We start from the raw sequence: 63,623 nt of genomic DNA on the forward strand, positions 1-63,623 counted from the left end.
CCTTCTGAAGTGCCGTCTTTATTGCAGGCCGGTATCAGGGGCCGTTATGGTTAATACCTTTGCCATCCTGTCCCTGTCCCAATCTGTTTCATGCCGTCTGGGTTCCTGCTGGTTCTGTGCGTTAACCTAAACCTACTGACCAGGAGTCGGCTCCTGTCAGTTCAAGTTCCTCTAAGTTTGATTTGGGGAGGAAATGTTAGGTACGTCTGTGTCTTTATCACGTCGGGCAGACGTGCCGGCAGCGGAGGTTGTTTACGCACGCATCGCCGCAGCCAGTGAACGTCTGCACGATGCGCTTAGACAATCTCCCGTGCCGGCACTCCCTCCGTGGAAAGTGCTGGCAGGGGAGGCTGTCTGAGCGTATCAGAGAGTAGGATACGGGTCCCCTGAACCGCTGCGGGGGATCTGTATCCTAACCCTGCTGCCTGCATGTCCCGGGCATCGGGCGATACGAATTGCGCATTCCTGCGCTAAGCCCCGAATCTTTATATGCCTTATTTGCCCGAATGTAGGCCGCCCTTTTTCCCCCCACTTTAAGTCTTTAAACTGATGTCCGGCTAGGAAAGGAGCCTGTGCTGCCCACTGAATTTACTGCCGGTAAATCACACGGGAGATCTTCTATCACATACAGAATAAAACACCCTGAGGGAGCTCCTTTACATCGCAAAGAAGAAAGCAGCTCGCTCTTAGAAGCAGGGAGTAGCGGTATAAGCGAGAAATGTAAGGCATTATATTTTCTTCAGGTCAAACCCTATTTCCTTTACATAATCTAGATCCAAAGCAAGCAGGGTCCAACTTACGTCATGCCTCGATGTGTCTGAATTTGTCATTACCCATATTTTGTAAATCCCTGTGAATTGTTGACAGTGTTGGAAATGTATTTTGACTTTTACCTGCGAGCAGTGTTTCTCCATGAATACGGCTGCCGTATCTAGATGACTCTCGCTGCAGGCTGGTATATAAATCGGTGCTTGATATATTCCTCATGTATAATAACAGTGTGTAAAGTAATGACGCCGGCGAGGAATGGTTTTCCTGTCTATTTCCGATTCGTGACGTTCTGTTATCTGCTCCAACCACAGCTGGTGAAAGGCCTTCAGCTGGAGTTGAATCGTCTCTACAGCCTCTTCTGCTCTCGGAATCCGGAGTTTGAAGAGAGGGGTGGAAAAGTCTCTATTGTGTCCCATTCTTTGGGCTGCGTCATTACCTACGATATCATGACTGGCTGGAACCCCGTGCGTCTCTACGAACAACTGGATCAACATGAAGATGAAGACCCTGAGGAACAATGGATAAGTTATGAAGAGCAACATCTTCTTCGAGAGCTTTTGCTGACCAAACAGCGGTAGGTCCTGAGATGATCACGCTCACTGTGCCATTACTGTATGAAATGGTATTATGTAAAATCGTCATTCTTTTCTAGCAGTTGGGTTAGAATAGGAGTGGAAGGATTGCAACCCTGCAGATTGTTTCACATATTTGCATTTGCAGGGCAAGGAGGCTTCAGAGACTTGACTTGAACCCCTTAATACCGAAGCACTACAATAATATTTCCATTCCTACTATCTGTTCCTGGAATACAACAAACCCTGATGATGATGATGATGATTGTTGTGAAATATATATGCATCGGCACATTTATTAAAAAAACCATCTGTATCAGTCTATTACTATATATATATTACTATATAAGCTCCATAATGTATTGTAAAGCGTATATCTGTCTCCCGCTGTAGGTTAAAGGAGCTGGAGGACAGGTTACATGGCCTCAAGACAACATTGTCTAACACCCCTGCCTTAAAATTTAAGGTAGGTTGATGAATTAATTTGTGTCCAGCAGCTAAAAGAAAGTTTATTGAAATGTTCTACTGTACATCTTTTTCCAGAATTGGGGTTGTTCTCTAATCTTTGGTTTTTGATGCTTCCTTAAATTCATTTGTGGTTCAGAAGCTTTGTCAGCTTAACCCACACGAGAGCACAACATTGTCTGCAATTATTATAATGGGGAGTTTCCATCTTACCTGCTGGGTATAGTTCATTCCACCTTCTAGACGGTACATGTTCTCCTTGTCTTGGGGCAACAACAATTTCATAGCAGGTTATCCAATTGAAAATACATATAATCCAGTTAGTAAAACAGGTTGTTATATTAACACAACATCATTAATGTGTTATTTATCTGTTTAAAAATCAAAAGTGCTCAGATGACCCCGTCAAGTATCCTAATTATGCCATTCTTTTTGATAAATCTGGACCTATAATGGCATGGCCCAGGAAATCTGAAGAAGAGAGAGATGGTTTCCAAGCATCTGACTTGTTACCTGACAACGTTGATTAATCTTTTTTTAGTAAAATAGTTTTATGCTGTGACTTTATCACTAGATAGAGGGCCTTGTAATCCCATGTAGAAGCGCTGACCATTTATTGTTCCTTTTAGGTTGAGAATTTCTTCTGTGTGGGATCGCCCCTCGCAGTCTTTTTGGCTCTGCGTGGCATCCGTCCTGGAAACAGTGGAAGTCAGGATCACATTCTGCCTAAAACTATTTGTAACCGCTTGTTTAATATTTTCCATCCTGCAGATCCAGTGGTGAGTGTTCTCTTTCTTACATCCATTTCCACTGATAACCTGAATTCGATTTTTAGAGATTGTTTTAAGGCTCCATAAACGTACTTCTTCTACATGCTATGTGTTGACATTGTGCAGTTGCCACAGATCTTTATCATTTACTACGAGTTTTCTGAAAAATCCAACAGCCAATGAAAAATAACTGGGTTCTGCCAGAAAAGCCAAAGTTACGTTAAAAGTTTTTCTTGAAGCACAACATCCTAGGAAGAATTTTAAAGTACTTAACAGAATAAATGAAGTGGGCGTGGGGGTTATCTGTGGCTTCTAATTGTAATGATCTTACTTTTCTGGTACTTTTCTAATGAATGTTTTCTCTTGTCGCAAACAGTAACATAGTGGAGGGGACGTACAAGCAGCCCGGTCCTTCATGAACCTCTTCCTTTATAGGCTTTTCTTTGGTATTCTTCTTTATCAATAATATTGGGGTAATAGAGTGGAACCATAATGTTTGTGAGGGCTGCTCCTGCTCCTTTTTATGCAAGCAGAGGCGCCATTGCTTGAATTATCATCTCTTTGACGCTTCTGGACTGCAGGTTTTTTTTAGAAACCCTTTCTGTATCCAGGATCGTTACTTGCATCACCAAGCAGTCCCATATTTTGACAACCAAGGGGTTCCTCAAATCTTTATATATTGCATCCTAAAGTTCTGATTAACTACTAACTTTGTCTTCTGATGTTGTGGGATTTCCTGAGGGTTTGTTCCTAAGAGACATGTTATTAAGGTCCTACAACTAATACACTAACTGTATGGACACCTTTAAAGGTTTAGCGATGCTTGACTGTGATGCACTTTCTTTCTTCGTTTCTTTAAAGAATGCTAAAGTCACTGTTTGTATTGTCGTTTACAGGCCTATAGACTTGAACCCTTAATACTGAAGCACTACAACAATATTTCACCTGTCCAGATCCATTTCTGGAACACAACAAACCCTGTACCCTACAAGCATATGAAACCATGCTTTATCAACCCATCCAAAGAAACTACCTCAATTTCCGATACCGAAAGCATACCGAGCCCAAGCACTTCACCGGTTCTGCCTCGGCGACACTATGGAGAGTCCATAACCAATATAGGCAAAGCAAGTATATTAGGTAAACATGCTGCGGATAGGACTGCATATTCTGCTAAGCAATGTATAAATATGTGTGTGTGAGCATATATTGAACATTTCTGTGTATTGTAACTGCATTTTGATGATCTCTCAGCAGGATGCGTTCAGTTTTCTGAGACATTTTTGGGAATTCTGACACTCCGCCGAAAACGTAGACATTGGGGTCCCTTCGCTAAAGAGGGAGTTTGTAGGAGAGTTGGACATTTCAACTTCCTGATATCTCTATGCACTTCCTAGGGTAAACCCCAATGAGCTTATCCTGTAAGAAGGGCTCAGCTGGCCTCGTATAATGTATAGGTAATCCGGGAGATTTCTTAACTCCGCTCACTGAATTACCCATCCATTCTGCAGGGCCAGCTCATCCCTTCCTGCAGGATAAAATCACTGGGTTTTATCCTGGATAATACATAATGATATCGCCTGCAAAATCCCTTTTTAGTGAGTAGTGCGATACATAGAGATGCGCAAGTGTGAGGCATACATACATATAGATATTAAACGGGTCGGTGCACCGACAGACTGTTTGCTGCAAAATGAATCAGAATTCCAATGTCAGCTGAACTTGGGAGAGATCAGTAGGCTCCCAGCTAACATGACACAAACGCCACTAAGGAGGCAGACCTATAGTGGATCGATTACTTGCACTGATTTGGGTGATGAAGGGTAACACGCCATTACACCATATTAGCATACACCATATTAGCAACCTGGCTCTGCTTTGCATAAAAAAAAAATAGAATAGCGTGTAATTCCATGACACGCACATGCTAAGGTGACCGACTCTGCTTTCACCTGTTTCATTTATTATAAAATTGTATTTCTGAGAAAATGCAAGCAAGGAATTAGGTTCCCAAGCAAAAGTAAATATATGTTTGCATGGACAGCATATATCCGCTTGTGGTTTGCATGTTAGTGCTATGGTAGCAAAAACAAGTATTGTACAAGTCATCAATTATGTGAAACATTTTGCAAAAAAAAAAAAAGTTCTCCAAATATTCCCTATTTAAAGATAGACTATTGTTCCTAATTACCCCCCAATGTTTCTTTCAACACTCAGACACATTTTGTCCCCCTATGTAAGTATTTTCAAATTGCGCTGATGCCTCAAATGTTTGAAACGGCCGCTCCTCTCTCTGATGCAAATAGCTTTTATAGAGGATGTTGGTTTCTACTGCTAGAGGCTCGTGAACTAAACCATGCACAAAGAGCAACGGAAGCGTTACAAGTTCAGACAGTAAGATTCTGATGAAACGTTCGCCGAGGGATCACGGGAACTTCATGTGACTTGTCCTGACTGCGTCAGATCTGGAAAGGAAAATATCTGAATAACATAAAGCAGAACAATAAAAATAAAAACGTGCAATGGAAGGTTTCTTAGGACTCCGGGCAATAATTGTTTTATTTCAGATCCCCTTTGAGGGAGGTTTGCATGTGTGTGATGTACGGCTATCAGTACTCTATTGTTATTAACGTGGTTTGCTAGTGTTCAGAGGCGTTTCTTGCCCACTAGGCGGCAGCCATGACAGCATTTCTTTTTCCCTCTTTTTTGCAGGTGCTGCAAGCATCGGAAAGGGTCTCGGGGGGATGCTGTTCTCGAGGTTTGCACGTTCTAGTGCAACCCCTCAAGGTTATGACGTAAAAGATTCCGCAGAGGGGGAAGACAAAAAATCAGTCTTAAGTCAGAACTCGACTGGATCGCAGACCATCCCACACAGCATATCGGGCTCCCTGGACTCCACATGTTAGTCTCTTACGTGATTTCTTGTCATTTCTTCATTGATTAGAATGTAATGGGTTTTTCCCACAAAATATTTACACCATATCTGTTTTTCATCCCCTAAAGGAATTTTCAGCAGTATCGGGACATTGGTTTATTTCGTAAATAGTTTATCTTTGAACAACGCCTGTAGGGCATTACTTTTATATATTAGGTGGTGGTCAGAGGAGGGCTGGCAAGGGGTGCATTTGCCCCTGGGCTGCTTTGCTTTGAGGATTTTAGGCCATTGCCACAAGCTTGTTTCCCTTTTTATGTTTGGGGTCAGGGTGCCAAGAGTTAAAAGAACTTTAGGCAACATCTGAACCTCGACTTGGGCTATTTCATTGGTTTTCTCTGAAAACTAGTTAGAGGCACACTATCCTATGTTGTATGATAGCTGAGAGGTCCCTTTAAATTTAGGTGGGCCTCCCTTGCGTGGAGGGATTGTGCCGGATCCTTCCGTGTGCATTTGCCGGCCCTCCCAGCTGTTTACCGTGTAGGAGATGTGTTGGTCATATATATATATATATATACGATATACTTAATGGCTCCGTAAGATCTCGCCGGGGTAGGAGATTTCTAACGCTACAAAGGACTTAGATGTGCTTTCTTCTGTAGCAGAGCCGTCTCGGGCAGTAAACTGTCCTTTTATCGTGCATGGAGCGAGCGCATTGTTTTGGGGAATGCTATATGACTAAGGCATTTGTCGCCTGCACACACAGTTTGCGAGTCCTCTTCTGGTGTTTATAAGAGATCTTCTTATTTTTGTCCACAGTTTAATGGTGATGAGACCTTATGCTGACCAGTGGAGAAACTTCTGCCATATGTATAATGTTACATGTCTTCTAAACAGTTCCTATGCCTGGCAAACACATTAAAACATTACATTTAGGATCCGTCTAAATATATTATGATAGGTTTCATAGTCATTCCACACAAAAAAAAATAATTAAATACATTTATGTCTGTAGCACTTTCTATTATTGGATCATTTATAGGTCATTTTATCATGTCCTGTTTTTCAGTTCACATAACGGCATCTATGAATACAACCGTAGTTTTAAAAAAAATGTATCTTCTAGAAAGCTCACCTTTATATAAAATGTGTTACTTCAGACTGATTTAATCTACATTGACGCAGTGTGTATTTTCCGTTGTCGTATGCAGGCCAACGTCCTGTATTACTTTTAGGTTACTTTATAAAAACTCTTAAGCCCGTTCATGTAATGTAACGTTCCTGCTAATACCACGTCCGATAACTGCTTGCTAACTGCTTTCACACAGCATCACCCCATTGTTATTTTCGGCCTGTTCCTGTAGGAAAGGAAATGATCTCAACATCTGGACTCAAACCAGTATTGTCTGTTTATTAAGATGCTCTTCTGAAATGCAAGTCATTTTTTTGGTTTAGGAGGGAATATTGCTTTGCTTTATTTTCTCTTTTACTAAAACCCGTATCTCTAGCCGTCCTACTGAAACTTGTTCTACTGTAGCGTAGCAGCTGTGTCCTTTCCGTATTCCCCGGAAAAAAACTGTGCGGCCGCTGGTGGTAGAAGGGAAATGTCATAGAGGTACAATGTACTTCTCCTGGACCACTGTCTGCTTCAGTGAGGCTCATCACTCTGAGCCGCTGAGTGATCCTGGAAGGTTAAGTTACCTTATTACAGTTGTAGGTTTACCTTGGTGATCACTGTCAGAATGTGATCTCTCGCCACTCCATACAACTTACGTTACCCTCTACAGCCTTTCATACAATCTGTGTATAAATCTGTAAAATCAACTTTTCTCATAATTCATTCCATTTTTTTATTATTATTATTATTTCAGTGGAGTTGGAGCACAGGATTGATTTCGAACTGCGAGAAGGTCTTGTGGAAAGTCGATACTGGTCCGCCATGACTTCACATACCGCGTATTGGTCCTCAATGGACGTGGCGTTATTCCTTCTGACTTTTCTGTATAGGGAAGGCCAAGAGGAGGACGAAGAAAAACAAGACGTGGAAGCACTTTAGTGTTTTCTTTAGTTGCAGAAACTGGATATTTCACCCTGTTAGTAAAATGCAGACTGTTTGAGGCACGAAGGTCTTGGTTCATGCATGTTTGAATGTTGTTTTGTTTCTAGAGCGCAGCATAACTTAATCAAAATTACCTTTTCCCTAACTAACATTTTTACAGTTTTAGTTACAAATTATTTTACATGGAATATACCGCAATCCACATAACACATTAAGTAACTCCCCGGTGCATCTAGATGCGTGTGTGTGTGTATTTAGGAATGTGTCTAATCCCGTTAACATCTCTTTACGTTATTTGTGTGTGTAGGGAAAAACCTACTGCATTCCTGCCACTTCTAGAAAAAGATGATGTGATTTGTGCAACCTCACTCAAATCTGCATTGATGGAAAGCTTTGCAGAGCGGCATATTGCTTAACAGAACACAAACAGTGAGAGAGCATCAGATTAACATTTACGTATTTATAGCTAAAAATTAGCTCTCATAATTTCTATTTAATTTCCATTGTATTGAGCATAATTTTTGTACGGTTTTCTTTTTTGACCTAAGAACATATTTTCTACATTTTGTTTCCCCCCCCCCCGGGTTTATTTCCCCAAAAATATGTATCTTTGTACTAAAATGACTGTGGATACTAGCACACTCTCCGCAATATTTTCATTACAAAATAATAAATCTTTGTGGTTTCACATTAAAATATGTTAAACATTTACTAAAAAAAATGGGGGGGGGGGGGTATCCAGAGTTACTAACCGGTACTCGTACGTGAGAAATTTATATCATAAATACTATCCTGTTAAAGTGAGAAATGCGCCTCTCCAAATGGTAGTTGTCTGGGTCAGGAATCTGCCTTTGCTGAGCCACTAAACAGAGAAAAATATATAACGAGAATAACAATTCAGATATGCTTATTTATCCCTTCCTACCGGGGGGGGGGGGTGTTCTTCTTACCGGGGGCTTCTTTTCCCTGCTGATTGCTGGTGACACATGCAAGACTCCCTCCTGCTACCTGAGTTCAGGCAGGGCTACCTTCAGTGAATAACTAAGGCCGCTCAGGTAGAAACAGTAACTTGCCAAAAGCAGTTTATTAAACAGAAAATATATTAAGAAGGAAGGGAATGAGTGTGTCCCCAGGGATCAGCAGGGAAAAGAAAGCCCTCTGTAAGAAAAACTGTTTCCCTGCAATCCCTGGTGACACACGATAGAAAAATACCAGGGATCAAAACAAAATAACCGGCGAGGAAAGAAAAACAATTCAGGGACATGAAATAGTGGGTTCCAGGGCCTTTCTACTGAAGATCGCATCCTTCTTGAAGGAACAGTCAGTCCTGTAGCATCCAGCAAATGTGTGGAGACTTTCCCAAGTGATATTGTACATCTCTACATCCACGAGAGGAACACAGCATGGGTAGAATGGGCCTTGGGTGAGTGAAGTCGCTGATGAATACGCCGTACGGGTCGGGCTATAGCTTGTCCTTAGCCACTTCTGGAATCAATAAGGGTCAGAGCATCTCCAGGTTAGATGATTTCCTCCACTCCCGAGTTCTCTCTAAATCGATATACATCTCTTAAGCTCTATGGTATGTAATACTTCTGATGTGCTAGGAGGAGGACAAAACGTGTGAAGAACTATTTCCTGTTCTTTGTGGAAAACAGTTTGTACTTTAGGAGCAAATTTTGGATGCAGCGAAAAGACACCTTTATCTGTAAAAAAAAAAACAAAAAACTGACATCTTAGAACGGGCTCCTTGATAATATAATGCCTGGAGTTCACTAACCCTCTTTCCAGAAATGATGCAATCGGTAAGGCTGTTTTCAGAGGCAGAAGATAAATATAAATTTGCTGTAATGGCTCAAATGGAGCAAAAGTGAGGCTATGGAGGACCAAATTGATGTTTTATTCCGAGAAGTGCGTTTGAAAAAATTCCAGAACATCTGAAGCGAAGCAAGTTCAATGTTTAACAGAACTGAACCTCCGCTATAGCCGTTTGTAGCCCGCGGTCAAAGCCCTCCTGAGGGAAGTCCAGAATCGAGGGATAAGGACAAGCTGATGCAGAACAACCTTTCGTCACACCAAGAACAAAAACGTTTTCCAGATTTTCAGATATCTGCTTCTGCTGAGAAGCGTCCCTGTGACTGCAGGCGAAAACGCTTTACTCCTCAAGATCTGTCGTTCAATCTCCAAACCAAGATTGGCAAAGAAGATTTTCCCATTCCGGTAGCCTTCGCAGAGTCTGAGGTGGATCGAATCTGCATACCAGTTCCTCCGTGGCCAGTCTGGAACTACCAGCATACACGAAGATTAAATTAGAGCCAGTTTAGTTTGCCAACGTTTTGGCCACATAGGTCCTTCGTCAGAGCAAAAAAAGGAGGAGATACCAATTTCAATTATGGATAGCCAAGCCTTTACTGATCTAGACACCGAGGCTGAAGCTATACACGTTCGGAAAGCTGGAGTTGAGGCCTCGAAGGATTTCTTAACAATGGCTTCCATCTGATGTGAAAAATGTGATCCATGTGCCAATGGCAGTGTAGTCTTCTTTTTTTTACACCCTCATAACCGCTGTGTCTACTTTTGGGTGCTCCGTGATTTAGTCAGCTCTTCATCAAATGGAAAGCAACGTCTAGTTCTTCTGAATGTTTGAATTTTCTTCTGTGGATGATTCCATTCCTGTTTAATGTCAGACAAGACATGATGAACCAGGAATGAGGCATTTTTCTTAGTAAATCCAGAAAACAAAAAGAATCCTTTGTCTTTCTATAAATGCATGTCTGATCTGCCTGCAGAAACCAAGGTATTCACCTCTTCAACAGGAAAAAAGTCACCCTCATCAGATGAAATTTCACCTTGATCCAGATAATCAAATTCAGAATTGAAGGCCATACGAGTCTTGATGTGAGCCGGGTCCGGAAGTGAGGCAGAAGATTGTGCATAATGTGCAGCAGCAGAGACTGCCTGTTGTTTAAACATATCAAATGCAGATTGCATTTCATTTTTTAACCCAGAGAGGAATTCCCTTCCTCCCGGATGTTCTGCAGCTGCTTTCAAACATATCATTTTCTCCTGGAGCACCGAAGAGCCTTGTGACATCCTGTACACTGGTCATGTTTGGTTTTCATGACTACTTTTTAGGTTTATCCTCAACAGAGAGAGAGGGGAGGTGTTGAGATACCTGCATACACATACCCAAATCACATAAAAGAAAGAATATGAAAAAAGGATACAGGATCAAACAAGATGCAACAGTGCCATTTAATCAGTATATGTATTAAACCCAGGTCTGGAAGCTAAAATAATTAAATTAAATGTATATTGTCTATACATAAGAGTGCAGCCATCCTAACTAGTACTCAGGCTGGGTCAGCACAAGGACCAACTACACCGGCTATTTGACCCATGTTGAAGCAGAGCCAGGTTTTTTAGCCCAATGATTACCTGCTGGATGTGGCTTTGGTGGCCAGTAGTGAATCCAGGCACCCTCTCCAGAGGAGTCATGAAGGATTACTGAGCCGTAAGGGCCACATGCGACTTCATGATCAATCCCTCATTGACTAACAGCCCATTAGGAGGTATTGTAGAATTTAACTCACCATTTGTGACTTGGGATCGCCCAGGATCACTCCGTTTCTTAATGCAGGTGCATCAGACATGCAGAATCCTGGCGTATGCATTTGCCCCTTTCCCACCTCCCTTCTATTTGCTGTGCAGGAGATGAGTTCGGCAGGACATGTCTCCTGACACATGACATGCTTACCACCATTCGGCTCCAGCGGTGGCTTGGGCAGTGTTTGGAGGGGTCTATTGCGACCTCTCGTGCACATGCAGCCAATCAGTGGTGTGATTTGTCAGAACCCAGAAGAGGTGGGGAGTTGCAGCTCTGGAGCTGAGGCTTCTCAGGTAAGTAATTTTTATCCAGGTTAAATGAATGCCCATGAAACTACTTCATATGCATTCATTGTCCAGGGGCTGCCTGGCACACTTGAGTGTCCCTTTAAACTGCTACTGTTACTAAACAAGGGGGACAGTTTCTATTTTGTTTTAGGATCCATAAAACACACAAAATTCCCACTCCGCCACATTTGTGACGTCATAATCAGGGGTCCTATCTAGAGCCCACGATGTGCAGCAGCAAATGCATTTAGAATGTTTAATACGTGCATCCTCTGTTACAGCAACTGTTCAGTGTGTTTATAATAACTTCACACCAATATTCATTAACCTTACGAGAAGCACTTAAGCTATGAGAAATATGCACATTGGTATAAATTACAGTTTTTTCAGCAGGTTTAATACATTTTACAATTAGGAGGCTTGCACTTGTCGCGAAGCTTATTTTATAATAAATATTTTAACAGGTTCTTGTCCTACTCCCACATGATGGTTAAACTACAGGCGCAGCTATGTTTAGGACTCCTCTAAGAGCCCTCCGTATGCCCACGTGCATACCAAAAGTAAGGAATGCCTTTTCAATTTATGCAGCTGGTTTATATCTGTGCTCTATGTGTCTTGGGGAAAAAAAAGGCAAATGTCATAACTAGATCCATGGCTAGAGTTCTAGAATACTGGAAGAAGGTTCCACAGTAAATATATATATATACCTTTTCCAGTGATCTAGAACTAGTGTCCCCTTCTCCTGTTTCAGATTTTATTATATTTATATTTAAATATCATATTATAATAATAATAATATATTAATATTATTATTAATAATATATATTATTATATAATATTAATATACATTATATTAATATTAAATCATATTAATATTTCATTATAGTCCACACACATCAGATTTATGCTTCTGCTTGAAAGCACAATTACAAAGTTACATTAAAGGTTGCTGTCCCAGCTGTTAGCTGTTGGGTTTTTAATACATATTTTTACATATAATAAGCTAAATATAAGCACAAGGGAAATGTTTGGGTCAACCGGTATCCTGAAATGATTATGCAAAAAGTGCTAAAATCTTCTGTAGTTTTCCCTGCTTACCGAAACCTTCATATGATCTAATATTAGGCAGTGTAGATGCGCAATGTCTCATGGTAACTCTCAGACTGAGTGTGAGTAATGGTACATGTCTGAAATACTGTGGGTGGAGGTCTATACTTGAAATAGATACAAATGAGTCAGTCCCCTCCGTAGGTTAACTCCCTGCTAAATCACATCACTCTACAGTGAATGGATGCATATATACCCTATACTATATACTTACTATTATATAGTATAGTGTGCATATATATTAGTATTAGGAAAACTAAAAGAAACTTTAAAGAAGAAACATCACTTCTTAACGCAAAATTAAGTCAATTGAACATTAAGCAGTTGAACAGAAATATTCTTTGGATGGCTCATTATTGTGACTTTTTAGCCCAATGATTACCTGCTCGATGTGGCTTTGGTGGCCAGTAGTGAATCCGGCCCCCCCAAGAGGAGGCATAAAGGTTTACTGAGGGCCACATGCGATTTCATGATCATCCCTCATCGACTGACAGCCCATTAGAATTAGGTATTGTAGAATTTAACACACTAAGACCATTTAGATCACTCAGGATCACTCCGTTACTTAACGCTCCCAGGTGCATCAGGCGCTTTTCTCCTCCCTCATCCCACCGGGAAGGGGGAAACACTGGGTGTTTTACGTTAAATTAGAGCTAATAAAAGCCATAAAAAGTAACTAAAATCATCCTCGCCACGCGCCCCGTTGCTATCAGCAGTGCTGGGACTCGCAGCTTTCTATCTTGCAATTTGGGATGAATCAATAGAGCAGAGAGACAGCTGTTTTTGTTCATCTAGCCAAGGAAGTCTTTTAGGTGAATCCCACACAGATAAGGGACTCTATCTTTTGGATGACTACATTGAACGAATTTTTTTTTTTTTTTTTTACATTAGACCTTTCTTTTAAAGGATCCAGCAACACATTTAGCTTGCATAAAAGGCAGGGCTGGACTGGAAATGAAAACAGCCCTGGAAATATTTGGACACCAGCCCCATATATTTGATTGCAACGTTGTGCTAATGTGCCCACACGCGGCACCAGGAACTTAACTAAAACCACAGCTTCACAAGCGACTTGTCCCACAGTTCCATCTTTGCCCCCAGACAGCTTGTCTGTGCCACCTTTGTCCCCTGATAGCTTGTCTGTGCCACATCTGCCTCCTAAACAGCCTGCCTGTGCCATCTCTGGTGTAATTTCATAGGCCAGGTACAGACTGACCCTCTGATACACCAGGCAAAAACGCGGTGGGCCGCTGGTTGATAGCACCCCATACTTATCTGACCTGCGTCTCCAGTGGGAGATTGAGCCTTGCAGTCTCTGGCTGAATACGCCCAGCTTCACGCTTTATAATGTTGTTTAGTGCCAGCTGCCCTAAAAGTGCCATGATTGCTTAGTGAACCCCACTGGTACTGCTGGAGGCCACAGGAGAAACTCGGATGGATGAGGGAAAAGAACATCAATCAGGGGCGTAACAATCAAGGTCAGCAGGGGAGCAACTGCAAGTGCCAACTTTGCCCCCAAAGAGTTGAGAGATCATCCAATTGGATGCGCACTCTCTCCCTGTACGCTGTCTGATCCACCATGCAGGAAGTGACATCATATCCATTTCCTGTATGCTGGATCAGTCTGCACTAAGGGAGAGAGACACAGGCAAGCTGTTTGGGGGCTAAAATGGCACTAACAAACTGGCGAAAAAAGCTGACACTGTGGGACCTTACTTGGTGAAGTGGGGGGGGGGTTTAAAGGCCAGGGCCGGTCTTAGGGGTGTGCGACCGCAGGGGCGCCTGCCCGGGACTTAAATTAAAACATTGGGGTTTTTTTAAAACTTTATTAAACATTATTCATGTTAAATAAAGTAAACAAAAAAACGATGCTTTAATCTAAGTCCTGGGCAGGGGCGCCGAGCGGTTGCTCGTGAAGTTCTCAGCTGTAGTTTAAAGGGGCTGAGGGGGGGTGTAGTTTGAAGGGGCAGAGGGGAGGGGTAGTTTGAGGGGGGTAGTTTGAAGGGGCAGAGGTGGGGTAGTTTGAAGAGGCAGAGGGGGGTAGTTTGAAGGGGCAGAGGGGAGGTGTAGTTTGAAGGGGCAGAGGGGGGTAGTGAGGGGGGGGCGCCAGAGGAGTAGTCTGCACAGGGCGCCACAACGCCTAAGGCCGGCTCTGACTGTGGCCATGTGGTTTCTAGTTAGGCCCCTGCCAATATTGGTGCGACCCATTCCAATGCCTCCACTGAGTGGTAATTACTGCCTGGGGGACCCTGGAATATACGTCTGTAGACAGAATCCATGAAATTTCCTATGGCTCCCAGATGCTCTGTGATAGGCCTTGGCTTACTGTGACAATGAGATTTATATGGCAATATAATGCGGAATCCAGGTATTCAGGGCAAAGGAATCTCATTATTTTAATAGAGAGGGTCTTGCATCATACTCTGTGCGGAGAGCAGCTGGAACCGAAATATTCTCGCAGTGTTTGTACGTTGGAATAGCTCAGCCTTTAAAATACTCTCATATCCTAATAAGGTCCCAAAGCACTGGGCTCGGATTTATACAAAATAACACCTATTAATTTAACCGGAGAGCCTGATGTCAGACAGCCTCCCTCTGGCCGCCTCTCGCCCTCTCCCAGTGTCATACTTTATATAGTATACTCAGCTAATTCCTAAACTAACAGTCCGTATGACATCGTATGATACCGGCTCAGCAGCTAATCTCTGCAGCACTATGATTAAGAAGCAAAGAGCGTAACAGAAGTGACAGCGCCTGCGAGATCTCGGTACAGAACTTCATGCGATGGCACTGAAAGTGAATTTTATTGTAGCCATATGGGCCATATTTATAAAAATGGATTTGACTGTCACCATGGAAACACAGAATTTGACAGCAGATAAGAACCATTTAGCCCGTCCAGTCTGACAGTTTTTTTCTGATGCAGAGACTCGGACCTTAATCAGTCGTTGGTCCCGTCTTAGATTCCGGAGCCATATACCTATCCCATGCGTGTTTAATTCCCTCACTGTATTAGTCTCTACCACTTCTGCTGGGAGGGTATTCCACTTATCTACCATCCTCTCAGTAAAGTAACACTTCCTTACATTACATGTAAAATCATGGTTTCTACCAGGGCCAGACTGATGATGGCCAGTCGGTCCTCGCATTTGAAAGCAGGTGGTCGTCTGATGACAGCAGTGCAGCTTTATACGCACAACTTTTTTTATGAACATGTAGCCAGTGATCAGCTGCATGGCCCAGCGTCCCAGCTGAAGTGGTAGATCTGCAAAGTATACAGTGACGTTGGCTAGCAACCCACTGAACATTTGTCCAATGTGCCAGATGGCTAGTCTGAGCCTGGTTTCCCCCTGATTCATCCTTTAAAATACACGCTCTATTCCATAAATGTTTCACTCATTTAATATGATTTCCGACTTATAGGGTTCGGCTTTGTAGACACAGAACCAACTTGTTGAAAAAACTACATTTATTTACACATTTTATTTATTTTAAGGGATTCGATTTTTTTTTAATAGGAACTTGTTTTTAGGTTTCCACATATCCATCCATCTGCTTTAGGACGCCAATGTGTGCCCGTCAGATCATCCGCTGCGTCACATGATGCCCCATACCGTCTCATGACTGCCATGTAGACCATACGGTAGCTGCTTCTCGTGAGCTGCTTGCCCACATCGGCAGATCAGACTATAAATGCATCCTTGTGACCGTGTTTATCTTCAGACATAAGGGAAACGTTACAGAACCCATCACGGACATAAATAATTCATTCGATATGATTATGTACCTTCGCAAAAAAACTGATATCTATTTTTTTTTTTACAGAGCTTTGACTGCAAATATATGCGAAATCTGATTTTTTCTCCTGAAGAAGCCAGTATATAACTGGTGAAACGCGTTGAGAGAGCTAATATCACTTTGAGAGAGTATCCTTAGCAGTGGATTTGGGACTTTGGTTCACCTGCGCATTTGCACACTATTCACATAGTTGTGCCCGTCACAACTGTAAGTGTATCCAGACTTCCCTTTCCTCAGATCTGTAAAGATACTGCACCATTTGTGGTCTTTTTCTGTTTTTATAGATTTTAGAAGATATTAAAATTCTGCAACTACACTACTGAACCTTAATGAGCTTGATTTATTCAACTAGTTTGTGAGTGGATCTTACACCCCTTTTTTTATTTTTTATTTTGTGTACATATTACACTATTGTGTTGTTTTTGTTTCTCCCTATGTATATGCGCTCCATGGTTGCCGTATTGTATTTCAGAGCTTTGACTATTACAGATTTCAAAAGTGTTATAAACACACAAATACACTTAACTATTACCCTCCTTGATAATTGCCTCCCTGCTGTCCTAAGGGGTCTGCGACTGCGGGAAGTGATCTTGGGGGAGAAGGAAAGAGGCATCATCCCCGCCTAGCCATGCCGCTGTTTCATAATAGTTTCCGTTTGCAGCTAAAAACACATTTCCACAAAGATCGTTCCAAGAAGCTTTGAAAGGCAGAACTCACGAATGCTGTGCGTACTCCGTGCATTGAATACGCAGCAAAAGGATCCAGTCATGATAGATCTTCTGTTTCTACTTGTGGCTATATATGTTGTATATCAAATTAAAAAAAATGTACCTACGGGCCTGATTTCTACAAACCATGGCACCCCGTCCACATCTCTAGTTCTCTGCAATTAAATGGTTAATCCGCCGAACCCACAGCATAACGAAGGGGCAAGTAGTAAGAAATGTTACTCATGGAAATGCCGTATAGAACACAGGAATAATGAAAAGTAAAGGAAGTTATGTTTTTTTTTTCACTTCTCCATGTACAAAAAGCAGATGTCAAAGCACTCTTGTGCTAAACTTTTGTGCCGTTCCCAGAGGAAAGGGATCATTTGAAATGATACAATGTCACGTTCCAGCATTATAATAGCAGGTGTGTATAGCTTGCTTTTGTCCTCCGGCATTGGCACAATAATTAACTTTATATAGTTAGAATGTATACAGCTTATGCTGCGCTTTGAAACAATAGCTCTGTTCTGTGGAATAGATTAAGGGAGTTATTTACTAAAGGGAGCGCTATTATCTTTCTCAATTTGATGTTTGTTATGAAAGGCAAATACTGTCAGGTTTCCCCAGCAAGAAGGGTTGAGCTGGCCCTGTGTAATGTATCATTCAATGGGTAAGGAGACTGAAGACATCTCACTGATTTGACTATACATTATCAGAGCCGGCCTTAGGTGTTCAGGCGCCCTGTGCGGGCAACTGTCATGGCGCCCCCCCCCCCATCATGCCCCCCCCATCATGCCCCCCCCTAAACATTGACACAAGAAGAGAGGAAAAAAGATCTTTGTAACAAATAATTTTTAATTAAAGATAATTTATGTGCAAGTGCAATAATAACTGGGAAGACTGGTAATAGAAATGTACACCTTCTGGCATTGAAGGTTAAGCTGCTTAACTAAATACCACATGATAACATAGTGATCCACTGAATAAGACATACAAGCCTTTTATTTGCAGGTATAGATTAAATAAAGAAAACCGGTATAGCAATGTAGATCAACTGCATAATCCACAGAAACCCTCTAGTTCAGGTAAAAATCAAATAAACAACACATTGCATTTCAGGAATAGAGCAACTGAATAACATACAAATCACATGCAAACTCAGCAGTGACGTTACAGATCAAATAAATAATGCATGGAAACCTTAAATAACAGGCATAGATCACAGGTCGCATGTATGTTTGAACAACCACAACAAACAACCCCTATCACTTCTTAAAATATATATTAGTTAATTAAGAAAATAATTAAACCAGTTACTGCACTTTTAGGAGGTAAAAACCCTTTAATATAAAAACAAAATCTATAAATAGGTATCTTTGCAAAAACCAACTGAACACTGGCAATAACAAGTAAGCTCCATACTCTAATTGACGAGATAATGGCAGGCATACATAAACTGGCATTTGGTAGTCAAAATCACATTTGTGTATTGACTTAAAAATGTGAATTTGACAACCATAAGCCAGTTTAAAAACAGGAGCAATAATCAGCACATTATAATCAAACATTCCACAATACTGAGCATGCATAGCATCTAATGCTCTTTTTTATCTAAGATACTGTTAACTTGATTAAATCAGGCTTTTCAAAAGTCAATACTCCTAAAAGGAGACCTATGTCCATTGTCTTTTTTTAATGACTGCTAAGGTTTTTTTAATATGCAGCAGCACTAATTACGTTTTTTTGTATTTATTTGGTATTTTTACTGGCATAAAATGGCGTATCCTTGAATAAAAACGTGTTATGGAGTAACAGTTAAACTGAGCACTATTTTTCCATATGTAAGGGGTGACAAGGGGTGAATCTTTTTTGACCTTTCATTAGATGACATACACTATACAACAAACTTGCACTTACTTAATGTTTTCTTTAATCTTTAATTAATTTTTTCTGTTTTCCAAGCAGGGTACCCTGGATCCTCTTACTCTGGCTGTCTAACGCTCCTGACACCTGCCAATGCTAAATTGCGGAAGGTCACATGACCATCCACGCTGTATGTCAATTTCTGTGCGCGCACGATTGTCAGCTGCAGAGGGGGCGGCGTCTGACACCGCGGCGGTGGTGGCGTACTCTGATCTGCGTACATCATCGCCGCAGCGCCGCCATACACCGGCGTACACCGCGGAGGGGATGGATTGCCGCGGCGGCGTACACCGCGGCGGCGGCGGTGGATCAACGAGGCGTCGGCGCCCCCTGAGGTGTGGCGCCCTGCGCGGCGGCGGTGGATCGCCGCAGCTTCTGTGGATCGCCGCGGCGGCGTACACCGCGGCGGCGGCGTACACCGCGGCGGCGGACATTGAGGCGGCGGTGGATCATCGGGACGGCGGCGCCCCCTGAGGTGTGGCGCCCTGTGCGGTCGCACAGGTCGCACACCCCAAAGGCCGGCCCTGTACATTATGCAGGGCCAGCCATGCTCTACCTGGAGCTCACAGGAGTTGAACATCCGTAGAGAAGTCAAAGAGCCGAAACACAACTCCTGCAAACTCTCCTGACAACTCTCCCTTTGGTGACGGCATATAGTCGTTTTAGGAAGCACCAGCCAAGGGATTTCCTCCAGCAAAGGCTCAGCAAAAGAGAAGGGTCCAAAAAAATATCATAGGCCAAGTTTGCTTAAAAAAAAATGGCCCATCAATTGTGAAATGTTTTACAAACAATGCATATAAGAGCCACGAGTGTCCACAGCAGCTGCCATTATAACTGGATGGATGAGAAGTCACAGCAGCTAGAAAGTCCAGTGTCCACCAGAGCATCAAACAAGATGTCCACGGCAGCTGGAACGCCTAGATGCTGGCCTGGAAAAAAAGAATTAAGCTCATAGGCAACATTTTGGGCTGGCAAAGCATCAATCCAAAGTGGCTGGAATGCTAGGGGTTGCCTATCCCTTGTTGGGACTCGGCGAGAGTGGAAGTGAAAGGGGAAGATGAAATGGAATGAGGTCAAGAGGACATGTAGTGGGCTGGGAGGGTTCAGAGACCTCCACTCCTATCAAAGGAATGAATGAGGATGAAAGAGCGAGCGTCTGGGGTGCGCTGGGTGAGTGCTGGGACAATCTTTTCTAACAATAGTTTATTATATGAGTTTGATGAGTTTTAAAAAAAATGGACTTAACTTGCACAGAAAAAATAAAACACTGAATGGAAACGTGAGCCTGATTTATCTAGTTTCCAGTTTTTCCTTGACGGTTACATTAGCTCTAGAATTTTACTAATATTCTGTTTTTTAAATTGAAATTCGGAGGAATCCGGATGCACAAGCCTATAGTCCGAATTTCAATTTAAAAAACAGAATCCTAATTTCGTCAATTCATACAAATGTCCGAAAATGAGGAGGGACCCTCAACAAAACAAATGAAAAGAGCTCTGAATTTTCGTTTCCATTTCTTTGCTTTTTTCACTCTCACTCACTCTCGCTCTCTCACACTCTCTCTCTCAATGTTTCCCTACACTCCCCGCCGATCGAATCCGTGTCCCTGTCTCCTTTCCTGCAGCTCCATTTCTTCTCTTGACTCTTCTTGTTCTTCTGCCTTCTTTCTTTTTCCGCTTTTCCAGGAACCTGGAGAGCCTGAGAGAGTGAACGAAGGTGAAATTGTGTTTCTGAGCTGAAAAAGCCCTCTGAATTTAGTCTGAATGGTCACGTCCTCCTACCTGCCCCACGCACTTCACTCCTCTGCAGTGCCGACAAGGGGGACCTCCTCTTCCCCATGCTGGCCGGCGAATCCTCCTGCGGTGGCCTCAGATGTCTCTCTTCTCCCCACTCTGTTGTCTTCAGGAGGGAATGGCTGATTGTGGCCTGATTGGGGCAGTGGCACCGCACACACAAGATGGCCACGTCTGCCTGCCCTGCCCTTTCTCCTATTGAGCCCTATTTAAAGCCCCAGAACGCCAATGTTGGCCCTCTGATGGTCATACCTGGGACCGTCACAGCGATCCTAGTTTTCTATATTGTTGTTCCTGTTTCTGGCCAGCTTGATTCCTGACTATCCTGAACTCCGGCTACCCGTCCTTGGCTTTGTTACACGACTACCTGAACTCCGGTTTTCTGACCCCAGCACTGATACGGCTTATCCTGACTGCGGCTTCTCTTTACTTCTCTGCGTGTGCACCTTTGTGTCTGTCCTGGTCTCGGAGGATCATCATAAGGTCCTCTGGTACTCTGAGTGTGACAGAACCCAGGAATCTGAATTTTTTTAGGTTGTGTGCTCCTCTATTTTAATAAATTATACTTTAAAAGATTATTCACTGCAAAGATTGCATCATCGGAGATAACAGAAAGAGCCTATTTGACTTTGTTTTTAGGCATTGGTCCCCTAAATAGCGATACACGTGCCTCTCATACGGAGCCCACACATAAAAAATCTTTAGACAAAGACAACATCATTAAATATGTGTGGGGGGTGCTGATTGTGCACATTTCTAAGGGGTTTCCAAATTTGGAAAGTAAAGGGTTAAACGCAAGCACATCAATTCGTTGGGAATTAAAAAGCCGTTTCGCATTGTTACCCACAGAATGTGGCGGATAATTTGTATTTGCGTTGTTTTTGTAAAACATTTATAAACATTCTTATGTTTTTAAACATTTATTAACCTTTATTTATATTATAATATGCAATTCTTGTCAGACAACAACAAACCAACCTCGTTGTGGGTTTGAATTCAAGTTCCATGATATTGGGGTAAAATGTGACCATTCAACATTGCAGAACGGGTAGTAGATACCTGGAGCAGACTTCCAAAGGATGTGGTACAGTAGACGATATTCAAGAAAGCCTGGGATGTGCTTAAAGCTGTCCTTAGAAAGTAAAAGTGATTTATAAAAGGGCAGGACAGATGGTCCAGTTGGTTCTTCTCTGTGTCTCTAAAGTTAGGAGAATTTAGAATTATGTGATAAGAAATAAACATTTAAGTGGATTTAATGAGTATTAATTTGGTGCATAAATTAATATAATAAATATGTATATTTAACATAGGGGTGAGAGTAAAGTGCACAGGATCTGTCATCTAAGAGGTTCTGCAGAATCTGAAGCCTGTTTGTGTTATATTATACTGTATTATATTTTATTATACTATGTTTCGTTATACTGTATGTTATTATATTTTATGATACTATATTGTATTATATATTATATTATACTATATGATATTATATTACATTATATTATGTTATACTGTATTGTATTAGATATATTATACTGTATGAAATTATAACATTATATTATACTATATTATATTATGTTATACTGTATTGCATTATATATATTATACTATATGAAATGATATAACATTATATTATGTTATACTGTATTATATTATATGTTATACTGTATGATATTATATACTATATAATATCATACAGTATATCATATCATACAGTATAATAATATATACTATATTATATGATGTTATATTGTATTGTATTAGATATTGTACCCTCCTAGTGTGTAGATCCAGAGAGGGTGAGAAAGCTGAGAACCTTGCAGCCATAAAGGAGCGCAGTGCTGGGTGGTGTATAACGGGACAGCCAGTCTCTGCCTCCAGCCCTCCTCTCCCCTCTCAACTCTCCTCTCGCCCCTCCACCTCCCTGAGTCCCGGATGTTGGATCCAATCCTGGCTTTTAATTCACTTCCATAAAAGGCCAGAGGCTGCGGAGACTCCTGAAGACTTTCTTCCCACTGACTTTTGCTGGACCAGGCATCATTTCTCTTTGGGGCTGGTACTTTCTACACCCCCCCCTTTTACTCCTCCCCTACTATTCCTCCTCCTCTCCCCAGTTTTGCAGTTGTAGGTCCCAATCAGTGATAGATAAAGGAAGCTGAGGCAGGGGAGTGCCCAGCTGCAGCAGCAGGGGAACCAGATTGAGTAGCAGTGACGTGATCAGAGCCTTGGAGAGAGGAGCTTTGGGGACTCCATTAGCAGAGAGCTCAGGCTGCAGAGAGAGGGTGTCTGGATCTTTACCCCCCCCCCCTCCCTCCATTTAACTCTTTGAGTACAGACTGCAAGAAGAGGGGAGGACAGAAGGTGAGTGTGCATGCTTTTCAGGGCTTTTTTTTTTTTTTTAGGGTACCCTTTGCTTACTCCTCTTATTTCATGCTTCCCACCCCCTTCCCTCCTTTCCTCCCCAACACAGCCTCTTCCCTCCACAGCCTCAAAAAGTTAATAATACACCGGCTTGGAAGCAGCAGGACCGGTTTGTTAACTTTGGGAACAGGTGAACAACGGTTTGCAGAGAGAGAGAGAGGATGTGTAAATAGCAAAATGGATGATTTGCTTGGCTGAAAAGGACAGAAAAGAGAAAAAAAATAGAAGAAACGATTGCAGGGATCCTGATCTGTGGGGAGGAGAGCTGTTCTGGGAGATTACCCCTGATACATGCAGTTACTGGCATTGACGGCACAACAAGGGTTAATCATGATTTTCTTGCCCTCTATATACTTTAATAGCAAAGCTTTGCGCCCTCTTCTGTGGCACTGAAAGGGTTAATGCTGGAGTGTGATTTAAAGCTCCACTCTTTCTGGTTTTGTTTTTTTTTTTGTCTGGAATTTCTCTGTATTTGTGGTTTTGGTTAAACATTTGCTGGTTTCCCTTTTTTATTCTGGTTGAAATCCTCCCTGATTTCCTTGGGCTGTGTCTCCTAACTGCTGCTCTGGGTGGGGAGCAGAGACTCTGCATCATCATGGATAGTGTTTGGGGGTTTCCTAGTTTAGGTCACTTTAAGATGCATAAAAAAAACCAAATCATCTGATACATTTGTTTCATTTTTTTATGTTGTGTTTGTCTATGGAATTCTGCAACATCAGTTTGTGTTTTTGCTTTTTTTTGTTATACAAAATAACATCTTTTTTATTTAACACTTTTTTTTTTTTCCCCTCTACTTCTAACCCCCCCCCCCCCCATCACCATATGCTTGTAGCCCCATAAATGTATCTCCATTGATTGTCTCTGTGTAAAATAAACAAACCTTCTCTGCTAATAGGAATGTCATTTCCTCTCTTGTAACAGGAAAAAAAGATGGCTTTGGATGGTATAAGGATGCCAGATGGCTGCTATGCGGATGGAACCTGGGAGTTAAGTATCCACGTAACGGATCTCAGCCGGGATGTCACCCTAAGAGTCACCGGGGAAGTGCATATTGGAGGGGTGATGCTGAAATTAGTGGAAAAACTTGGTAAGTTGCACATGGGAGGGTAGGTGTGGCTGTCATACAGCTTCCCCGGCCAACCTCCCATCCCCCCCTTAGTCAGAAAGAATGAATTCATTTTATTTTAACGTGGCTGGGAGGGGGAAAAAAAAGTAATGATCTTTGTGAATACCTTTATTGTGCGGCTTTTGAGTATCTGTTGCATGGTGGAGTAACCCTTTAAGCGCCACAGGGCTTGTGTTAAAGCCTTGCAGACCTAGACTTTGGCTCAGTAAGGGTTAACCATCTGAAATGCCCAATTCTGTAGGAGCGTTTCAGAAAAATGCAAGCCAATGGTTATTTAATGGACAGTATGCGTGTTAAGCCATATCTGTTTACATTACTAATCTTTAGATGTGTTTGGTAAAAGTCTGTTTGTTTGCTGTTGATTTGTGTTTTTTGGTTTTTTTTGTACCTTCTTGTTGTAGTTGGCATCCAAAGTAGGGGTCATCTAGGGTCCTTTGGATTACTTATTGATTTATTATATTCTGTGGCGTTGTATAACGAGTAAACCGGACATAAGAAATGCGTCTCATAATCTGGACTTCTTTTAAATGGTTTATGAAAGGTTTGTTTAGAGTTGGCCGAGTCCCTGACGAAGAATGACTTTGAAAATGTGCAAGAATGATATCTGGAAAATGTCATCGGTAATAGAATATCTGACCCATGACGGTTCAATGAATAGCTAGAGAAACACGTGAGCTCTTGGCGGAGGGTCACTGGGGCAGAATGCCTTTTTTTAGTTCTGGGTGATCTTGTACTGAGATGTTCGTGAAACAATCGGATCTAGAATGAGGTGTATGTGATCTTACGTTTCATAACTATAGTATTTTTACAGTTCAGGATACTAAATCCATGTGATGGGGCTTACTTTTTTTAAATATCAAAAATATATACGTATTAAACATTTATTAGGATTCACGTGATCTGCATGATCCGGATTAAGTTATCTCTCCCTGTTAAGTTGCTGATTGTTAGAGATTGGTTGAGGCAGCCAACGTCTGGGGAGAAGGGAGGTAAGATATTTCATCACATATGGAAGCTTTGCCGCTTCTCCGTTACCACGAGATAAAATACTCTTAGGTAGGCGAATTAAAGCGCTAATGTCCTATCCAGAGAAGTTTGAAGTGTCGGTGTTAACTCCTTTTTGTATAATTCTGTGTGGTTTTATTAGAACATCAAAATGAAACATATTAACAGGAGCTGGGGATAAACCGAAAAAATGTATCCAAACGTGGGTCAGACAGCAGCGCTCTAGGCACGGGAAGCTCTCACAAGAACAGTTGTTCCCAGTATTAAGACTGTAACTATTCACGGCCTGATGATGTTTCATAAAATGTTCTATATGGCATGTAATAATTTGGTGGAAAGTGTTTTTATTTTTGTGGGTTTTTTTTTTTTTGCTGTAACAATGGAAGACCATAGAGGCCTTTCTATTAGAGAGATATTTTAATGCAAACATAATAAAACTCAGCGATGGTTGAATATGTTCCGAGGTTACTGCTGCCGCCTCGATTATTTCTCTGCATGGGTGCTAAAATATTATTATATTGGTGCAACGCGTGTATCGCTGTAAATTCTGGTTACTGGCCTTGCGGGGTGGATTTAAAGTTGGTGCAGACATCCCTAGATGCTTCAAGAAACCTTTTTATAAAAGACAGATGCCCGTGTAGAGCCTTAACATTAGTATGCCTCGCTGGCCTCTCCAGATGGTTTGCAGATAAGTTTCTTATCTTCATATCTTAACCTGCTTTAATAAAAAAGGTGGTGTCTGTTCAGGCAGCAGATTTTAAGGCCTCTTTTCAGCTACTTTTTGGGGTTACTTCTGCTGTCAGGAACATCTACTAGTTGGATACTAATGGCCGCACATCATGGATTTTATTATAGGTCTAATTTTTTTTTACCTGGTATCCTTGAGTTCCTCTCGTGCTCTCTGATGTCTTGTAAATACGAAGGTCTCATTCATGCTAAGGATACACAATTTATCTGGCATCGGCTACATAGAAAGATGTTTATTTATTTAATCTGTGACCTTTGAAGGTTGTGACTGGTGGTCCTGTGGATGATCAGTGGCCCTACTATAGTTATTTACACAACGTTCATTTAATTACCAATTCAACGTTCTTGATCCTGGTCTTTCCTTTGTGATGATTTGTGGTGGCTGTTCCTCTCCTGCGTGTCGCTTTAACGTGCCTCTTCAATGGCATTCAGGGGGAGGGAAATGACATTTCCTGTATTGTTTCCCATCTGAAACCACACTCGTTGTGTCACTACGTAAGAATATTCCAAATGGGGTACTTGGGCAAGTACCTGATGAGCCACTTGTATCCAGGTTCCCGCAATGATATACTTTTTTTGCACAGAACAAATACAAAGTATCTTATCAAAGAAGTAATTGTTCTCTGTGCTTTAGCTTCTGCTTTAAAGGAATAGTCTTGGCTTTTTGTTATGACCTTTTAGGTAAATGCTCTCCCCTTTCTCTGCGGACACCTTCTGGGCAAGACACTCTGCAGTCTCTATCTTCTAGGTGGCACATTGGTTTGCTTAGGGCAGCTTTCCATCATCACCGACTGCTGGACACAGGGCTCAACATTAACGCTATGGGAGATAATAGTGAGTGAATGAAACTCCATTTGTTTCTCTTTGAAGGGCATGCACGAGACAAACATTTGTCTGGCTGATGGCTATAAAAAAAATCTGTTCCTTTAAGGGGTAAGAGTGGTAGTCCCCTGCATAAACGAGGGAGTCAATATCTGATTCTTCTAGGAGCTCAAGCAAATGTAGCATCTGATCTAATAGCCTGGTCTATAGTACTATGTTTAACAATATAGGGGCCCATACACAATCATTTTAAGGGCCATGTGTCTGGCATGAGTGGTTTAAACCATCTGTTATTGGACCTACCTTTTTAAAACTCTGAATTTGTCTCGATCCATGGACGTTCGATGTCTCGGTCAACGTTCTTTTCTTTAAGGTTTTATTAAGATTACCCAGAATTTTGCCTTTTTAAAAACTATGCTCTTTAGTTCTCGATCTCGGTGCATGAATGGGGTATTTGTTTGTAAACTTAATCCATATTTTATTCCACAAAGCTCTCTAACCTTCTTGCGTCTAACCTATTGCGCTAATCTTTTTTTTGTTTCAAAGCCACACACAAAGAAACATTGTATTGGTCTGTTTTGGAAAGACAATTCTTTGGATGTTTTCCCCCTTTAATATGCCACTGTACTCTGCGCCATTCTGCCCCAGGCGTGTACTAAAGCCCTCCTAAATACTCCACTAAGGCAGAAGACGAACACATGGCCTTGCATCTCGCTTCTTCCTACTTGGAAAGCAGTTACGTTTGTTGTGACTCATGTTTTAATAGATAAAAAGGGGGCCTATGCAGCTTAATTCTCCAAATGCTATAATCCATTCCTTCTCCCAAGGCCATGAAAGGAAAAACAGAATTTTTGTTGGCTGAAGGCACACCAGTTGCTCTCTCGCTCTCTTCTAATGCACTCTCTTCAAAGCAAAAGCTCTGACGGTTATTTTTACACTGCAGCATGCAAGCGAGAGCGCTGCTCAAGGTGACTCCTGCCGAGCCATTTAAGTTGTCAGAATAAAGCCATTAGTCTGCAGAAATGACGCAACCGAACCGCAGCTCTCTGCATTCGGAATTATTGATTTTCTTTGAGGTCATTTACACGATATTTCTCTCTGATTATCATATTGCTTTGATTTGGAGCATTTGACCGAATTAACATGAACCCTTTGGGAGGCTGCAAAAAATAAATAAATGTGCAATTGTTCGCGGTAATGTGTAAAATTATATATGTACATAGTATAATGTACATAGTCCCAAATTACTTTATTGCTCCAAAGGACTTCTTGAGAGTCTTAACTCAGAAAAAGTGAGTAACCAATCAGGATCGGCGGAAGCAAACTTTGGTGAATGACGGAGCGATGGGTAGAGTGCCGATATCTTAAACTGATGGACGGGTTATAGAAAAAGATCCTTTTAATACCCTGACTTCAGAGCCTTATCTTTTGCTGCGTGAGACCCATGTGTTGTAGCTCTTCAGGTCCTGTCGTATTCTCGGATACGCCTTCGATACTCTACTAGTCGTGTCTTTGCGTCTAGTCCTTGCAGGCTGTTTCTGAATAAAAGGGCTTAAGCTTTAAGTCAGTGTCTTGACGTGGACTCCTCGCGTTAACCATGCATTATACAGGGCCAGCTCAGCCTTTTGAATGAGATGCTCACTAGGATAGGCTCTTGGTGTTGCAAACTCTACTCTCTAGTTAATGTTCACGCTATGTTGCTGGTATTTCTGGGACACGTACGTTTCGCTTGTTGCTGACCAGCACATGTTAAATCTGGATAATCTGAGTTTGTTTGGGATTTAAGCACCTGTTTACACTTTGCGCTATCAGAACAGTGTGTGTTTCTTTAAAAAACACAAAACATTCTACTGGATTCAAACTGCTGCCAAAAAAGTAAAAACTGGTAAAGTAAAACTGCTGGCACCAGTCATCCAATGCAAGAACCTTTCTGTAGTGAGATATTATCATAATATATATAATGTGTGTGTTTTTTGTTTGTTTGTTTTTTGGTATGTAGATCAGATTTAGGAGTTTGGCCTTTGAGTTTGTTCTGTTTCACACCTGAACTGGCCTCAGCTCTCCGTTTTGTAGTCCTCCCCTTATTACACAAATCCAGACTTGGCTGATGGTAACTGTAGTGTAATAGGTGGAAGACATCTTCGATATACCTGAGATAGAGAGAAACTATTTTTATGGTTATATAGAGGAGCAGCAATGTTTTTTGGCCCAGGCTGGTTTGGGCTACAGGTCCAGGGGCAGATTGCCTCTTTGTGCTGCTCCTCAATGAGTCTTTTACAGGCCAGATCCCTGCTTTCCCCAGGCGGCCCATCGGCACAGGCCAGCATAGACTGCATCCGAAGGCATAGAGGTGGTGGCTGAGGGTACTGCCTTGGGTCAGGCCTAGGGCAGCACCTGAGGCAGTTACAGCTCTGCGTGTCAGCATTTGTGATGGAACCCCTGGCTCATTTGTTTGGGATTTTTTATGATAGATGCAGATTATAAAATAAAACAGATGATTTACAGTCTCTAGATTTTGATAAAAAGTAAAAACTTCTTACTTTGGGACTTGTGACCTTAAACGAAATTCCCATGTGCACCACAAATCCACACTTGTGTTTTTGTAGAACTCTGAGTGATGAGGGTATCCATCATCTCTACCCCTGGTAGTCCAGGCTACCCAGATTCAGAGTATTCATTTGGCAACTCTAGTACCGTTTTGCGTGTCGCAGGGATAGTAGTTTAATAATTTAAAGACGGTGACTTGAAAGCCAGCTCCAACTATATCTTGTGGCCACCTACTGTGTACTTTTACCTTCTTTTGTACTTAAATATTAACATTCCTGATGGCGGTAAACACCGGAACCCTTCCCAGAAGTATTTGATGTCAACATTTTTTGCTTCATTCAATGTTTTTGATTGAATGGTTAATTTGCACATGACATGACACAAAAAGCAGTTACTGATTGGGTGGTTGCTGTAGAAACTGAAAAGGACTTTTCACAATTATCTGGGTTGATTTTGTGCGATTAAACCTTGAGAGGAAAAGAATGCCTGATCTGTTTTAGCTGAACATTCTTTAGGAGAAAGCAGTCTGTTTTGAATACGTGGAACAGGGCTAATAATAATAACTATACTATTATTATTTTAAGATCTGTAAAGAGTTGCAACTACATGCATATATATATATATATATCTATCTTCTGGCCCTGCCATAGTCTTGATCACTGGTATTGCTGTTGGGCGATTGAATGGGGTCATGGTTTCGCATCTGTTGGCTCCATGTTGGAGGATTCTAGACGTCTCTGCGCTTTACCCCAAAACAGGCAGGTTTCAAGAATCCCCTCATGTGCACGGCTGACACACTGATTGATGTACCAGCGCCTATTCTCGGAGGACCCTGAGGCCGTGTAGTGCCCATGCAGATTTCGGCACTCTTGAGCTGGACCACCAGGTGCAGGCGACTAATATCCGGCGTCCAGTCTGATGCTGCTGCGTTGAGGGTTTATTTTAGGTTGGCCATTTTAAATGAGCATTTATTCTTCATTGTAATAAAACTCAGCAATACTAAAAATACAGAAGAGCCCCCGTCCCAACATATGTTTGCGTACTTTCCCTCTGCTGAGGCTTAGATGTGTTTTTAAGGATTCTTTCCTGTGTAGGAAATGACTTCGCTCCTACTTTGTAAGTAGACGTTTAGTAGAAGCCTTTTTGCGGCCAATAAAATGCATTGTTCTGCTCTATAGCTACAATTTCTTTTCTTTCCTTATTAAAGCACAGATAATCAGATTGTATTTAACATTATAATCCCCCCCCCCCCTGTGAGGTTTTTCTGTGCCTCGTTTATTCAGACTTTTGGTGGAATTGCTTTGAGACATAAGGTGCCAGACTGTGGATCCCAGGTTTGTCTGCCGCTTTCCTTTCGTAGTCGCTTTCTCTTGGTTGAGAAAATGACGCGCTCTACGTGGAATGCTTAGGATTGTCCTCGGCCGTAAACGCAAGGAGGACTTTATAATAATGGAGTCCCTGATTTACAGCTTGGTGTTTCATAGACTTTAATATTTTGGATGACTGCTTCTGTTTGCTGATTTTATCCATCAAAGAGAAAAATTATCCTGGATAAATAAACCACTTTTAAGATACTTCTAGAATGCGTTCTTGGAATTTCAATCTGTGAAATAAAAAAAAAAATTAACAAAACACCCGATCAGCGGTGCTTTTTATGGTCTTCCTGTGATTTTGTGGAACTGAAAATTGTAGCTTTTAATGATAAATGGTGGTTTATGCAGTTTGTTACAAGCTAGCCTTGTTTTCTGGTGGATATACTGTATGATGCGGACATAATCCATCAGATGACAATTGTGCTGCCAAAGAAACGTGCCCTGCGCACCCGGCAAATCACAGGAATGATCAATAATGTTGATTTCATAACTATTCTAAACAATGGGTGCAATTTTTTTTTTTTTTTCTAGGTATGTCATGGCATTCATAATGTTCATCGGTCAAGCCAGACCACGGTGATCTGTTCACTCATTCATAGATGTTAGTGTATGTTTGAAACTGCTTATGAGTTAGTGCAAACTACTTTGTCCTTGGTTTAAAAAAAACACTTGCCTTGGTACAGAAATAGACCTGGTAGGTCATGAAGCTGCCCAAAAATTTTTGGTTAACCTTTGGTCAGTTCTTTGACCATGACCTCACCTTACATTCATACAGTTAGCTGTAAGAGTCGGGTAAGCTTTCAGGAACGTAAAAGGGTCTTCATTTAGGTGGAATGAACATCTAAATCATGAAGTATGCAATGGTCTATACTTAATATAGAAAGTTTACTGACCTACCATCAAAAATAAAGTGGCCCTCCTTCCATGATAGGCTTCCCCTTTTCGTTTTCCCCAATGCTTTCATGCTCTATACAATTAAAGCGTATCATTAACTAATTTAATTTTTCATTCATTCCGTTACACTTAAGGGGTAAGTTCTACAAAGCTCACTGATGTGCTGAAGGCTTAGTAGGTAGGTCAGCCATAACAACCCTTGTGCCTTCTAGGTGGCCGTTATTAGACTGAGTAACACCATTCATTTGGGGTCATGGGCTATGAAGAAAGTAAATTTAGCGAATGTCTTGGATCTTTCCAAAGTTGAAAAGTGGTGGCTTGGAACCTATTGCCGTTGGCTGTGGATGTCTGTATAGAGTCTTTAAGTTGATTTTCTGTGCACGATGCATTCTATTTGCCTTTGGCTGTTTCACACTCTATTTAACTTGGTTTTTGGAGATCTACATAGACAAAATGTCTCATTACTTCTCCTTTTAAAGTGGGAGAGTTCTCCACATGTTTCCAATCAATTTCCAGCTGTGTCAGCTGCTGTGATGTCATAAGAATGCCTGTACTGGAACTTCCCTTTTTTTTTATCTTCTATTTCTTTTAACAATTGAAATTGTATCATGAAAAATTGATTATGAAGGTAGAAGGGGGTGTCCATCAAATCTAATTTTCAATGAAAATGAGATGTCTGTAAATTATAACAAAGAACAGATGCACTGAATAAAGCCACATACAAAGTTTTAATCTTAATTCTTGGTAAAGTAGATTGGTTTGTTTCAGTAAATGTAGTGATGTTGTGGGAGATCTGATGCTTCTATAAAATGTTTATAGCAAATATATATATATATATTTTATTTTATTTTTATTTTTTTTTCTTCTTATGGCATACATTTCTTTTTGTGACCATTTAGTATTATGCCTTTTTGTCTTTGGGATAAAATGATTCATTTCTTTCTACCTAGTTTTGAGCGGATGTTTTGCAGGGGGTGGATTGCCACTCTGGTGACGTGGCAATCCAGCCAGTGAAAGAGAACACTTTTTGTGGACAGCCTTGATCAAATCCAGATGTTGAATCCAATCTCTTCCAGCATCAGAATATGGTCTTTCAACTGCTCTCTGGATCTTTCTGTGGCTTCCGTGCTTTTTGACTTGTTTGTTTAACCCTTTCTGGAACGCTAGTGTTCCATACTGACTGCTACTCGGAAACGTGTTCATTGTAGAAGCTTGGATAAGATTTAAAGAAAACTCCGTTTGGTCTTGTAGCTGTCTCTGGCTCGGAGAGCTGCCAAAAAAATGTGTATAGAGGAAAACTGATTCCCCATGCATGTTGGGGGGGAGCTGCATATGTGTGTTTCACATGTTCTACATATAATAAAAAGTCACATTTGCTACAGTAATCCACTGGTCAGTGACTTAACTTCATGGTCTTCCCGGGGGGCTTCTCCTGGAAGGAGGGAATGAGTTGCATCATGTTAAATGGTTACATCCATGTTCCTGTTGGTCCTCCACTTGTCCCTTACCAAGTTTATCTGTTCTAGATTAACTAATCCTTCCTTCTGACTTCATCAAGGTCCACTCTTACTTAGTGTCTGAAGTCTTACTCGTGGCCTGAATCCGTCATACAACAGAAAGTTACAGGAAAGCATTTTGAAGGGCTATCGGTCTGGATGCTTTGCTATGTTCCAGTTAGACAACCTTAACGCTTTCAAGTAAGAATAAAAAAATAAATAAATAAAAAAATCCAAAAATCGGGTTACGTCTACCGGTTTCTAGGTTGTCTGAATATGTCCAGATGATGGTTCAACTGCCTGGTTGAGTGGTTGTCATCTTTACACCCCCCTCCCCAAATCTTTTAATTGGAAACAAATATGGACTGGACTCCAAACATGTCTACTGGCCCTAGAGTACCATGTAGATGGTAGTTCTTGCCACACTTTGCCATGCCCTCTTATTGGTGCGTTGTCTTATTTCCTCCTGATTTGTCCAGTGTGATCCATGTGTAGACGCTATAGGTAAAGTCCTCTGGATTGGAGCAGTGTTTTAAACTATTATATGCCTGCCTTAGGAGCCTGTTCCTCCATGCCAGAGATGGCTGTTCTATGTGGATTTTGTCCGGGGATGGCTGAATATGTAATAATGTGCATTTAAAATGTTTTGGGTTTCCTCCAAAGAAGCATTTTCTGTATGAAAATTGGATGTCTTTCTCATGGCAGGAAGGACACTGCAGTAATAACGCTCTTAGTTATTGCCCTCTTGGTAATTCCTCATAATCTTGGCACCAGGTCTGGAAACTGTTGGAGAAGCTTACAACACCTAGAGCTGTTGCTAGGAGCCATACTTGGGTTTTTCAAGGTGTCTTTGTAGTCACCTCTTTATCTGGTTATTCCACAAAACCTCCTCGCACAAATCTCTTCTGATTAAAATACCAGCGAGGAGGGACCTGTAAAAAATGATCCAGCAAAGCGATTTGCAGTGCCCTGATGCCTTCTTATTAAAATACTGCTAATAAAACTGCTACAGTGCCAGAACTCTTAACGTGTGTCTTTGTAGACCTAATCCGTGACTTGGTATCCCTGGCATTCGCAGGGATTCTATTATTACAAAGCACTTGAATGAGCAGCTCCCTAAATTAGGGCATAATGCAATGAGACGGAACTTTGCCAACATTTTACAAGGGTTAATTTTTCCATAGCGGAGTGCCAGAAGGAATTCATATAATTAAAGTGCTGTCTACCGGGAGTCCTGAGTTGGTTGTTGGTTTTTCAACCAAAGTATTAAGACTGACCATTGATGTCTACAAAAAAAATCTGCAAAGGGGGTACTGATTCGATATGCTTTCCAATTCAGCCATTTACGTGACTTGCTTTACTTCAACAAAGTTATCAGTTTGTTTTAACTGTGTTTATGATTACTAAAAATCCCCTCTTCACCATCGTACCTGCTGGCTCCCTATGTGGTTCCATCACCCGTCCATTCCTGGGGTAAAGTCCAAGGCAGAGGGCATATTTACTGCACCTACTGAATGGAATTTCTGCTCAGTGTTGGGAGTCATGACCATGTGTTTTTTTTTTTGTTTTTTTTGGTGTTGGCATCTAAATATCAATACGTTTTTATATTTCCATTGTTAAGCAACGTCGGGGAACCTGTTACTTATTCGCTATTTTGAATATAATTTGTTCTTGGCATTTTTACATGCATGATTTTTTTTTTTTTGAATTTTTTTTTTTTTTTTTCCCCTTCTCAATTTGCTTGTTACTGGCAGGCAAATAACTATAATTTCACTGCCTGGAAGTGATGCGGCGCAGTCGGTGTAATAAAACGCGCATATATCTCCTTTTTGTGGCCAGGATGTAAGGAATGTGTTTTTTATTTTTTTAGGTTTGTGGAACTGGCTTTTGATTTTAGCTGCATTTCATTAGATTAATTCTGTCCTTTTATTAAGCCTGCCTTTTCCTAAAATGAATGGTTGTGTTTGTTTTCTTTTTTTGTCTCTTGGATACTTCCCTTGCCTTTTTTAGTAGCCCAATCGGGTAAAAAAAATAATTAAGAACGTCACTGCTCCAATGGATCTCTGGAAATAGGCTACCATCAAAGTACTAAACTGAGTTGGTCTTGGAATACTTCCCATGGGCTTTACCATTTTATTCCTCATTATACATTTGGTACTAAAACAGGGTAAAAAAAAATAGTTTTTTTTTTTCTTGGCTTTTTTTTTTTTTTTGCTTTGGGGACAAGACTACGGAGTGAGTGCAGTATGAAACACTTATAAATATTTGCAGTTACAGATTGTGGTTTATCCCTTTTCCCTGTCAATAAATCAAGTAATGCCGGCTGTATCTCTGCTGTCTGTGTGGCTAGAGATTGGCATCTCGGCTATCATCAGCCGTATTGATCTTGTGTTATCTACTTTGCACCTGATAACTGGAGAACTAACAGGGGTTCCACAACAGCCCCTCATAGGAAAGCGGCTCCTTTCTAACTATATAGGGTCATTTACAGGAAACGTTTATTGTTGGAAAGGAGCCGCTGTGCTTATAGGGGGCTGTTGTGGACTCCCTGTTAGTCCTCCAGTTATCAGGTGCAAAGTAGATGGCGAGATCAATACAATGCTTGATGGTAGCCAAGATGCCAATCTCTAGCCGCAGAGAACAGCTGGAACAATTTTACTTATTGAGACAGATATGGGATAATGTCAGATGTTTACTGTGAATGTGTATATTGCATAGGAAAGCAACCTTGTTGACTTTTATTCATTGTGCCATTAAATGGTGGTCCGTTCAGGCCACTGGTGGCACCAATTCGTAGGGTTTACCATTGGACACTTGGCTTACTATACCTCAGTCTTTCAAATGGAATGCTTTTGCAGCTAACCTTTAATAGAAACTTATTTTGTTTTTGTTTGGGGAAAAAATGATAAATTATTTTATATAAAGTCTTGGTTGATGTGAAAAATTAGGTATTGATGGCATTTTGCTATAAGAATATTTATAGTCCGTTCAGGGTTATTTCTGATTTCAATTGATGAAAATTGTTTTCTATTTCTTTAAAAAGTAATTTAATAAGTACTGTTTTCTCTCCTGACACTATCAGGATGGGAGTTTGCATTTCATTCATGTTATTATTTATTCCTTTCTTTAAATTTAGCCTGGCTTCATCTTGCGCACGATTCCTACTGCATAACAACTGGCCAAGAAATCTTATTGGTTTAGACCAGCATTAAATTAAGCCGTCTAACAGAAATGTTTTATGGAAAAGCACTACATTTTATCAAATTAGCAGCTGTGGTACAACTCCGGCATGAAAATGTCTCAGCGGAAACGTAATCTCTTGTGAAAACTTGGACTGGCGATAAAATGGGACAAACATGACTTGCATAAAAAAGCCAAATATTGCACTCAACATTCTACCCAATTCCTCCTCTGTTCTCATGCAAAGAGTAGAAAAGGATTATGCGTTTTAAGAAATGTGATTGGTACCGCCTTGAAATGCATAGTATTACAGGCTTTTATGTTTTATTGATTAAGACATAAAAATTGGACAAGTTATAAATATTTAGAAGCCATCTGAGGGCTTGTACACCAATCCCATTTCTACACAGTCAGTACCCAGTACTCATTCCGCTTTCCACCAGTGGGTAAAGGGGTTCTGTGTCACATTAAGTTGCACAATCATGTGTAGGTTGAATATATTATGTATATTATAAATCTGCAATAATGTTTTTGGTTTCTGGTTCAATCTATGCCTAGAGTCTGGGTTTTGTCTGGGTGATCTACATTGTCATTGTGTTGAAATGCAAAAGATAAGCAAATATCTACAGTCCAGGTGTTACTAAAGGATTCAAGACCCACTTCTAATAGCATACAATAAGACATTGATATTTAATAATCATTTGGAGAAGTTTTTGTTCTTGGCTGCCAAATTATTCCACAGCTTTTATTCCTGCAGGGGAATATAACGTTAGAAAATTACACATTTATTTCATTTGTAATACTCTTTGCTATGCAGATGTCAAGAAAGACTGGTCTGATCATGCCCTATGGTGGGAGAAGAAGAAAACCTGGCTTCTGAAAACTCATTGGACCTTGGACAAATATGGCATCCAAGCAGACGCCAAACTGCAATTCACCCCACAGCACAAACTGCTCCGGCTGCAGCTACCAAACATGAAGTATGTGAAGGTGAAAGTAAACTTCTCGGACAGGGTCTTCAAAGCTGTTTCAGACATCTGCAAGACCTTCAGTAAGTAGAGTACTCCTCCACCTCTCATTGTAATGCAGCCAGCGTTCTGCAGACCTGCCATATGTTGGTTAGGATGGATCACATTAGCAAAGAGATGTTTACTGCTGTAGTGCATGTCAACAAGTAGGTAGGAGACCAAATAACACAGAGTTGTAGAATCTCTCAAATCAGCAAAGTTCTTGCTCCTTGGCCCTCTAATCCTTTAAAGGTCATGTGATCGGGCATGGGGGCTTTACTGATTTCCATTGGGATGCACTGAATACTTTTGGAAGTGCTAATTGATTTCATCCAAATGTTGAGCTCAATGGCTTCTTTCTTCCTGTTTTCGGATCTGTTAGAATAGACGTCTTGCTTCTGCTGACGTTCTGATGTACTGTGCACGACTTGGACTACGTACACATACATTTTAAGATTTTCCTTTATAATTTAAGAATTTTCTCTAATTACGCTTGAAGGAATATAATGTGATGAAGTGTTTAAAGGAAAACTGCCCGAAAAGCACCTAATTCCTATTATAAAATGGGCGATGTGTCCTGCCAATAGTGCAGACCAAAAACAGAAGAACAAGGTAAAAATTGTAAAATGTGTTAAAGGCTGCGCTAGTGAATGAGCTTTAGCAGAACAAGTTAGCTGGCTGTTGGGTTCATGTCTATAAACTCTGTCGGTCTGCACGTGTATTGATCCTGGGGGTGGTTGTAGTGATTAAAGTAAAAGCGTTGTAATGCCAATAAGTCTATTACAATTCAAGTCTGTTAAACTGATCAATTCCTCCTGAGTAGCCTTCCTATCGAGCCGCTTTCAATACAGCTAATTGTGCGGAACAGTAACTGTAGTGGAAAACAGATACTTTGTTTCAAGCAGCAAGACCCTTCTTTGTGAATGGAAAGCCTCACAGAAGCGGATTGTTGACAACAATATCCTTACTATTAGCTGACCTTCTACAGTTCCTGAAACTGTTAATGTGTAACACTCCCCCCCCCCCCCCCCTGAATTTTTTTTAAAAACCTGAATATTTTGCATTCCAGACCTCAAGAATGTATTTTTCTTCTTCTTTAAGCTAATCTTAATTGTAAGTGTTCTCATTTGCACAATATTTCTTAAGTAACGCAATCCTTTTGCAATCCGCACATTCCTAATGGATGTCATTTTTTGCGTAAGATGTTGCACTCCTAAATATTTTTTATATGTAGTTTTACAAGCTGTGTGATTTTGGGTTTGCTGTTACAGACCTCACATACACTCAATAGGCTATTAGTAATTCTAATATGTAGCAGCTCTAGTACATATTGTATAGTGGCATACAGTGGGCTTTAAATGAGATCTGCAAGTAAACCAAAGCTCGGCAGGTGATCCAATCTTAAAGAAGTTTTTAAATCAGAGTACTGTGGCACACATCTGGCATAAGGTTGCATATATCTTTTTAACCCTTTTAGTGTAGAAAGAATAATAATGGGTTTGTCACTCGTGGGTTAGGATCCAACCTTTGATGGCTCTCCTGTCCTCCTGCCCCCCCCCGCCATGCACTGCTCCAGTCCTGTAATGCTAAAGACGCTCGAGCATTCTCTGGTTACTGTTATTTTTGGAGATGTCCCTCTGATCGATTACACGCTTCTGTTTATCCTATAACTACCTCTGTGTTTCTAGACAGTGCTGCTCCACTGGGATCTCTTCCTTTTAAATCCCATTATCAGAAATGCAAACGCTCGGTACAAATCTGCTGTTCCTGCATTGCAGACAAGGGTGATTGAGGTTTTTAATCTTGTCATGGCTCTTCTAATAAGACTCTTTAGCTTGCTTTTTTGTAAATAAGGCCATAATAAATATATATAAACAGTAAGTGGTAAAGCAAGCCCTGGCCCCCATGGCTCTTTATTAATACTGTCCTGTAGGGCAAGGGGAAGTTCTGTGGCACTATGGCTGTAGGACATACATTGTAGGAATTAACGCATGACACTCCCATAACGCTTGTAGCCTTGGTAGGCCTATTGCCTGGCATTGGTTTACTACCAGTCTACTGATAGCAGAAAAACTGCTGATACAAAAGCCTAGTGCCCTAGTCCAAAAAATAACCCTACATAGGCCTGGAATGGACTCCGATATATAACACCTCTGTGCAAAACTATCGCAGCCAAGAGAAAATATCTTTTCTACTATATTGACTACCTTATGGGAATGAAAGGTTCCTCTCTGGAACAGGATTTGGGGTGTACTTAACTTACCATAGTACATCACATGATACAAAAATATCTTTCTTATAAACCATGCTCTGGACCCAGGAAGCCCATTAGCTAAACAGCTGCCTTTCAACAAAGGTTATGAAGAGGGTTTTATGGTTTGTCAGACCGATAAGTAAACTATCTTTATAGGTCTCATGGTCGGTCAGTAGAGCAATATGATCAGCGTTCCCTACGTTATTCCTTGTGATGCAAGCATCAAGTAGAAGTGTTTATAAAATGCTTCTCTTACAAATGAGACTTCCAGTCCAGGGTTATTAGACTAGTGGAGATATGCAGTAAATATTGGTGTTCCCACTTGAAATTCCACATAAAAATTGTGCTTTAAAGTTCTTCCTAATCTTTATGTGAATGTATAAATAGATGGCGCTATCCCCAGTTTATGCCTCCTTCCCTTCCGTAGACTCTGCGCATGAACATACATCAGGACAGCATTGTATACACAAGTCAATATATATATATCACCTGGACACACCGGTTTTCGATAACCAATTAAACTGATTTTTCTTTGAGGAAGGGCACAGGCATGAATTGAATGTTGTACCAAAACTGGAGGCAACAATTGAGGTACAATTGAGTTGCATCTACTTACCTTCTGTGGATCACCAAGAAAGGTGTCATTCTGGTCACATGGGGTGCTCGGTCTGCACAAAAAATAGGCATAAGAAATAACATTGTGAAGCTAATTTCTCTACAGTTACAGCTCCCCACTGTAAGTTATTTTTTTTTTTTAAAGGTTCCACATGTTTCATATCTTGTATTCACTTCTGTCAAACTAGCATTGTAGAGAAATTCAGCAGATGTGTCCAACTTTTTTTTTTTTTTCCTTCTTTCAAATGTTGCAGAAGTCAATCTTCTTTCCCCATAAAAGGATGTGAAATGTTTTCTTAGTTTTGTAATATTTGCCCAACTTTTTTTCCCCCTCTCCCTAAGGTTGATGTTTTATTGCCAGTTAAAATATACTAACTTTTCTGCCTTCATCGGACATTGACCTGAGAAATAATGTTTCTGCTGTTGTGAATGACGTTTTATGGCATTGCCAATTGAATGCTATTGAATTTAGAGTGAAAAAAGCCAGCTGTGTTGCCGTTTGTTGGTTTAACAGACATGAACATGTAGAAGTGCATCTGTAGGTGCTGTTGGTAGGGCATGCTCTTTCCAAAGCATTGGAAACATTCCTTATAGGCGGTTCTAGTGTTACCGGCTCTTTCCCCCACCAATACAATGTTTCCAACAGATCATGGCGTTGCTGGACTGAGACTAAAAGTTTAGCTGTTTAAAATGCCCCTGCCACCAGATATTCTGTAGCTGTCTGAGAAGCGTTTTTCTTTTTGCCCTAGGTGCTTTAAGGCTAGTACTTTACGTACCCTGTCCATTATGGAGGCCTCTCCACTTCATCCTGGGCACAACATATCAGTGTAAACCATTCAGTCCTAAGTACATCAAGCTTTGTATAAAAAGTTAAAGCTGAATTAATAACATTGCATTTGATGTTTGAAGTCCTCTCCAGCAGCCACTGGCTCTCTCAATGTGGAGATATATATTGAAAGTCAAATAAAGGGTGATCTTCTGGCTCCTCCAGAAGACTACCACCAGGGGCAGCTAAATGTACAGGTAGCATGTACTTCGCGTGGGTACTCAGATTTTTAATTAAACTTTAGCTGTGGATTCTCACCAGGTCCAGGGAATCACAGCAAGTCACCATATCTTGAACTTTTTTTAATTTTTAAAAAAATGTTTTAATTCCACCCCTGTAGACATCAGACATCCTGAAGAACTTTCCCTTCTTCGGAAACCAAGAGATCCTACCAAGAAAAAAAAGAAAAAGATAGATGAGCAGAGTGAAGATAATATTCTTGAACTTGAGGGACCTTTACTGACTCCAGGATCTGGTGAGTAAAATGTTTGGCTACACAGCACCAAAACAGATATGCGTATAGTACTATACTGAAAATCATGCATTTCCTTCATTCTGTTAAAGACTTTGGCATGTTTTCATCTGAAGACTAAGACTAGTAATATATATTGTTATGGATGGGGAATCTGGAAATTTACCTTAAGGATTTAGGTTAGTCTTTGTTTCACAGAATAATTTCCAGCCTAACAAAGTGAATTTTATTGAGTGCCTCTGCATGCCACCTCCGATGTTGGCAGTAGGAACCCGGTATCCTTAATCAACCGCGGAATACTGGTTTCTTATACTAGTTCTATACTGGACTGATGATTGAAAAGATTGTTTTTCCTATTGAATCAACTTATAACGTGGCCAAGTATTAACTTTTTTTTTTCTTTGTGCCATAAAGGATTTAAAGTACCTTCCGTCTTTCCAATTCCTTCCTCATACTTCCCACTGTCCTTTTCTGTCTCATTTCCATCTCTTTCCCATCTTCTCTTTAGGCTCTGATGTTCTTTACATAGGCCCAGTCAAGGGTGAGTTCAGGGTTCTTTTCCTCTCTGCTGTGCTTTTTTTTTTGTTTGTTTTTTTTTTTTTGTTTTTACTGTACTTTCCCAAGCCTGTGTTTTCCACTTTTTATTCTTTTAAAGCATGCAGAAACTGACTTGTAATATGTGTGCCATGACTGGAAAAAAGTCTTAAAGCATGGAACCTCTTTCTTATGATTATTGGTTTCTCGTAGGGAGCATATATTCAAGCCCTGGCCTTTACAGTAAAACCATGACGCCTACGTATGACTCGCGGGATGGTAGCCCTCTGTCTCCTACGTCCGCCTGGTTTGGAGATAGTGCCTTGTCTGAAGGAAACCCTGGCATTCTTGCCGTCAGCCAACCAATAACTTCTCCTGATGTATTGGCAAAGATGTATAAACCGCAGACCCTTCTGGACAAAGCCAAAATAAACCAAGGGTAACTTTTTATTTTTTTTTCTTTACATTTTAATGAAAATATTTAACTCTTCATGTGTTGGAAGAGGGTTGTCTATTGACTGCACGTTAATTTTGATTTTTGTTCTTATCTCTTCTGCAGTTGGCTAGATTCCTCAAGATCACTTATGGAACAGGACGTGAAGGAAAATGATGCCTTACTACTTCGATTTAAGTACTACAGTTTTTTTGATTTGAATCCAAAGGTAATTTCTAATGCTTATCTTGGAAACCTAGAATTCGATAGCAGATAAGAACCAATTGGCCTATCTGTCCTATTATTTTGTGTTTGTTTTTTAATCTGTTCTGCAATCCTACCCCTCACACTGCCGGGCTTTCATCTAATCCATTGTATGTGTGTTTGGAGATGCAAAGGCAGGATCTAATCGGACAATAGTACTACTTGTCAATTGTAGGAGGTACCGGTCCATGGTATTCTGCACCTCTTGATGTGGCTTCATACCCTGTATTAGCATTTCCATTAAGACAGTGGTAATGCCAATATGAGTGCCATGTTGAATCATATAATGTATCCACCCAATTTACTTCCCATTGTCTATGATAAATGACAGTAATTTGTTTTTTATTCTAGAAAATGGCTAATTTTAACAAACTAAACATTTTGTTTACATGTCCCGTTTGGTGCAGATAAGAGGTGTAAAAATCAATCCAACAGAATGAGTTTGGTTAAATGTTTATGTAGGCTGTTTTACCTAATGAATGAAAGAAATCTGTGCTTACCTAAGCTTCTTCAGAGATGACAGAGATTTGCACAGGTGGCTTCCAATCTATTTAAGTGTGCAAATATACATGCAGGAAGAATTAAAAATCCCTAGATTAATGCAGTCAACACCAGGTAACCCAGTAACATTTAGCTGATTAAGAGTTATTGGTCCATGTCCAATTCTGTATCTCCAGGCAGTAAATAACTTTCTTTTATTTTTATTTTTTTGTCCCCAAACAATGGAGACATAGTAAAAGTATGTACCCCTTATAGTAAAAATAATTAAAGTATTGGATTAGAATTTGTGTGTGTGTGTATGTAATCAATAATAAGTGTAACGCAACACTTGTTTCTGTAACTTTATTGCAGTATGATGCCATTAGAATCAACCAGCTCTATGAACAAGCTAAATGGGCGATCCTCCTGGAGGAAATTGAATGTACGGAAGAGGAGATGATGATGTTTGCAGCTTTGCAGGTAAATAAGGAAATATGCTTGGTCTGTAGAAAAAAAAAGAAAGTCTGTTAGCATGTTTAAATTGCCTGTTGCATCCTGTGACTTCCTTATCTGTTATAGGAAGGGCAGCTGGTTCTTTGTCACGCTGGAAAAACAATATGATGTTTCTGTTCTGTCTGATTTAAAGCCCTTGCAGTGTGTTTGGGCTCTTCTTCCAAATACTCAAGAAATGTGGGTTAGCCTTTTTTGCGTACATAAGGTTATTGAACTCTCTGGCCGCGAGCCTGCAGCACGTCTAAAGACCTCCAGAATATTTTCAGATTTCCTAATGTTGCTAAAATTAGCAGATGTTTTAACTCCTTAACTATATATAGAAATAAATGAAACTGTATGTTCCACAGGCAGGGTCTTTAAAACATATGTCTACATATTTCCCTGAAAAGTAATTGTGTGTGTGTGTATACCATGTTAGCTCTATTATAACGCAAGGGTTTTTTCCCCAGAAAAAAAACGACCTTGTGTTAATTGGTAATCTTTTATTCAAGCCTCAGATCCATGCCACGGCAGACTAAGCTTTCACTTGCTCTCATCTGGTCTCAACGTCTCCCTACCTTCTCCGCCGACCACTTCCGTGTCCCTGTCTCCTCTTCCCCAGTCCTGCTTCTTCTCTTGCCACTTTGTTTTTGTCTTTGTTCCCCCCCCCCCCCCTTCTATTTCTAGGGATATATATTTTTGTATTACCATTTTAGGGCAATAATTCTAAGTATTAAGAAGGCTTGGAAGGTATTGTACGATGGGTTGGCTAATTGGGAAAATTTAGTATTTGCTATGGTGTTACTACAATGTTATGAGTCAGATGTTAAAGTTTCAGATTTCTGTGGGTTCCTAGTAAGCCATAAAGCCTAGGAATGTCAAATGAACAGTATAGGGATCACTACGCTGACATCTTTACTGCTGATTCATTCCGCTTCATTAAGGAGTCCCTCGGAATGTGAAATGTGACCCAGATGACTAGCGTAGAGCTATCACGAGATCCATTACAGTTTGTAGGCGCATTTTTTAGTCTAAAAGCATCAGCTATGGGTCTGAATCTGTCCAGTTAATTTGCTTATGTGGTGTTAAGGGCGTTCTGTGAAGGAATGGCAATCTGGTTAAATGGTGGCTTTCTTATACAGTGTGCAGCTGCAGTTTTTTTTTTTTTTTTGTGGAAAATGGCAAAGTTGTTATTTTTAAACCAAAAATAGCGTTTCTCAGTTTTCGTTGGTAACTTTAGTCCAGAGCCATTCCTCAATAAGACCTCTACCCTCGAGGCAGTCTCTTCTCAGTACCTGTATCCCTGCTGCTGCAGAGGATTTTATGCAGATGGTTCTGTATCTGCAGGGCAGATGGAGGATAAGTGGAGGGGATTCACTAATATCCTGTAGCTTTTTTTTTTTTTTTTTTTTTGTTGGAGGACACATCTGTACCTAGTTTGCTGCAAGAGTGAGCTTGGAGTGGGGATGGATCTGGCCAGTCGGGGGATGGGTGGACAAAATAATTCTGGGTACGATATATGTGTATATATGTATATATATATTGTGTGTGTGTGTGTGTATGTGTGTATATATATATATATATATATATATATATATATATATATATATATATATATATATATATATATATATATATATAATGTATGTGTGTGTTTTTCTTCAACCGTGCTTGGTGGGAAAGCTTTGTTTGATACATGCTTCTACGTTTTAAAACTGTCCTGCTGCTTTTCTGTTGGTATTACTTTGGCAGCCAAGCATCTGATGCCACCAAACCTTAAATAAATTGTCTACAAAGATATTTTTATAAAATGTGTCTCGTTTCAGGCTGTACTTTGGTAATGATTTGGTCTGCCTACCAAGGAACTAAATAAATATTAATCGTCCGCCAGCTGGATAGATTTGTACAAATTGTTCCTTTTTAAACTTTTCTTTCCATCTTCCACACTGGTCTAAAGCTGCTTTCTCTGGAGAGTTTCTAATTCAAACCCTTTCTTGTTACATCTGTTTTTATCCTTAAATCTGTATTCTTTTGTGTGCAAAGAAACAAAGTATCGCTGTGTGTTTCAATCTTGCGGGTTTCTTTCCCATTCCAGTACCATATAAACAAACTATCGATGATGTCGTCTGAAAACCACTACAATAACAGTGAGAAAGAGGTTGATGAGGTTGATGCAGCGCTGTCTGATCTGGAGATTACCCTCGAAGGAGGCAAAACTTCTACGATTCTGGTAAGAGTAGTTTTCACGACTTTTGTGATTGCGCTGACAAATTGGTTTGTAATTGGACTCTGTCTGTCATCCTATTTCCCCGCCATGATATATATATATAATATATATATATATAATATATATATATATATATATATATATTTATATATATATATATATATATATATATATATATATTTATATCGGTCTACCTATAATTACATGTGTGGGCAGATGTTTGAGATTAGCCTCTTGTCCATGAACAGTTTTTTGTGGTTGCACCTGGTCATAAGGTAAAGGTGGTTGGATGCCCCCCATATTTTGCTGCTTTGAGCCACCCCTGTCATATACACTACCGTCCTGGTTACATTCTTAGTTACTTTAATACACAGTTGGCAACGATTATATGATAAACAATTGCTCAGAGTTAAAGGTCACATTTTGTTCTAAAGACGGTTTGTTCTGCCAGATGATTAGTTTACAACAACAGTCCCATCCCAGAATATTTCACCTTCTCTTGGCGATGCCGGGGGTATCCTATTTGGAGTGTTATCCGGGTGTTATCAGTGAATGGTTACATAATGCAAGGTTTATCCAAGAGAGAGTACAACCACACCATGAGTCTTGTCTTTCTCAACATCCATATTGTGATTTGAGCAAAAGCCAGATTTCTTTATATACAACCAACTATGCTCTGTTTCAAGATCTCTGCATATCTGTCAAGATTATTGAAACATTCCATAGGGACTGCTTTAAGCACGATGTTTGATATTCTATTTGGAGAATCTGTCGGTAAAGCTGGCTTCAGAACAAAGATACAATATGCAGCCAATGCCCCAGTTTTTTTTTTATTTTATATAATGTACAGACTTTCCATCTAGCCCATTGTGTCTATTCTAACAGTTGTGTGTTGTATCTTCCCTATCAAGGGTGACATTACTGCTATTCCGGAACTTACAGACTACTTAAAGGTGTTCAAGTGAGTAAACTCTCTCGCATTTCATGAGTTTTTTTGGATCCTTGCCTCTGAACTGTTTTAGGCCAAGCATTTCTCTCAAATATATAAAGGGGAATCTAAAATCCAAACATTCTGTATCAGGTTGTATATTCTCGGCACACTTTTTTGTTTAAAATGATCCCAGAGCCTATGTGTGGAACCCAGACAGAGGGGCGTTGGGTTCTGTCCGCATGTGCTATTCTATGCTTGGATACAGGCTCCGGGCAGTTGGCTTGCATCTTGTTCATATAACTCGCCGTAGGTGCTACTTTACTGCAGCCAGAAGACTCTTTGCTAAGCCAAGGCTCTGGAGTCTGAGGCGGGGAAGACACTTTAGAAACGGTATTAGCTGTATTGAAATGACCTGAGACCTGTTGACATAGGCTGGTCCCTCTTGACAGCGTAGCTTGCTTCAGCATGTGGTCATTTATTGCAGAGGACTCCGTGACTGTGTGGGGATGATAAAGTCGCTCTGGCTAGTTGCCTTCCAATAACCGTGGCCCAGATGGAAATATATCTGATGCTCTTTGCATGCTTTCCTGTGTTCACTATTTGTAGCTGTGCATAATAAGGTCTCTCTAGAGCCGTGCCAACAAACATATCGCACATTCTATCCTAGCCTTGCTTAGGCAAGTGACAGCCAAAAACATAGTTGTGGAAGCTACTGTATCTTATTCATGCAGGTCTTCTTGGAACTCATAAACGTTAATGTAGTGTTTCTATTTCCTTTTGTTTGCTGATCTTACGGTTGTGGCAGAACAAATCAAACCCTTATAGCCCAGACCAGCACTCAATGGGTTATTAAACTAGAGTCTTTTGGAAGTCGCATGCCACATCTTTCCAAAGTTCATTGTACATCCGGATGCTGTATTTACTTTCTGAAGCCATCTGCATATGTGGTCATGGAAAAAATGGACAACGTGACTCCTGAACCCCTTTTTTTAATTATTTTTAATATATGATAAGGAAGGCTTGTAAATATCCACCTTTTTGATGTTAAAGCTACAAAGGAGACTAAAGTGACAACTTTAGCAGGAGCTAAAAAAAGCCTTGAATATAAATTTCTTAAAAAGGGACAGTCCTCTAACCCTCTACTGATCTGTAAGGCAAATATTAAAAAGATTTTAAAAGTGTATGCTGGGAAATTTGTTCAAAGCTCATGGGAAAAGTCATGTAATAGCAAAGCATTATTTACAATGTACTAGGAAAACGGCTAATTCTTTCAATGTAGATTTTAAGCCTGTATTATGAAATAATGTGACAGTTCCTGTAAACCTGATCATGTTTGTTTTTTGTTTTTTTGCAAATTTTCAACAAATATAACACTTTAAAGTGTTTGCGTTGTGTGTGTCTCTATATAAAATATATTTTTTGCAATGCCTTGTTTTAATGTAGACCAAAGAAACTCACTCTGAAAGGATACAAGCAGTATTGGTGCACCTTCAAAGACACATCCATTTCATGCTACAAAAGCAAAGAAGAATCGAGTGGCACTTCAACACTTCAGATGAACCTGAGAGGTAAGAAGAATGAGTCCTAAGAGCTCGTTAAGCCATTTTTCTTTGGTTTAATACGGTTTGTAGCTTCTTTTTTTTTTTTTTTAGTGCATATCAAAATATCTAAGTCTGGCAAGCTGCTTGTTGGTTGTTCAAAAGAGGCGGCAGCAGATCTGTCCCAGTGCCTGCTTAATGTCTCCCCGAGCAGTAAACACACAAGCTGCCAGATGATGTCAGCCCGCAGTTACAGGCCTCCAGATATAGCCTGGAATACCATTTCGAGAGCGTAGACATACTCTAGAAGCTGTTGACTGGCCGTGAAAGAATTTGCTTTATGCAACTTGAAATAGATTTTTTTTTTTTTATCCCCCCCCCCCTTACTAAAAGTGTTTCTGTGATCGAGATCTTTCTGTCCAATCTTACCACCACGGCTAGAATCTTGGAAGCAAATTATTTTCAGTTAGACTGTGACTAGCAGAATTACAGCCATTTTTAACCCCTTGATGACAATTGCCGGTCCGGGCACGTCACGGAAATACATGTCGATAACGACAAATGACGTGCCAGGACCGGCACGTCATTAAACGGGTGCAGAAAGCGATCTATTTTCGCTTTCTGCACCGAAACGGCGTTGCTGTAATGCCTCGACCTCGAGGCATTCAGCAACGCCATTATCGGCACAAAGGGGCCATCTCTGGCCCCTCCCCGGGGCGTCAACATCCGCCATACTTTGTATGGCGGCGGACGCCCGTTTTAAAAGCGTTTAGGAGGCGATCAACGATCGCCTCCTAAACTTAAATGGTGTCGCTGGAATGCCTCGATCAGGAGGCATCCAGCGACACCAAACACTTACCTTTGGATGGGCTGTGACCGCTCCGGAGAGCGGTCACAGCCGCAGCTGCCGGTGATCTTCGCCATCTGCAAGATGGCGGCGGTCCGGGAAAATTCAATAAAGAAACAAAGTCTAAAAAGTTCGCTAGACGGTCTCCAGACCCTCTAGAGAACTCTGGCTCCACTTGCAGGTTGAATATAGGTACTGCATTCAACCATGCAAGTCAATGGAGCTCAGCTTTCTAATCACAGTGTGATTAGAAAAAATAAATTAAAAATAAAATTAATAATAATTAGAAAAAAAATAGTAAAAAACCAGTAAAATGTAAAAATAATTTCCCACTGATGTCACTATCAGGGGAACCTTCAAGTTGAAAAAAAATGTTAAATTTAAAAAAAGGCAAAAAAAAAAAAAAATATATATATATATATATATATATATATATATATATATATATATATATATATATATATAAAAAATATATTTTTGTGAGCAAGTCCTAAAATTAGCATATTAGCTTAAAACAATTCTCGCATGGAAAGAGTTAAAATACTGGCATATTAAATGCCCATGGGGTGTCTACTTTTAAAAAATGTATGATTTGATGGGGTAAATTGAATTGGCCGGGTTCAACAATGTCCCAATTAACACGGGGGGAAGGATGGCCACACATCTAATTTCCAATTAGAAAAATGCACACGTACCAAATGTGGCCTTTTAGTTCCCCCCAAAAATGACAAACCCATGCATGTGGGGTATCACTGTACTCGGGAGATGTTGCTGAACACATATTGGGGTGTCGTGTGACAGCGGCATATACCAGAAGCTGTAAATTCATACATAAAGTAGGTGTGTGTGGGAAAAATACACACACAAAAATACTACTGCAAACTTTGAAAAAATGCTGGTGGTAAAATGTGTGCATGCAAAGAGTTAAAATACCAGCATTTAAAATACCCTGGGGTGTCTAGTTTTCAAAAATATATGGTCTTGTTGGGCATACTGAAATGGCCCGGCTCAAAGATGTACCAAATAGGGCACGGGCAGTGGATCCCCAAATGCCAAAGTGCAACATTGAAAAATGTGCATGCCCCAAATGTGGCCCTTTTGCCCACAAACAGCCAGGCAAAATCATTCATGTGAGTTATCGCTGTACTCAGGAGATGTTGCTAAACACATATTGGGGTGTTTTTTGATAGTGACATATACCAGAACCTGTTTATTTATACCTAAAGTAAAATGTGTGTGAAAAAACAAATGCAAAAAAATTACTACCATAAAGTTTGACAAAGGCTGATGGTAGAATAAGTGCTTGGAAAGGGTTAAAATACCAGCATTTGGAATACCCTGGGCTGTCTAGTTTTCAAAAATATATGACTTGATGGGGTAAATTGCATTGGCCGGCTTCAAAGATACCCGAAATGGCACATGGGGGGAAGAATTACCAGATTTGGAAAAAATGGCTTTGAAATAGCAAAACGGTACCTGTACTTATTGCTCCATAACGTGCAGAAAAAAGCAAAAAAACATAAAAACATTGGGTATTTCTAAACTCAGGACAAATAGTAGAATCTATTTAGCAGGTTTTTTTATTACCTTTTATAGATGAGCAAAAGATTTTTCAACTAAAAGTTAGAAACAGTCATTTTTTTCAAAATGTTTCACCATATTTTATACTTTTTTTAATAGTAAATAATATGATACAATCAAAACAATGTCATCTAAAGAAAGCCCTTCTTGTCCTGAAAAAAACAATATCTAATGTGTGGGTTCAGTAAACGGGAAAGAAGAAAATTACAGCTAAACACGAGCAGCGCAGAAATGTTAAAACGGCCATTGTCACGAAGGGTACAAAAAGTAAAATCAGCCTTTGTCACGAAGGGGTTAATGAATAAACCTTAAGCATGTCCAATTACTATTCTCTGCAGGGTCTACCTTGAGGTCCTAAGAATTTCTTGGCTCTCAAATTTTTTGAGTCTTTCAAATATGTTAATTTACAGCGAGTATTTATGAACTGAGGCTACCATAAAGCTTCTCCCGGTTCTAGGTGGTGTTGCTAGAAATAGGTGTTCTATGTGCCTACTCTGCGTAATGGAGGACCTGACATCCACTATAGAATGGGTTAAACAGTTAAACAAACTTGAATACAGACAGGGTTCCTGTTTAGAAACATGGACGGCTTTATCCGAGTGTGGCTTTTTTTTGCCAAGCTGTTGTCGATCTGCACTTGGTAAAATGCAATCTAACAAGGTTCTGCAGCTTGAGACTGAGGGTAGCAATGGTTGTAGAGTGTGGAAGTTTATCCACATGAATAACTTGCTGTAAAAGCTTTAACTTATTTTGCACATCAAATCTCAATATTTTACAGGTTGTGAAGTCACCCCAGATGTTAACATATCTGGTCAGAAGTTTAACATTAAGCTTCTCATACCAGTTGCAGAGGGTATGAATGAGATCTGGCTCCGTTGTGAGAACGTAAGTTTGTTTTCCATTCAAAATCTCAACTTTTATGATTTATTTTTTTTCTTCTATGGTTCTACTATTTGAGTCACTTGAGATCCTCTAAATATCACTGTTCACCTGCAGGAGAAGCAATACGCACACTGGATGGCTGCCTGTAGACTGGCATCAAAGGGCAAAACCATGGCAGACAGCTCTTATAACTTGGAAGTCCAGAACATCCTGTCTTTCTTGAAGATGCAACACCTAAACCCAGACCCACAGTTTATTCCCGAACAAGTGAACTCTGACATTAACCCGGAATGTGTTGTTTCGCCGCGCTATTTAAAGAAATACAAGAACAAACAGGTATAGTTTCATTGGGCTGTTTGCGTTTCCAACTGTACTTTCAGTAAAATCCACGCTTGGTTATAGCACAAAGCACGGTGACCTGCTGGCCATCTTCATGTTAATGGTGCTAGAAGCAAAGCTGGTGGCTGTTGACTGCAAAGCGCTTTCCAGGTTACCCGTTTACACTTTCAATCAGTGGCTTTTCACACGTCGCGGTGGCTTTTTACACATCGCTTTGACAATTTGGAAAAAAAACTTCTATTTCGTAAAATCATTGCAAGCCAACATACTGTATGAGCGTAAATATTCTTTTGCCCTTCTGACAGTAGAATGCTGTGGAAGTTAGCAAGTTAAATTTTGCATGTCTCTGGGCACAAACCCAGAACTAATCCTGCGAGGTCTCTGAGGTCAGATACGACGCTTCTGTCCCACAGAATCCCATGGCACGGCAGTGTCGTTCAGGGCAGGAAGTGCTGTGCCGGGGGAATGTGAGGAATGCAGCAACACATGAACGATGACCACTGGCTCCACTGCAGATATATCTGGGAAAATATTTTAATTGGCTCTTTAAGTTGTCATTTGCAGTTGAATCCATCTATTGCTGTATGATATCTAGATATATCTCCAGAACTAATTTGTATTGTGTAACACAATAAAATTACACATTCTCCTTTCCGTTTCAAAATGTAATTAGTAGAGAACAGGACACGCATTTCTGCTGAAGTTGTGCCGGATTAAGCAATATATGGCCGTAATGTGTTTTCATGGAAACTTAAAAACAAAGTTAATGGCGTTCTGTATGTGTCCCAGTAGCCAATCAGCCAATAGTTTACAGCTAGCTGGAACCTGCGATTGGCTACCGCTACTGCACACGCTGGGAGAGTACTTGTATGTGCTTCCTGGCTTCACTAGAGGCAGCTATAAGGGAGAATGAAGCAGACTGTAGATACTGTACTGAATTGCAAATCCATTGGAGTCCATGCAAAATGTGCATTAAAAAACACTTTGGGGACTAGGCTTTTCCTTTCTGCTGATTTGTTTCATTCGGGCAGCCTTTGCAAGCTGATAATCAACAATCGCCAGTTATAGGTAGAGGTGAACTGTTTTAGAATAACCAAGTAATCCTTGTTTTTGATTTTCATATTTTTTATTTTATTCTTTATTAAAGCAATTAATTGCATACTCGGGACAGAATAGCATTATCTGTAAAATTCATAACGTCACATATGGTACAAACTCCAACCATGCAATAAAGAGTGCGTAATAATACACTGTTTGATAGATCAGGGTAAATTGATGGTGTGACAGGGCTGTGGCCTGGGTGTGAATGAATGGCCATCTCATGTCCTTGAGCAGCTTGGTCAGCCCGCTATGCGGTTTGTACACCATGCTCTACCAGTTTTGCGTTGTGCACCAATCTCTGCAAGTCTGTGCCATGCGTTACTCCACTTCTTTCCCTTCCATGCCTGCACTATTCGCCATCTTTATTGGTTTCCTTTCTAATTGAATTTGCATGACTGCCTTTTTCCCATGAGGAATACTCATCTGCCTATTCTTGTCTGTAAATCTCATTGCCCCTTTTTTGTTTTATTTTATGGATACTTCTTCCTTTTACCGTTTTCATTTCTCCGCATTGCCAACTTCAGCCAGGCTATGTTAGAGACTTGGTAAGTTGCAATGTAGTCATGTTGCAATTTTATTTTTTCTTAGAGCTTGAAAACATGTTAACATTACTTATATTAAGGAAACCATTTGGCTATTTTTTTAAATGTTGTGTTCACTGGATGATCCTTCTAAAGTATCCGGTCCTCTGGTGAATTAATAACTGATATTGTACGTATTCTTCTGCCAAAATATGTATCCAATACACTGACATATATGTAAATTGTATGATTTGCCACTATACCCAACGGTTTCTGCTGTTACTTGCACATTTGTCACCCAAATGTTTTTGGGAACGTCTTAATGGGGTAAGGCAAACTATGGGCCCTCTTCTACCAGTAATAGAGAACCTGCTTTGGAAGTGTGGGCAGGTGGACCTGTCTAATTTGTCTCGTGCCATATGTCTTATTTTAGTGGTTTTAACTCTAACGTATGGAACAGTTTGCTATGTGGTAAATATTAACTTACTTTTTTTTTTTCTTGATCTTTCACTTCTCGCCTAAAATACTTTTAAGCTGCGCTTTAATTTCCTCTTTTTATTTTAGTTCGGTTGATTACTTTGCTTTGAAGTCTTGTTTCTAACAAATGTTTCTTCTTGATCAGCTTGCAGCCCGTATCTTGGAAGCCCATCAGAATGTGTCCCAAATGAGCCTCATTGAGGCTAAGATGAGGTTCATCCAAGCCTGGCAGTCTCTTCCAGAATTTGGGATCTCTCATTTCCTTGCCAGGTCAGTTTTTAAAAATCTCTATTTAAGGAAATGTGTTCTGCAGGTGGAATGAAGGATGACACTAACTTTTGTCGGCTTCTATAAGTGTGTACTAATGTCGCTTAAATGCAACAAACAAGTTTAGCGGATTCTATTTAAAGCTTTACCTCTTGTCATCTTTAGGATATGCTTTTGTTATTTATGAACTCTGTGGTTTGTGGAAAAGGGTTCCACTCATCTAATTTGCTTCCATACTTTCACTCATAGGTTCCAAGGTGGCAAAAAGGAGGAGCTGATTGGCATTGCCTACAACAGACTGATCAGGATGGATGCCAGCACAGGTGATGCAATAAAGACATGGCGTTTCAGCAACATGAAACAATGGAATGTCAACTGGGAAATAAAAATGGTAAGAGACATTTGAAGGGTTGTCAGCTGCAATGCCTTGTTTATAATTTACCAGCCAAAATTCATTATTCTTTCAAGTACAAACTGGGTTATTTTTTATTTAAGAAATTTGTTCTTTTTCAGCCTCCCCCGTTTTGGTTTTTTTTTTCCCCATTTTTTTTTTTTTGTCTGTATATTTTATATATCATTTTTGCTTTTTCCATAGGTAACAGTGGAGTTTGCAGATGAAATGAGGCTTTCCTTCATCTGCACCGAAGTAGACTGCAAAACCGTCCATGAATTCATCGGTGGTTACATTTTTCTGTCTACGCGCGCAAAGGACCAGAACGAGAGCTTAGACGAAGAAATGTTCTTCAAACTTACAAGTGGCTGGGTGTGAGCCTGAAAACCACAGAATTCCCAAGAGCTGTTTTTAAACGTATGCTGCTTAAAGTCAGATTTTAATAAGAGAGCTTGAAGTATATCCACTAAATGAAGAGTTATGCAGTCAACAAGGTGTGCAATAATAAGCACTTCACTGAACGCTGAGTGTTAAAAGGGTGCAAAGTGTAGTGTGTACCACTGCGTTTTACACCCCTTTATCACTCGGGTGTCATCTACTACCAGATGTAACAATTTCTGCCGATTGCCTTATTGACTGGTAGAAAGGTCAGGATTAACCATTTTGTTGCCAATGGCCTGCAGCGCAGTCGCCCTTTTAGCAGCGAAAGGGGTTATACGAAGTCTAAGCTAAAGAAAGCCGTTTAAAGCCATTCAGTACACAACTATCCAGGGCTTAAATGTATACGATGTGTTATTTATCAGGTGCAATGCATGTATTTTCATATTTCGGTTTCTAAAGTTGACTGTGACTGTTTTTAAAGCCTTCTGTCTTTTAATGGTTTTTTTCGTAGCTTGTATTTTTCAACTTATCGGGGCAACCTAAGATCTTATACTAGTCTAAAGAGCCCTTAAAAAGCTCCACTTTAACATCTGTTTCCTATAGCTTAAGTTTTATTTCTGTCTACACCATATAGTATTAAAACTCCAGTATTCACCAGCATATTCATCTGATATGCAATGTTACGTGACAATATGAAGTAAAAGGTCTAATGAAGTATACTTTTTGTGTAACTTATGTAAAAACACAAATTTTATAAGATTGTACAGTAATTTTTTTTTTTCGTTTTTTCTAAACTACTCACGTTCGCTTTAGGTATAGTGTATCTTCATTTAAAAATATTATTTCGCATTTAATAATGTATGCCTCAATTTTTAGTATTAAAAGTTATTTCACTACAAAATTTGTCCCAGTTTATGACCTATTACCCTAATGAAATGTACTTTTACCCTGCTGTCTGACGTGTCAAGACTTATTGTTCAACTACTCACTCGACGCTGAAGATTTTCTGCGTGATTACCATTTTACTTAAGTAATATATAGTATATAACAAAAAATTATATACACTTGCATAGCATCAGCAAAGAAACAGTTTAAGAGCTAGGCCACTTATCATAAGACTGTCATTTTTCCAATTTAGTGCTCCGTAGGGAAGTTTTCAGTTTTGTGGACAATACAGTCTTGGCAGTTTGACCACTTTAGACATTTCCAGAACCCCACATTGAGAATTGGAGGCAAGATCTTTTATTGGGCCTTTCATGGTTATCCATATTGTTGCAGGGACCTCCTTTTTGTCAGTGGACCATAGGAGGTAAAGCGCACCCGAACCCCTAAAAATGTCAACACTAATGAACTCAGGAGACTTCTGTATGTAACAGCAGTCCTAGAAACCTAGACCCATCTACAGAGCAATGTGCTAAGGAGATCGCCTGTGACTGGTATCTCACAATGATGTCTAAGTCATGGGTGATCTGGATGTCTGCTCTGTGATCTACTCAGATCCCCAGAGCTGAATACGACAGCTGCATATAAAACACCTCTGCAAAGATTTTGTTTGTTTTGTTTTAAACATGCTATTGTTATGACTCAAAACTATGTATAAATGCTTTTTATTTTAAATAAAAGATAAACGTTTATTTACCTTTGGTGTGGCTTGCGTTTTGTATCCACTTGAATTTACTAAAGTAGCATACAGAGGCTATAATGGACAGAGTAATGCACAAGTCTGTCTAGGAAATGACCCTATAAACCTGGGGTCCTCAAACTACCCGCCGGGTGTTTTTGCCTCAGGACATCCATGTGTTCCGAAAGATGCTTTCGGAACACAAGGATGCCTCTGTGAAGTCCCTGCGGCACGCGTTTACTTTAAAAACGCGGGGACCGCCGGGAGCAGGCGCACGCAGCGACGTCACTGACATGCACCCATGGCAACCGAGCGCGGAGAAGTGGAGAAGAAGCGAAGAAGGACGTGCGCTGGAGGTAAGTGTTTACCAGCGGCGCCTCCCTTCGGTGTTCTGACCACCGATCCTCCGGTCCTGCTATGGCCGGAGCAGTGGTCGGAACACTGAAATGGGACAGTACACAGGCATACAGCTTCCAGCCATACTGTATGGCTGGAGGCTGTATGCCTGTGGGGAACATACTGCCAGCCCCTATAGTCCGGCCCTCCAACGGTCTGAGGGACTGTGAACTGGCCCCCTGTTTAAAAAGTTTGAGGACCCCTGCTATAAACCATAGGTGGCAAATGAACAGGTCTACGGTCAGTAAAAGATATATTTGAGGTTTGGCCCAAAAGCTTGTAAGAGTCAAACTCCCTTACCTTCCTACCTACATATTACATGTGCCATTCATACGGGTGTTAAGTTAGGTCCGGATGTCCCTTTATGACCTGCTAACGAGAGCAGACAGCCTTGTTGGAAGAGGAGTTTCATTTAACCCCTTCGTGACAAAGGCTGATTTTACTTTTTGTACCCTTCGTGACAACGGCCGTTTTAACATTTCTGCGCTGCTCGTGTTTAGTTGTAATTTTCTTCTTTCCCGTTTACTGAACCCACACACAGTTTTTTTTTTTCAGGACAAGGGCTTTCTTTAGATGACATTGTTTTGATTGTATCGTATTATTTACTATTAAAAGTATAAAATGGTGAAAAATTTAGAAAAAAATGACTGTTTCTAACTTTTAGTTGAAAAATCTTCTACTCATCTATAAAAGGTAACGAAAAAACCTGCTAAATAGATTCTACTATTTGTCCTGAGTTTAGAAATACCCAATGTTTTTGTTTTTTTTTTTTTGCTTTTTTCTACACATTATGGGGCAAAAAGTACAGGTAGCGTTTTGCTATTTCAAAGCCATTTTTTCCAAATCTGGTAATTCTTCCCCCCCATGTGCCATTTCGGGTATCTTTGAAGCCGGCCAATGCAATTTACCCCATCAAGTCATATTTTTGAAAACTAGACAGCCCAGGGTATTCCAAATGCTAGTATTTTAACCCTTTCCAAGCACTAATTCTACCATCAGCCTTTGTCAAACTTTATGGTAGTCATTTTTTTGCATTTGTTTTTTCACACACATTTTACTTTAGGTATGAATAAACAGGTTCTGGAATATGTCACTATCATAAAACACCCCAATATGTGTTTAGCAACATCTCCTGAGTACAGCGATACCTCACATGAATGATTTTGCCTGGCTGTTTGGGGGCAAAAGGGCCACATTTGGGGCATGCGCATTTTCAATGTTGAACTTTGGCATTTGGGGATCCACTGCCCATGCCCTATTTGGTACATCTTTGAGCCGGGCCATTTCAGTGTGCCCAATAAAGCCATATTTTTGAAAGACAGCCCAGGGTATTTCAAATGCTAGTATTTTAACTCTTTCCATGCACCATATCTACCACCAGTCTTTGTCAAACTTTGTGGTAGTCATTTTTTTGCATTTGTTTTTTCACACGCATTTTACTTCAGGTATGAATTAAAAAGTTCTCGTATATGTCACTATCACAAAACACCCCAATATGTGTTCAGCAACATCTCCTGAGCGCAGTGATACCTCACATGAATGATTTTGCCTGGCTGTTTGAGGGCAAAAGGGCCACATTTGGGGCATGCACATTTTTCAATGTTGAACTTTGGCATTTGGGGATCCACTGCCCGTGCCCTATTTGGTACATCTTTGAGCCGGGCCATTTCAGTATGCCCAACAAAACCATATATTTTTTCGAAAACTAGACACCATAGGGTATTTTAAATGCTGGTATTTTAACTCTTTGCATGCACACATTTTACCACCAGCATTTTTTTTCAAAGTTTGCAGTAGTATTTTTGTGTGTGTATTTTTCCCACACACACCTACTTTATGTATGAATTTACAGCTCCTGGTATATGCCGCTGTCACACGACACCCCAATATGTGTTCAGCAACATCTCCTGAGTACAGTGATACCCCACATGCATGGGTTTGTCATTTTTGGGGGGAACTAAAAGGCCACATTTGGTACGTGTGCATTTTTCTAATTGGAAATTAGATGTGTGGCCATCCTTCCCCCCGTGTTAATTGGGACCTTGTTGAACCCGGCCAATTCAATTTACCCCATCAAATCATACATTTTTTAAAAGTAGACACCCCATGGGCACTTAATATGCCAGTATTTTAACTTTCCACGCGAGAATTGTTTTAAGCTAATGTGCTAATTTTAGGACTTGCTCACAAAAATATATTTTTTATATATATATATATATATTAATTTTTTTTTGCCTTTTTTAAAACATTTTTAACATTTTTTTTTCAACTTGAAGGTTCCCCTCATAGTGACATCAGAGGGAAATTATTTTTACATTGTACTGGTTTTTTTTACTATTTTTTTCTAATTATTAATTTTATTTTATTTTTTAATTTATTTTTACTAATCACACTGTGATTAGAAAGCTGGGCTCCATTGACTTGCATGGTTGAATGCAGTACTTGTATTCAACCTGCAAGTGGAGCCAGAGTTCTCTAGAGGGTCTGGAGACCCTCTAGCAAACTTTTTCGTCTTTATTGTTTTTTTTCCCGGGCCGCCGCCATCTTGCTGATGGCGAAGATCACCGGCAGCTGCGGCTGTGACCGCTCTCCGGAGCGGTCACAGTCCATCCCAAGGTAAGTGTTTGGTGTCGCTGGATGCCTCCTGATCGAGGCATTCCAGCGACACCATTTAAGTTTAGGAGGTGATCGTTGATCGCCTCCTAAACGCTTTTAAAACGGGCGTCCGCCGCCATACATTGTATGGCGGATGTTGACGCCCCGGGGAGGGGCCAGACATGGCCCCTGATGCCGATCGTGGCGTTGCTGAATCCCTCGAGGTCGAGGCATTACAGCAACGCCGTTTGGGTAAAAAAAAAAAAAAAAAAAAAAAAAATCGATCACGGATCGATTTTTTTTTACCCGTTTTAACAAATGACGGTCCTGGCACGTCATTTGTCGTTAACGACATGTTTTTCCGTGACGTGCCCGGACCGGCAATTGTCATCAAGGGGTTAAACAAACTCAGCCATGTTTTCACATTGAATTGTTACATTCAAACAAGCAAACTTGCTATGGTCTTCCACAGAATTGTAATATGAAGCTGAATTAAACAACAACACCTGGAGACCCATTCAACGCCAAACAATGTCCAAATTATCCTTGACGGGCCACATATTGGTTGTCCATATTGAGCATATACTAAAGGTTTTATAATACGAATAAGTGGCAGATGTGAGCAGTTGCATCTCAACACATTTGCCAATAATAATTACCCAAAATTAAAAGGTATCTTAACCAAACAACCTGGATCGCCTCAGGCTTTGCGGAGAAGCTGTGAGATAAAGTAATTTCGTTTTACCAAACTGCCTGGAGTCAAAAAATAAACTGGCAAAATCAAATTTACATGAGTCATATATAATTACCTTGTGCATTTGTAGATTTCCAGTTTGAAAACTTTTTCCATTTTATTAAAAGTACACAAGTCAAAGGGGAAAAAAGTTGGAACTTTTCCTCTCTATACAACTTTGACTGTCTATCTTATACGGTAATGAAGGACTAATTCAATAAAAATGTCTGTCTCAGAACATGATCTCCTCAATTAAGCCACACAGAGAATAGTATCAGATTTAGTGGGGATGTGCACAGTTTCCCTACCAGTGTATTTTAAGTATCATCTCTTTAACTGAATAGCCTCATCCTAAAAGCTAGCTAAGCCCTGAGCTAAAATTATTACTTACAAGGATGTCCTTGGCAGGAAAAAGAAGACCTGGTCTGTGTACAAAAGCCATCCTGGGGCAAGTATAACTGTCCCCACTGCCATCAATTCTATGAAGACAAAAAAAAAAACAGTGACCAGAGCCTCTCTATGTCCTAGATGCAGAATTTACTTTACTGGGACGGTGGTAAATAAACAGTATCCCATCATAAGTAGAAGAGCCTAATACACATTGACATAGCCATAGGGCTCCTGAATCTCAGACAAGACCAAAGTATGATTAAGGACTGAAACTTTACATCAGGAAAAATTCTGATTATGATCTACAGGCAATTTTTATGTTAGAACAGATATTAAACCAAAAAATTTAATGGGGGAGGCTTCAGAAATATACTAATATATATATATATATATATATATATATATACTGTATTTACTCGATTATAAGACGAGGTTTTTTTCAGAGCAAAATAGAGGTCTGACTATGAGACTAAGATCCAGATCCCCAGCACCGCTGCAGGGGACCTGGATCCTTCTGTCTCCCTCCCATTTAACACCCCCCCACACACACTTACCGGTGCTTCCAATTTCCTGCTGTATACCAGGGCAGCGGGTTGACGTTGACCTTCCCCGGCTGTCAGAGATCAGAGTTCCCCACACCGGTGCCCCGGTATGCAGCAGGAAATTGGAAGCAAATTGGAAGCACCGGTAAGTGTGTGTGTGTGGGGGGGGGGGGGAGTGTTAAATGGGGGGGAGACAGAAGGAAGACTGCTGCCCCGGTATACAGCAGGAAATTGGAAGCCCCGGTAAGTGTGTGTGTGTGGGGGGGGGGGAGTGTTAAATGGGGCATGGGGCATAGGGCATTTCTGGAGGCAGAGTGCTCTATGAAATGCCTTTTAACCCCCTTAACGCCACTCTGCCTCCTGAAATGCCTTATACCTCCCTATATGCCACTCTGCCCCATAATATGCCTTTTAACCCCCTAAATGCCAGAGTGGCATATAGGGGTATAAGGCATTTCTGGAGGCAGAGTGGCACATAGGGGGTCAAAAGGCATATCATGGGGCACTGTGGCATATAGAGGGTTAAAAGGCATATCATGGGCCACAGTGCCATATTGGAGTGGCAGGCCTGGGGGCAGATGTGCGTAAATGGGGGGCAGGTTGGAAAATAAAAGGAAATAAAAACAAAAAAATATTTTTCTCAATCATAGCTCTTATTAAAAAATGTAATAGTTTACATGAATTAACATTTACTGGTAAAACTTTTTTCCTATAGGGTCGTCATATATATATTATATTCAGGCTTTTTCTTTTTTTCCTAAATTAATATTCAGATTTTGGGGGGTCGTCTTATAATCAGGGTCTTATAATCGAGCAAATACGGTAAATTATACCCTATATATCATAACCTATATACCGTACCCTATAATACCCTATATATGTATTATTACCCTACATACCCTGTATAAACATATACACCATGACCTATATATACCTTATATCATACACTATATATACCATATATTATATTATATGCATCTTAAACCCTATATATCATTCTACATACTCTATATACCATGCCCTATATATTATAGCTATATATTATACATACTATAACATATATTATACTCTATACATATTATATACATATATATTATACCCTATATATATATAATTATACGTAGTATACCTATATTATACCCTATATATATTATACATGTATATCATACCATATATATATATATATATATATATATATATATATAAATATATATATATATATATATATATAAAAATATATATATATATATATATATATATATATATATATATATATATATATATATATATAAAATCCAAAGTACACAATTGCACACCAACCTTAATTATTCTGCCCGGTGCCTGGTAACTGAAGCAGGAATGCATATAGATTCCAAAAATAGTTGCCTGCACTCATGGGACTTGGTTTCAATAAATCTCTCAAAGCTCTGTGTTACAAATTATATATATATATATATATATATATATATATATATATATATATATATATACACACACACAGTATACCCTATATATATTATACCCTATATATTAAATATATATTTTATACCCTTTATATATTATATATATTATACCCTTTATATATATATATATATATATATTATATATTTTTTTATACCCTATATATATATATATATATATATATATATATATATATATATATTATACCCTATTATATATATTACACCCTATCTATCTATATATGTTATACCCTATATATAATATATATTATACCCTATAACTCCATATTATATACCGTATTGGCTCGGATATAGGCCGCACCCGAATATAGGCCGCACCCTAAAAGTTTGGTGTTTTTTTAAAGAAAACGTTTTGTAATAGATATACTGCCACTCTGCCCCCCCCCCCCCGACTCACCAGCGAAGACTCCTGGGTGTCTTGCCTAACCCTGCTGCCTGCCCGGCGCCCGGAACTGCATGTCCCGGGCGTCGGGCGCTAGACCCCGAATATAGGCCGCACCCCCACTTTAAAGACTTAAAGTGGGGGGGGAAAAGTGCGGCCTATATTCATGCCAATACGGTATATATTATACCCTGTATATTATACCATATATATATTATATCCTATATATTATACCCTATATATTATATCATACCCTATATATAATATATATATAGTATACCCTG

General features: G+C 40.2%; 2 protein-coding genes across 5 annotated transcripts in view; both read left to right on the top strand.

Moving 5' to 3' along the window:
- LOC149279477 (phospholipase DDHD1-like) overlaps window positions 1-7,506 on the top strand; it is a 17,599-nt gene extending 10,093 nt beyond the window's left edge. The window contains exons 7-12 of the mRNA XM_089501162.1: window positions 1,083-1,345; window positions 1,737-1,809; window positions 2,438-2,587; window positions 3,475-3,718; window positions 5,291-5,479; window positions 7,322-7,506. Coding sequence (XP_089357288.1) covers window positions 1,083-1,345; window positions 1,737-1,809; window positions 2,438-2,587; window positions 3,475-3,718; window positions 5,291-5,479; window positions 7,322-7,506 — 1,104 coding nt within the window. The remainder of the gene's footprint in view (window positions 1-1,082; window positions 1,346-1,736; window positions 1,810-2,437; window positions 2,588-3,474; window positions 3,719-5,290; window positions 5,480-7,321) is intronic.
- A 16,573-nt stretch (window positions 7,507-24,079) lies between these two features.
- LOC149279478 (fermitin family homolog 2-like) lies at window positions 24,080-55,196 on the top strand. Of its 4 annotated transcripts, XM_089501141.1 has the most exons (16): window positions 24,080-24,236; window positions 37,157-37,390; window positions 41,382-41,516; window positions 42,022-42,054; window positions 42,261-42,486; window positions 42,607-42,709; window positions 43,597-43,704; window positions 45,812-45,946; window positions 46,855-46,904; window positions 48,318-48,442; window positions 51,619-51,725; window positions 51,837-52,058; window positions 53,687-53,707; window positions 54,306-54,430; window positions 54,677-54,818; window positions 55,023-55,196. In XM_089501141.1, the coding sequence occupies exons 1-16, from the start codon at window positions 24,080-24,082 to the stop codon at window positions 55,194-55,196; spliced, it is 2,097 nt and encodes a 698-aa protein (XP_089357267.1). The 4 variants fall into 4 exon arrangements, with proteins under 4 accessions (XP_089357267.1, XP_089357268.1, XP_089357269.1 ...); XM_089501142.1 differs by lacking the exon at window positions 53,687-53,707; XM_089501143.1 differs by lacking the exon at window positions 42,022-42,054.
- Window positions 55,197-63,623: the final 8,427 nt, after the last annotated feature.

This window comes from Sceloporus occidentalis, unplaced genomic scaffold (genome assembly GCF_023333645.1).
Source record: "Sceloporus occidentalis isolate IW3139 unplaced genomic scaffold, rSceOcc1.0.p SCAF_165, whole genome shotgun sequence".
Classification (NCBI taxonomy): Eukaryota; Metazoa; Chordata; class Lepidosauria; order Squamata; family Phrynosomatidae; genus Sceloporus; species Sceloporus occidentalis.

Excerpts from the sequence above, each read along its gene's own strand:
- LOC149279478 (XM_089501141.1), top strand. The coding sequence starts at position 24,080 with ATGGCTTTGGATGGTATAAGGATGCCAGATGGCTGCTATGCGGATGGA. Across the intron at positions 42,487-42,606 it reads AAAGCCAAAATAAACCAAGG|TTGGCTAGATTCCTCAAGAT; the intron begins GTAACTTTTTAT and ends TCTCTTCTGCAG. Across the intron at positions 51,726-51,836 it reads TCTGGCTCCGTTGTGAGAAC|GAGAAGCAATACGCACACTG; the intron begins GTAAGTTTGTTT and ends GTTCACCTGCAG.